General features: G+C 36.4%; 5 protein-coding genes and 1 pseudogene across 11 annotated transcripts; 3 read left to right on the top strand and 3 right to left on the bottom strand.

The window, feature by feature from the left end:
• Positions 1-7,077: 7,077 nt before the first annotated feature.
• Positions 7,078-12,072, top strand: LOC104597943 (serine carboxypeptidase-like 25). The gene is made up of 8 exons (XM_010259743.3): positions 7,078-7,651; positions 8,727-8,930; positions 9,992-10,167; positions 10,428-10,709; positions 10,905-11,035; positions 11,215-11,310; positions 11,421-11,526; positions 11,668-12,072. Exons 1-8 carry the CDS (start codon positions 7,375-7,377, stop codon positions 11,809-11,811), a joined length of 1,416 nt encoding a protein of 471 aa, XP_010258045.1. The 5' UTR covers positions 7,078-7,374; the 3' UTR covers positions 11,812-12,072.
• A 2,783-nt stretch (positions 12,073-14,855) lies between these two features.
• On the top strand, positions 14,856-18,447 carry EXO70E1 (exocyst subunit exo70 family protein E1). The gene has a single exon (XM_010259744.3). The coding sequence runs from the start codon at positions 16,239-16,241 to the stop codon at positions 18,210-18,212; it is 1,974 nt and encodes a 657-aa protein (XP_010258046.1). The 5' UTR covers positions 14,856-16,238; the 3' UTR covers positions 18,213-18,447.
• Positions 18,448-23,793: 5,346 nt separating this feature from the next.
• LOC104597945 (presenilin-like protein At2g29900 pseudogene) lies at positions 23,794-25,571 on the bottom strand (annotated as a pseudogene). The gene is made up of 2 exons (XR_016085404.1): positions 24,389-25,571; positions 23,794-24,295 (listed from the first exon to the last, which is right to left on the bottom strand). The product of XR_016085404.1 is annotated as a presenilin-like protein At2g29900 pseudogene (transcript).
• A 9,633-nt stretch (positions 25,572-35,204) lies between these two features.
• Positions 35,205-40,313, top strand: LOC104597946 (uncharacterized). 4 transcript variants are annotated; one of them, XM_010259745.3, is made up of 5 exons: positions 35,205-35,399; positions 37,255-37,399; positions 37,483-37,551; positions 38,841-38,947; positions 39,564-40,313. In XM_010259745.3, exons 2-5 carry the CDS (start codon positions 37,264-37,266, stop codon positions 40,116-40,118), a joined length of 867 nt encoding a protein of 288 aa, XP_010258047.1. In that variant the 5' UTR covers positions 35,205-35,399; positions 37,255-37,263; the 3' UTR covers positions 40,119-40,313. The 4 variants fall into 4 exon arrangements, with proteins under 4 accessions (XP_010258047.1, XP_010258048.1, XP_010258049.1 ...); XM_010259746.3 differs by lacking the exon at positions 35,205-35,399 and adding an exon at positions 35,424-35,570; XM_010259747.3 differs by lacking the exon at positions 35,205-35,399 and adding an exon at positions 35,477-35,595.
• A 2,042-nt stretch (positions 40,314-42,355) lies between these two features.
• LOC104597948 (uncharacterized) lies at positions 42,356-48,483 on the bottom strand. Of its 2 annotated transcripts, XM_088903206.1 has the most exons (4): positions 47,227-47,367; positions 46,492-47,147; positions 44,911-45,341; positions 42,356-43,293 (listed from the first exon to the last, which is right to left on the bottom strand). In XM_088903206.1, exons 2-4 carry the CDS (start codon positions 47,129-47,131, stop codon positions 42,499-42,501), a joined length of 1,866 nt encoding a protein of 621 aa, XP_088759332.1. In that variant the 5' UTR covers positions 47,132-47,147; positions 47,227-47,367; the 3' UTR covers positions 42,356-42,498. The 2 variants fall into 2 exon arrangements, with proteins under 2 accessions (XP_088759332.1, XP_010258051.1); XM_010259749.3 differs by having other exon boundaries at positions 46,492-48,483.
• A 2,262-nt stretch (positions 48,484-50,745) lies between these two features.
• On the bottom strand, positions 50,746-59,262 carry LOC104597949 (Purple acid phosphatases superfamily protein). 2 transcript variants are annotated; one of them, XM_010259751.3, is made up of 13 exons: positions 59,004-59,262; positions 58,528-58,713; positions 58,107-58,198; positions 57,847-57,913; positions 57,436-57,558; positions 57,175-57,267; positions 56,748-56,877; positions 54,135-54,216; positions 53,482-53,614; positions 52,904-53,109; positions 52,694-52,819; positions 51,639-51,948; positions 50,746-51,234 (listed from the first exon to the last, which is right to left on the bottom strand). In XM_010259751.3, the coding sequence occupies exons 2-13, from the start codon at positions 58,696-58,698 to the stop codon at positions 50,929-50,931; spliced, it is 1,839 nt and encodes a 612-aa protein (XP_010258053.1). In that variant the 5' UTR covers positions 58,699-58,713; positions 59,004-59,262; the 3' UTR covers positions 50,746-50,928. The 2 variants fall into 2 exon arrangements, with proteins under 2 accessions (XP_010258053.1, XP_010258054.1); XM_010259752.2 differs by having other exon boundaries at positions 58,913-59,256.
• Between the last annotated feature and the right edge of the window lie 617 nt (positions 59,263-59,879).

The following is a 59,879-nucleotide window of genomic DNA, read 5'->3' as shown; positions in this document are numbered from 1 at the left end:
CCACTATCCAGTGAAAATACTGTGTAGTGGATTTCCTCTTCACAGAGTGGTCCTCACACACATTTTGCAACACACTACAGCGATATTCCCAATGCATGATTGCAAGTGCGTGAAGTAAGTGTAAGGACCATTCTGTGAGGATGAAATCCAGATTCCGTGTTCAAGAGCAACAAAGGCCAACTTCAAAAGGTCACCTAAACTCCACGATCGTCCATCTAAACTTTCTAAAGTAATCACTGCACCACCAAATATGGACTTCCACTAAACAGAATAGGTTGAAAGAGACATTTCACCACATACTTGGGTCAGGTTGAAGATTTATATAATTTTGAATATAGGCTTCTGCCCAAAATCAAGAGGGTGTTGTGCAACATGGTTGGTTTTGTTTTTCAATAACAAAAACAACTGCCACATTAACAAAATAAATATTTTTTTAGCTGATGTATTAATTGTTTTTGTTTTGAAAAAAAAAAAAGCCATACACATTGGCAAATACCCCCTAACCCTAACTGTGATGTAATTGAAATTCTCAAAATCAGCCACACCTTATTACCAGTCACACCTGATTTTGTATTGGCACTGGTTAGAGTATTGAATATAATTGAAGAAATGAATGTAATAAAAATGATCCCTTTTTCTCTCTTGGAAGATATCCTATGGTCAAACTGAAACAAAATATTAGGGTTTCAACTTTCATATCTGAAGGTTAAATCCACACTAGTTACTATTTATTGCAACAAATTTACAGCTACGCAGGAAAAGGGTTGAAAAATGAGATCTTGGGCTTGGGACCTACTGTTTCCAACATATCAAAAACCTTCAGGAATTGGAGAACGAAAGTAGTCTATGTATGTTTTCATTTGGATGGACGACTCTTTGGAAGTATTCGTTTCACTCACCACAGTCCATATCTGACCCAAACATACCTATTGGGATCACTTCCAATCGATTGGCTAATCTACACACACAGGAAGACTCATAAATACTTGCATTATAACTAATTAATATGACAGCAACAACTTGGGATTAGACAGCCATCAATATATCTACAACTATATCTTGTATAGGAAATTAGTAAACAAACAATATTCACATACCCATCTGAAACCCAAATGGACCAGCTTGAAAAGGAAATTTGATAAGGATTTTTTAGACCATAAAATGAGTGTGACATAAATTAGTATGTTAAGATGAATGAATGGAAAAACTAGAAATGATATGGTCAAAAATGAAATCATTTGAAGGAATCTAAGAATAACACCAATAAGTGATGAAATGAGAGAGTACATTAAAATGGTTGCAAGTTGAAGGCTCTAGAAGGAATAGGGGTAGACCAAAAAGAACACGAGTCCAAGTACTTAAGCACTAATGATAATGTATATGACATTGGACAGAATCAGGATTCATGTATTGGACCCCATATAGCTGGGAAAAGGCTTGGATGCTGATGATGATGATGATGATTTCTGAGATATCATAATATTTTTTTTGAAGGAAGAAACATTTGGAGCTTTGGAGCTTGGACCTTTAACTTAGAGGCTCCAGTTCAAAACAAAAACAAAGCTCATCCTAAATATCTTCCATAATTAGTGTTTATTACATCTCATCAGGAGAAGCATTATTCTTTGATCTTATTTTTTTCTCTATTGTTTTTTTTTTTTTTTTTAACTGAGACATAATCATGTAATGAGAATTTTAAGGTGCAATTTAAGGGAAGAATTGGGGATTAATGAGATGACAAAGACTTCTAACATTTAGGCCCATTCGCTTTTCTGTAAGTCATTTACCTAAGTAAATGCACTTATATAAATAAGTGTTTCCTGGGGTTGGGAAACATTTACCCAGGTAAGTGTATTTATCCATGTTCTTTTATTTTCCAGGTAAATAAGACAATGACCATTTTAGCCATAAAAATCCATTATTGAAAGGGGCATTTTTGTCCTATCCAAGTATTGGCAATTTCCCCCAGGTGGGAAAGTTATTTACCCACCTGGGAGATAGATATCACTTACCTTATTTCCACATAAATATGAAAAAAGAACATGGGTTTCTTGGTCAATGGGAACCAAAATCCCATTGACCAACTTTCCTCCTTCTCAAATCCAAAAGGCAAACACGCCCTTAGAGGGTGTGACTGTGAGAAATCCTTATTAAATGATAAAAAAAATAATGAGCTTATTCGGATTTTGAGAGTGGGGAAAGTTGGCGAATGGGAACCAAAGATACCCATGTTTTTTTAAGATTTATATGGGGTCCATGGAAAATTTATTTTCCCTACATATCACTTACCCAATAAGTGATACCCATCTTTTAGGTGGGTAAGAGAAAGTTGCCAACACTTACATGGGACAAAATTGCCCTTCTAATAATAGATTTTTATAGCTAAAACGGTCATTATCTTATTTATCTGGAAAATAAAAGAACATGGGTAAATGCACTCCCGGGTAAGTATTTCTCGGGAGACACTTACCCAGGTAAATGTATTTACCCAGATAAGTAACTTATGCTCAGTTTGGAAGGAATACAAATACAAATATGTACATGCTCAGTTTGAAAAGAGTACAAATACAAATATACACAGTATAAATACATACAAAATATAAAATTTTGTACTCTACAAATTTGTAGAGGAAAGCCTGACATCATCCTTCTTTCTTTCACGGTTAAGATTGTTAGTCTTAAAATGAAACTCAGAACCACATGCCAGGATAAATTCATCAAGACCATAATTTCCCTGATTCTGTTTATTCACAATGGTTTTATTCAAACTCGAGAAGGACCCACATTCTGAAAGCATGGAGCCAGAAGCTGCATCAACATGAGAAACAAAGTGAGTAGAGATTGCACTTAAAGGGTGGGGACTTGGAGATAAAAGTGGCGTTCATGCAACCAAGGTCTCTTTGGTCGGTTGGCTGGACTCAACTCAAACAATTCAGTGCATCAGCCAAACAAACTGCAAGCTTAGGACCCTATGTTTTGCAATTGCTTAGCATGGCAACTTATGTCGCTTTTGTTGTACAAAAAAAAAAAAAAAAAACTATGAAATGATAGAAAATGACTGGAAAACATCTACCTATAAGTAAACAAAGAATCAAAATGAGCTCTTGGAAGTGTTGTATACTTTGGTAGGTTCAAGTCTAGATCTGCTCCTCACGGGGCGCTCCTCACGCAGACCTTACAACACTTCTCAGCTGCACATCGAGAACATCTCCTATACTTTGTATTGTTATTCACAAGGAGATGCTCCTAATACACGGTGGAATAGAACTGTGAGTAGGTGCACTTTGTGAGGGGCAAATCCCAGTTCGGTAGGTTCATATATCTGCATATAATTAAGTACCATATAATGACCTGTTATAAAATCTAGATGCAATGGTAAAATCCGCTCCGGATCTGCTACCCACAAAGTGTTCATATATCTCTACCCACAGATCACCATTGCCATGTATTGGGAACATCTCCCCATGACTGACAAGAGAGATATTCCCAATGCACAGCTGTAATGTACCATGGGTAGAGATGTGGGTAGCAGATCAGAGAAGTCCAAGATGTTATAGTTGCAGTTCAATGTTGGTGATTCTAGATTCCAATTAGATGAAGGTTGAAAGTGATTACTGAATTACCGACTTTGATCATTCTCTCTTAAATTTTTAATGGTGGGCAAAGTTAGCTAAGCGGCTGTTACTTGGTGCAATGGTAAAAATCTCTGACCGACAGACAAACTTGGTTCAGGTCTGAGACTAAGAATAGAATTGCCAGAGGTTAGGTCCATAATATAGTCCATCCCTCCCAAGACCCCAGATAACTGGGACCAGCATTTGGTAGTGGCCCTTTTTGTTTTTGATGTTGGCCAGACAGGCTAGACTCGTAGATGTGAGATGAATGATTGTGATGTATACAATCTTCTTCTGAGATATGGACTAGAGCAAACTGATGGTCTCTCCTTTTCAAGAAGATGCAATGCCAAAAGCCAAATTAATTGACTATGTGGTTAGTCATTGAGTTGAGGTTTACAATGAACAATGCTTTCAGTTACTGGAGTCTTAAGCAATTACTGTTTTTTCAGACAAACAATGAACAAACTCATCAACAAGATGAACTTAAAGCTCTTTTAGATGAACCAAGATAAATGTGGAAATGGGTCTGATTTTACTTGGCACAAAAGCAAATATGGATCAATCATCTTAGGGTTTAAGATCTTTTGACATATGAGGATATCATTCAATTCCTCCAAATTTTCCCCTGGAAAACGTGTGTACACATGTTGCAGAGGACCCTTATCTTCTTCTTTGGGGACTTGTTTATCATGTGAACTGCCTTCATCCATAAGCATGCATTACTAATAAGTACACTTAGACCCAGCTTTCATTGCCACAAACAAGGAGCAATTCAAGATATGCTTGAAGATGCTAAAACCCCTCTACTCTTTGTCTTCAGATAACAGTATTTAATAGGGGTCAATGTAGCTTCTTACACCCCCTAAATACATGGGAAATGATACTCTAAACCATTATCACATGGAAGGATATGATCACCACCCACCTCCCATCTTGCCATATGACCAAATGATTCCCCATCCAGATGTCAGACATGATGGAATGATCCGGACCATCTGATCTACTCAATCATTCCACATGATCAATTTTAAAATTCCAATCACATGGGCTTAATGGCTAGAGCTCATAAATGTCCTAGACCGGCTTAGCATGAGTACTCAAAAGAAAACCAAACAGTTTGATAATCTGTATCTTTCAAGGGTGGGCCCAGTCATCTGGGTATACATTCATGTGTTTCCAGAGATTGTGCTTGGATTATATTAAATCTAAGACAAATAAATAAATGGGTGTGGGGTGTCGGTGGCTGAAGGATATTCAAAGGAAGAGAGACGTGTAATAGCAGTGAAAGAGAGAGTAAGATACAAAACTATCTCCCTTCAAATAAGCCCATCAAACAAGCTGTGGGTCTGACATGATTCAGGCTTTTAACAGAGAAGCCAACATTTTGAGTAAGTTAACGTTAGAAACAAGAGAAGAAAGAAAAATAAAAGACAAGAGAAGAGATGGAAGGAAGGGACCGGGAAGGATGAGGGTCCCCTCAATTGAACCCAAACGATGATATCCAACCCATTAAATGACATATCGAGCTTTTCAATGCTGTGCAGGTTCCCATATAGCATTCATTTCATTGAAAATGACTCAGACTCTACCCCTAGTCTCTCTCTCTCTCTCTCTCCTCCCCAATAACTATTAATACTTAAGAAAGTTAAAACTACTCCTGTTCTATCCACACCACCTACTCACTACTGTCTATTACTCTATACTACAAATACCTTCATTACTTAACTAGTCTTTCTGTTGCAACAACTAAATATAATATGTCTTCATTATTAATTGCTATAGCCAAAGGGTACAGGTGGGAATATCTTTTGTATGATTATCATATCATCACTAACATCATCATGGTCTTAATCACTGCAATGAATTAATATGTTCTTAAAAGAATTGGAGATGAAACAATAAAGAATGCAAACCTGGCATGATAACTCTTACTGTGTGTAGATAACCTTTAAAGGAAACAATAATTTCAATTCATTCTAATTAAACTGGTTAATTTCTTTTCTTTCCTTTGTTGGTAATTGGAATGTCGAGATTTGAGATTATCAATTAATGGAATTGCTCACTCTTATGAGTAAAAGCTGAAAAGAAGGAAACACTATTTGAGAAAGGCATTAAAAGGCAGAGTAGTATTTTAAATTAAGCATTTCATGAAATTTCATATAATAAGCTCAGAAGATAATCAGATATATCATCTTTTGGCTTGTGATTGGAAAACATACAATCCACTCTAGCATTGCAAGTTAACCCAACCCTCTATCTGAAGAACTCAACAGACAATTCCAGAGAGGCAAATAAAATGTTTGCCCAAGGTTGAAATCATGATATTTTTGGAGTAAAACAGCCCAGAAAAGATCCTATTCTCATAGAATTCAGTGACAAGCTCAAACATTTTTCTAGAGCTAGCTGGCTAGTTGGTCAATAAAAGGCAGAAAGCATTGTAGCTAGGGAGTACTGTTTGTAGTTTTGTACCCCAACTGGGCTCAGGATGAAATTCCATCTTCCATCTTCCCGTTCTGATTAAAGAGACCAGACCAGCCATTAATCACCAACACTCATCCATACAAAACACCACACAAGAGAAGAAAGAGAATTTGTACCGATCCATAATTTGTCCTCCCATCTTCTCTTGACTCCAGAAGTATATGCTTCCATTATTACAACTGGTAGAGGTCTATCTTGGCCAAAAGGCTCCAGCTCCACAGTCTAATGAGACTGGGTGCTGCTTCAGCTTCAAGCCAAAAGGCCGGAGTCTAGCTAGGTCCGTATCAATTCCACCCGTCAGAGCCGGGACCTGCATTGACTAGTGGCCTTTCTAGAGGTCTACTACTGCCGGGCATGCTGAAAATGGGAAACAATAAAATAATGAAGACGTAAGCTGGTGACAAAAGCAAAGGCAAAGCCCCTCTGCCTTTTAGCCTCTCTGGAGGTTTGGAGGGGGGCAATGCCAGTCCAAAAGAACCCCTCATTCATGGTCATCATTGCTCTTGTCCTCTACTAGTTGAACCCAATGAAACAATGAGGAAAACTGCCGGCCCGGCTGGCCGGCCGGCTCGCCTGCAAAGCCTGGAGAAGTGAACCCACATTCAATTTGGTCTTAGGCTAAGTTCGAGGATGCTCATTTGAAAAATAAATGCTTAAAATTAAGTATTTATTTTAATAAGCATTTATTTTAAGTAGGAATAGTATAGGTATTTTCAGAATAACTTGACGGACAGATTTAGATAAATCAGAAAGGAAATAAGCACTTAAAAATAAATCCAAAATTTAGGCTTTTCATCAATTCGTACTTATTTCCCAAACTCAAATAAATGCTTATTGGTGTGGTCCAGCCCCAAAATAAGTAACTATTTTACCGAGACCGACTATATGCTCAAAGCTTATACAAACCGAAGATATATAAATATATATATAGCCACAAAAAATGAATGGAGTCAAGAGGAGGGTAGTCAAAGTTGTTTCTGTGTATGTGGATACAACTACAGGAGCAAATGATGGAGGATTCAAGGGACTGTTTGGTTGGCGTGCTCAAACCATGTGACCCCTTTTTCCCTCAAGAAAAGTAGAAAACAACAATACGATTTTTTATCCATATTATTATTATTTTAATGTAATAAGTAATATTCTCTCTCTCTCTCTCTCTCTCCTATTTATTTCATCGAAAACAACACATCCTACCAGTACCGATAACGCAAACAGCTAGTACTACTCATCATCTTCGTAACCTTGTTTCTCCTTCTATAGCCAGTAGTAGTACTCCATGAACTTCATGGCCCTGGCCGTTGGAAGAAGAGAGATCTTTGTTTCTGTTCTTTTCGCTTTTCTGCTTCTTGTGTCTGTGGGTGCAAGTCATGGAGCAGGTGCAGAAGAAGAGGCCGATCGGATAAAAGCACTTCCGGGGCAACCAAAAGTCTCTTTCCAGCAATTCTCCGGCTATGTCACCGTTAATCAAGTCGCCGGCAGGGCCCTCTTCTACTGGCTTACTGAGGCTGTTCATGAACCACTCTCGAAACCCCTCGTTGTTTGGCTTAATGGAGGTCTCTCTCTCTCTCTCTCCACACACACACAGACTCACTCACTCACACATATCGTATGTGTCCGTGATGGGTGGGGTGGTTCTTTTAGTTCTGATAGGCGGATAGCATGTAGCAGTAGAACAATTGAAATGTTATAGAGACAGAAACCAGTAGAAATACAGACATTATAACTGATGTAAGAGTAGTTAGAAGGAATTCACATTTAACATTACTTTATCAGAGAGGATGTCTAATGCTTCTTTCTTCACTCTTCACAGCTCCATTTTCTACTCTCTCTCTCTCTCTAGCTTGTCAAAGATTAACACGCATGTTTTTTTTCACGTTGCCGACATGATAACAAATGATGGAAAAGAAAGAAAAGAAACAACAGATGCTTTGAACCTCTTTTTATTTTTCTATTATTATCTTTTTGTTTTCATTTTCATCATTTGGGTTCTTTTGTTGGGTAAGTAAGCTTGGTTCAACCCTTCTCTCTCTCTCTGCACCAAAATTTCGTAGAGTCTACAAGAATTCAATGAGAGCAAGCAACCCTAAACAGCATTCATTAATTGTGAATGAATGATATCACAGCCAAGACCATCAGACCATCCTTCAATTCGATTGACCTTTAAAAAATAAATTTTATTGTTCCCTAACTGTCTGTAAAACTAAAACCAAATCTCAGAACAGGACGAGAGCACTGCACCATCGATCTGGACCCACCATTTATATCTTTTTTTCTGAATTTAATGCTTATATGCGACGAAATCGTCCATCAATATTCAACCTACTTCCTTCTTGGCTTCTTCCTATTCAAATTTCTTTTCTTTTTTTGTCTCTATAGCTCTTCACCCTCTGACCACATATCAAAAACCTTTCAATAATTAGTGTTACTCATTAACGTTCAATAGTGAAAAAAAAAACCGGAGCAGTCTCGTCAATGTCTTAGGCGAGTTGTCTTTACTCGGAGCATAAACCCGAGACAGGTAGGACCATTCTTCATAGAGTGTCGGGTCAAAAGAATATGGGGTTTTTAATTGTGGATTGTACATCATAAGCATTTACTAATTGCTCTTCTCTGAATTGTTTTTCTCAGGTCCTGGCTGTTCTTCGGTGGCTTATGGTGCCTCGGAAGAGATTGGCCCGTTTAGGTTAAACAAAAGCGGGTCGGGTTTATACCTCAACAAGTTCTCATGGAACACTGTTGCTAACCTTCTGTTCCTTGAAACTCCGGCCGGCGTCGGGTTCTCTTATAGCAACAGATCGTCTGACCTCCTCGACACCGGCGATCGGCGCACCGGTATGACCCCTTACCCCCCCCCCCCCCCCCCAGTTTCCACTCTCAATGCTTTTCTTGTTAAGCTTTCTCAATCAGGTTGAAGCAATCTCATCTCCATGAACACTAACGAGTTAATGGGCTATGCGTCACCTCCTCTTCTATTATAATTAGTTTATTACTGTACTGGTAGTGGTTGTGGGCCTTGTGGTAGTGCTGGTGATAGTGCTAGTGGTTGTGGGAAATGATCAATTGTGAAACCTTGTTATAGGCTCTCCTCTAACCCGATTGGAATGTGGGCACTGGTTTGGGCTTTTTAGTTTATGGGCCCTACTTTAATGGGCTACAGGGTACATGATACAAACCCAATATCCCAAAATCAAGACGATATGGATATGTGGGCTTTGCACTATGGAGCAAGGTCCTCCTATTCATGGCTCCTTTTGCTACCGTACGTAATCCTTCTATAGTTCTTTTCTATACAAGAATTATTAAGAGGGAGTGGGATTGGGACTTGGGTGCTCTAATTCTATGCTCCATTACATAATGAACTAAATAATGCTCTACACGATGTTGATTAGACTCGGGGGCATTCATTTTTTTTTTAATTTATGTGGGGATCAGATAAAATTTATTTTCTTGTGTATTACTTACCCAGGTATCATTTACTCATTTCCGAGGTAGGTAAATAACTTTTCCACCTAGAAAAAATTGCCAACACTTGGATGGGCAAAAAATTGTCCCTTTTAATAATGGATTTTTATGGTTAAGATGGTCATTGCCTTATTTAATTGGGAAATAAAAGAAGATAGGTAAATGGACTTACCTGAGTAAGTGTTTCCTCCAGGTGAATAACATGCCGAAAAGCGAGCGGGGCCTTAAAAAAATTTGCCATAAAACAAGGCCTCACCAGACTTTCACATCTCTCCTCACCATCACTTAGCTTTTGAGTTCTAACTCACTCATTTTCATTTTCCTTCCAGTTTACAGTTCATGGTGAACACTTTCAATTGCTGTTTAGTGTATGAATTAAAGAACAGACTGAATTATTCATGTTATTAATCTAAGGGATGGGTGTGATTCAGCTAAGGACTCGCTTGAATTCTTGATCCGATGGTTGGGCCGGTTCCTACGTTACAAGAACCGGGAAGTCTTCTTGACCGGAGAAAGCTATGCCGGACACTATGTCCCTCAGTTGGCCAGAGAAATTATGAAATACAACACCAGGACTAAGCACCCCATTAATCTCAAAGGAATAATGGTACTCTTTCTTTTACCTTGTTTTCTCAATTCTCTCTTGTTTATGTTTGAGGATATGCTTTGATGCTCAAGTCCATAGAACAATGGCACTCTTTTCTTTTTGTCCATCTCCAAGTCTAACAAATGATAATTGGTAAACCGGATGGATCAACCAACTTGATGAACAATCAGCTACACAAACTGGTTCTGCAAATTGTAGTCCAAAGGTTTATGAAACAACTTCATTGAAAACCAATGTACTGATGTACACATTCCTTCCAGGTTGGGAATGCAGTCACAGACAATTACTACGACAACCTGGGCACAGTAACCTACTGGTGGAGCCACGCCATGATCTCCGACAAAACATACAGGCAACTGTTAAACACTTGCGACTTCCGCCGGCAAAAGGAATCCGACGAATGCGAATCACTGTACACATATGCCCTGGATCAGGAATTTGGCAACATTGACCAGTACAACATATATGCTCCACCTTGCAACATTAATTCAGATGGCGCTGTTACACGTCGGATGCTACGTTTGCCACATCGACCACATCCGGTAATATTTTCGAATATTTTACAGTAACAACACAGATTAATATATGAAGTCCAGTTGTGTGATTTGATAAATTAATAAGTTTTCATTAATTCAACAAGCTTTGCATCATCTGGTTCTAATTTCATTGATAACTTGATCCATCTACAATAAGTTGAATGTGTTATACTTCTTGTTTTGGTTTGGTGTTTTTACCAGATTTTCTGGCAGTTTTCTGGATATGATCCATGTACAGAAAAATATGCTGAGATTTATTACAACAGGCCGGATGTGCAGAAAGCCCTTCATGCCAACACAACTAAAATCCCTTATAGATGGACTGCTTGCAGGTGATTGACAGAAACATACTTTCTTTTCTTCATTAATTTTGTAAATTTGAATGCCTTCACATTATAACATATATAGAGTGTAGTGTTATATTAAAAGAAGCACTCTGAAATCTGCATCAATAGAAATGGATGTGTACTGATAAAGCTGGTGTTATTTAATTATAATACTGTTATTGCAGTGGAATTTTGAACCGGAATTGGAATGACACAGAAGTATCAATTCTTCCCACTTACAAGGAGATGATTGCTGGTGGTTTGAGAGTCTGGGTGTTCAGGTCCATGACTTTTCTGTTCTCTGTTTAGTTAGTTTCCTTCTCAATTTAGTCCTCTAGTCCTAATTGTGCTTCTTCTTCTTCTTCTTCTTCTTCTCGACTGTTTACTGCAGCGGCGATGTCGATTCAGTTGTGCCAGTTACAGCCACCAGGTTTTCTCTTGCACGGCTCAACTTAGTTACCAAAATTCCATGGTATCCGTGGTATGTAAAGAAGCAGGTCAGTAATTAGTCTGCCACTCTGCCTATTGCCCATGTTTTTGTATACTCTTACAGTCTTATTACAACTTTTCCAGGAACTTTCCATCTTAATTGATTAACTCCAAACCATGATTCTAATAGTGAGTTGTGGTTTCTGAAGGTGGGAGGTTGGACAGAAGTTTATGAAGGGCTCACGTTTGCAACAGTACGTGGTGCAGGCCATGAAGTACCACTCTTCAAACCCAGAGCAGCTCTTCAGCTGTTCAAATCATTTTTAAGGGGGGAAAATCTACCCAAGTCATAAAAAAAAAAAAAAAAAAAAAAACTTCTGTTTTGAAGACAAAGAGTCCTCTTCTTTGTTTTGATTATCATAAATCCTGGAAAAGTCAGGAAAAAGGAAATCAAAATTCCATTTGTGTTGATTTAAAAGGAAAAGCACGAGTCAGAGTTAAAAGAATGTGTCTGTGTGATAGAAGAAACAAATTCAAGTCAGAGGAGTGTTGTTTGTATCTTAGCTGTGCATTGATTTCCAAAAGTCATTTTGATGAAAAATAAGAAAAGTGAAGTTGTGTGGTCTTGATTTTTCTTTCTGCTCCTCATTAAAGAACTCTAGATTATATCAGCCCAATTGTCTCACATGGAAGACGAAATGGGTCTTAATTTCTTGAGCATCTCTTCAGGTATATGTGGCTTTCAAAGGTCAATAGCTGATATTGTCAATGAATTAAAGTGTCCAAACCATTGGCAGTTCACAGCGGAGAGGTGGATTGTGACAGTTAAACACATGAGCCGTCTAGAGAGTTGCCTGACCAATGTGGACAATCTGGACAGGCCATCTCATGCCTGGACTGACTGGAGACTCTGTGCTTAATGCATCTTGACGACCCATCTAGAAAACACTTTTCCCTTTATTAAAAACTCCATGACTCAGGACAAGGGTAGGGGGCTTTGACCTTGCTAGTTGCCATACAGTGGGCTGCTTTGGACCTACTTGTAATTTACAATAAATTCTGAATTAATCAACTCCATTGCATGACCAAGCATACCCATTCAACGATTGAATAGCCCCGCTCTGACAAGGTTGATTTGATGCTTCTGGGCATAAATTAAGGAGAGAAATGCTAGCGAATAAGGAGTTTAGGCAACTAATATAAGCAAGAAAGTTTCTTGAAATTTCAAAGCATACAAATGGAGTTATATTCAGAAGTGGAACAAAATTTGTTGTAATTAAGGGAGGGGGTCTCTTTTAACAACATATTTATGTACAGTATTGAGGTATTTTCAAAAGTCAAAGATGTCCAGGACCCATCATTTTCAAAGTTCCGTGGTATGCAAGTTCTTCAAAACTAAGGTCAGATGCTTGAATTCTTGTCAAACCCTTGAAACCCTTTCTCTGTTAACTACTTCTCTCTGGCCATGGTGCATAGTGATTGTGGAGCGAATTACATCATCCTGACTGGTTACCAAGATAGCAAGAAGTAGGACCAATGTTTTTAAAACCGACCCGGAGGTCAACCCGGTTTTACCAACGGGTCGCAGGTCACTGGTTTTATCGGGCGGGTCGAATGGCTCAGTTCGGTGATATCATAATTAAAATAGTAAAAAATTATATATATATATATAGATAAATAAATGTTTGAAAAATATCATAAAACTTATAAAAAATGTCTAATATTTATGAAAAATATATATCCAAAAATGCAAAAACTGTGAGAAAATTTAAAAAAAATGTAAAAAGAGAAGGGGGGCTCGAGTTGGGACTTTTTGGGAATTTTTCAAAATTTTAAACCTAAAAACTGGACTAAAATGTATAGGTCGACAGTTGAACCGTCGCCCGCTTAACGGGTTGCCAGTTCAACTGTTCAATCGTCTGGGTCGCCTGTCAACGGCTTTTTAACAAATCTCGGGTTTTTATGAGAACTAGAGTTGGAAAGTCGACCGGGTGACGGTTTAAATGGTTCGACCATCCAAGTCAACAACGGGTTAAAAACCTTGAGTAGGACCGTAATCGGGTCGGATAAATTGGGCCTAAGGGCCAAGCCTTGGAGACTTAAAGTCAAGCCTGATCCGCCCATTCAGGCCCAACCTGCACTGAATTTTGATATACTTGGGTTGGGTTCAGGTGCATTCTAGGCTCGAGCTACCTAGTGTAGGGGTGTCAACGGACAGGTTTTGGATTGGACTCCGTTCAAATCAAAATTCATTTGGACGGATTGGACGGACGAATAAGACGTATTGAATTTGGACAGACCAATATAAAGTATTGGATTGGACCTGGTCTGTCCATAATGAATTTACATTGGATTAAGCCAATATCTGGTCCATTGATAGAAGATAAGAACATAGGTGTCAATGGACCAGGTTTTAAGTTGAAACCAATCTAAATTAACATGAATTTAAACAGATTGGGTAGTCTCTGAATTGGTCCAAAATGGTCCAAAATATTCACTGGACTGGATTAGACCAGGTCCATTTGTAATGGACTCACATTGGACTGGACCGGATTGGACCAAATCCAATCCAATTGACACCCCTAGTGTTAGGCTCAGGTCTAGCCTGAAAAATTAAAAAACCTGAAGTTTTGGGCCTAACCCAGTAAACCTAGTCTACAATTGAAACTCTAAGTCCAATATGCAAAATTGCGTGTTAGGTTAGTCCAAACTTGGGTTGGTCTCCAAAACGACTATTTTATTAAATATATATGACATTTTCTTAATTTTATTATAATTTGTATCATATTTTGTGTTTGAAATGGTAAATTTGATAGATAATAAATAAGATAATGTTAATTAAAAATGTTTAATTTATTAACACATAAATAATCTAATTTTTCTACTAAGATTATATTATCAAATTTTAAATTATTATTTAAATAAATAAATAAATATAATTTTCAGTATAATTTGTTAGATTTTGATTTTATTCCAATAAACCCAACTATCAATCAGATAGTTATGCATCTATGATTTTATCCCAAGCTCAAACCGGATTTTATTTGTTGGATTTCGATTGCTCTCAGATGTTATATATCATTAATAAAATTAAATTAAAATAACTGAAGATTGAATTATCATTAATAAATTACTGTTTTGACTTTGACATATGTATGTATGGATGTGTCATGTGTGTATATGTATGGCCAGCTTCTTTATTGCAATTTGCAAGACTTTTTCGTTTTCTTCTTTTCGTAGTTATTGTGTGACAGTAAGGATATTTTAGTAAATATGAAAATAGTAATAAAAATTTAAAAGATTAAAAAATGGTGGTTTGGTTATTTTGTGGCAAGCTAAGGACCATTTTAGGTAGTTAAATTAATAAGGAAGACCAGAAGTCAAAATTCTATGAGACAGAGGAGAAAAATATATAGTTAGTTGGATGGAGAGATCCGCCATGGAAGTTGCTCCCGAAAAACTTCGTATAATTTCCTGGAAGAAAGCTTCAAGTTGATTTCAAATTTTCAATTTCTCTTGTTCAATTTGTTTTTAACCTTTTATCCTCATTTTTTTTGTCTCTCTCTCTTCGGCGTCTGTCGTCGATCCATTTCCAAGGTCTGGAAGCTCTAGAATTTCAACGTGCAGCTTTTCTTATGTTCTGAGTATGTTCTTAATTTCGGAAATCCAGGAAGCCGTAGTTTCCTCGAAATTTTCGTATTTCATTAACGAATTGGATTGATAAACGCTAATCAAGTACACTTAAACCCCTTCTTCTTTGGTTTTCAAAATTAAGAAGTTCTCTTTTTTACTTTTCAGTCTGCTTTCAATTACTGTTCTGCAACCTGGGCCTTTACTTGAATCGTTTCAGGTCTGGATTGACTTGCTATTCGAGACCCCTTCCCTGTGGGACCTCGGATTGTTATTGGGATCTCTGTTGCTGTTTCAGTTGTTAGCTAGCTTACAATTCAGCGCTCTAGTTAAGCTAGCAGTGTTTGCTAAAGTGGGTTCTAACTTAACCCTCTTCATTTTTCTCTTGCTTGTGTCTAATTGTTTTCTGGGGTTTGAGGCTTGTTGAGATCCCCGTGTTAAGCTCTTTTAATATCTGGAGATCTTCCGACACGAGGGGGATTTTCTAATTGAAGCATTTAGTAGTAGGAACCATCTTTTGTTTGTCTGATTTTTCATTCATGATTGATAGAATATTGTCCTGTTAATATTTTTATTAAATCGATACTAAATTCCTTTGGGTTTGTATTTCATGCACTGAGAATTCATCTGAGTTCCTGTTTCTTTTCAAGCATCTTCATCCCTTTTTCTTAGTTTATGATGGCGGCTTAGAAGGCAAGGGCTGGTATTTCTTTTGCTTTTGGTTCCAAGCTGATGAGTCTCTCCCGGCCCCTTTCTTAATCAATTCTTGAAACCTTACAAGGATTTGAGATTGGGAAGGGAGGGTCTACAAGGAATTTTGTCCTTCGGCTTCTTATTGTTTTTAGATTAGTAGAATGGATTGATCATATTATATCTCCTCCCTGTTACCATTCCATGTTAACCTGCAATTCATTTTGAGGGTTCACCTTCGTTCAATGTTCTAGTTGTATTCCCAGTTAGTGTTTGGGGAATAGTTGAAGACTTATTGGTTAGAGGACTCCCTCTGTTTTCTCCATCAGATCTTGTATAAGCATTAGTTTTGGTTTATCATAGAGGTATTTCAATTTCATCCAAAAACATCTAATCTTCTTCATCAGTATTTGGGAATTTGGGGTCTGGGTTCCTTGTTTCTCCAGTAATTTTGTATGCGATGGCAGAGTGTAAATCCTTCATACCAACCATAGAAGGAGAAGAACACGTAATTGCTGCGGCACAGCACATAGTAAGGGCATTAGGGTCAAACAAGAATTTGACAGATGATATGAGGAAAATCCTGAGAGAACTTGACACCCAATTATCCAGCATGACTCTGGTTGCTGCAAACAAGAAAATGGAACTAAGAGAGATTGAAGAACATCTCAATTTCATTCAGGAGAAGGTCACAAGTCGGGAGTCTGAGCAGTCTATGATATGGGAATCCAGCCCAAAAGAAGCATCCGAGTATCTAAAGGTCGTTGATGAAGTACGAAGGCTGACAGAAAACTTGGGAAGCATGCCGTTAAATAAAGGAGAAGAGAACAAACTCCTATGTCGAGCTCATAGTATTCTTCAAACAGCCATGGTGAGGCTAGAGGAAGAGTTCAGTAATATTCTTATTCAGAACAGGCAACCCTTTGAACCAGAGCATATGTCCTTCCGCTCCAGTGAAGGAGATATTGTGGATGACGTATCAACCGTTTCAGTTTATGACAATGCAGGTGAGGATTCTCTTAGGAGAGATAGTTGTAGCAAAGGCATAGAGGAATACATCATAGATTTAGTCAATCCAGATGTAATTCCTGACCTTAAGTGCATAGCAGATGTGATGTTCATGTCAAATTTTGATCATGAATGTCGCCAGGCTTATATTAACATCCGGAAAGATGCCTTGGATGAATGCCTCTTCATTCTTGAAATGGAGAAACTGAGCATCGAGGATGTGCTGAAGATGGAATGGAGTAGTTTGAATTGCAATATTAAGAAGTGGATGCGGGCTATGAAGCCATTTATCAGGGTGTATCTTGCCAGTGAGAAACGGCTCTGTGACCAGATCTTTGGGGAGTTTGGACCAGTTAGTTCCACTTGTTTTGTTGAGACATCAAAGGCTTCAATGCTGCAGCTCTTGAATTTTAGCGAAGCTATAGCAATTGGACCTCGCCGGCCAGAAAAGTTGTTTCGGCTACTCGACATGTATGAAGTGCTGGCCGATCTTCTCCCAGATGTAGATGCTTTGTTCTCAGATGATACTGGGTCTTCTATTCAATTTGAATGCCGTGAAGGACTAAAGAGATTGGGTGACTCTGTTAGGGGAACATTATTGGAATTCGAGAATGCTGTTCGGTCAAACACATCAACTAATCCATTTGCTGGAGGTGGAATCCACCCCATGACCAGGTATGTCATGAATTTTATTAAGGCCTTGACTGATTATAGTGATACTCTCAATTTTATCCTTAAAGACAAAGATGGGGTGGATCTAGAGTCACTGTCGCCCAATGTCAATCCAGTTATAGAAGAGGAGAAAGACACAGAAAGCTCTTCTTACAATACCTGCCCTATGGCTCACCATCTTCAGTCCATTACTTCAATTTTGGAATCCAACCTTGATGGTAAGTCCAAATTATACAAGGATGCGTCAATGCAACACTTCTTTGTGATGAATAACATCTGTTACATGGTCCAGAAGGTCAAGGGATCTGAACTTGGGGCCCTTTTGGGGGACAACTGGATCCGACGACACAATTGGAAATTCCAGCAGCATGCAATGAGTTATGAAAGAGCTGCTTGGAGTTCTGTACTCTCTTTCCTCAGGGATGAAGGGATATCTGATGCAGGTTCCAACTCTGTCTCAAAGGCACTTCTCAAGAAGAGAATTAGAAACTTCAATCTTGCATTTGAAGAGGTTTACAAGAGCCAGACAGGGTGGGTCATCCCAGATCCTCAGCTTCGCGAGGATTTACGGATCTCATTATCCCTGAAAGTAGTCCAGGCATACCGGACGTTCATGGGAAGGCATGCCAGTCAGCTGGATGGTGGATGGCACAGTGACAAGTATATCAAGTACAGTGCAGATGACCTGCAAAATTATCTCTTGGATCTCTTTGAGGGTTCACCAAGATCACTGCATAATTCACGCAGGAGGTGAATCCATAAGAATGTCAGTTTCTGGATTAGCTTTTTTTCCCTTCATTTTCTGTACATGTTTATGATAAGATGTTGAGTTAACCATGTTCATTAACCTTAACCTGGAGATAAATTTCTTATTTTTGTATTTCTATTATACAAGTGCACCAGAAAATTTTGGAAGTTGTAATTATTTTATGCATTTTCTTTTGGTAATGCATAAATTGGGGATATAGGCATGAATGTTCATTTGAGCTTGCCTGTTTGTCTAGTAGATGCAATCACATTATACCACTCTTTATGTTGTGGCATGTAGCATGGCATTGGCTCTTTTTCTAACACTGCCAACTTCAATAATTGTGTCAACATGAAATGATGAAAGTCCATCTGTGGTTCTTATCTCATATACTTTACTTTTGAACTTAATCAGAAAAAAAGAAAAAGAAAAAGAAAGCCCAGAGTTGCCACTTTTAACTGGTTGTTTAATATAGACTTGAGACATTGCATCTACAGAAATGGGTTTTCATTGCCAGAGAAAAAGAGAAGGTTTCAAAGGGTAAAGAAAGAGAATCAAGTGACTGCATATAGTATATACCTGACTTCATAAAACAGAAAAAGAATATTAAAAAAAAAGAAGAGAATGTCATTGGATGGCATGCCTATTGGTGATTGTGGGGCTGAGTCACTGCAAATTGCTGATTTGGTAATAGTAATACATGTGATGTGATCATCTGGATTCATGTGTTTCACATATATAATTAATGGGACACGCTTTGAATTCTTCCCTCATGCAAGTCATGGGAGGGTATGTAGGTTTTTTTTTTTGTTTGTTTGTTTGCTGCAAGAGAGTATGTAGATTTTAGTTGTCCAAGCTATTTAAGAAGAATTCAATTTTCGTCACTGGTACCCTTTTTATAAAGTATAAGCTGTCCAACAATTGCATAAGATAGGTAGTGCACGAAAAATACCTTCCTTTCTTTTATTTGGTATTGGTATGAAAACAATAACAACAAAGGAAGAGGAAAGGTTAGGGCTGATTTTCTGTTGGCTCAAAATCATCTCTTAATATTAATGTGGATGCAGTCATAGACTCGTAGATTTAGAAGGTACAAACTGAAAATGAGAAATATGGTGATTTAGTAGATATCATCATCATTAAAGGAGTCTTTCTTAATAGGTATATTTTAGCAGTGAGTTGTCTTACCTTCTAAAACCATCTGGATGAGTGGATGTAGCCTTTCTTAGCTTAAAAGTATGGCCCATGTCCTACTATAACCAGACAAGTTCATGTGATTAGAGCTATAAAATCTCGATCAATTGGCTCCAAAAATAATGATATTTAAATCTTCATTGAGAAGATAACTAAATAAGCATTTTGATGCACAAAGCCACAAATGACAATTAAGTTGTTATCATTTAAAGGCACAAAAAGGTGCTTCATTCAAAGTGAAGTTATTACTAAAATATTGGAATTCTAGTATCATAATTCATAAGCTTTTTCCAAGAGTTGGATTAACTGGTTGTTTACTAGCATTCTCTATAGTATAGAATGGAATTGACCTGATCTTGATAATTTCATTTTGAAATCAGAACCAGGTTAGGACATGCGAGATTAATTCCACCTCCAATTCCTATTCCTCACCGATCCGAACACCACAGAATTTGAGAGTAAATGAGCAAGCCTGCCTCTGAGGCCCCCTTTTTGTTTGGTATTTGGTGGGGGGTAAGTTGGTCAATCGGTAATTGACCATGAACCCCGCATTTGTTTGTCGCTATATTGGATCTTACGGTAATTGAAGATATCAGTAAGTATCAGTTACCTTCTTGCAAGATGGATAAACAATTTACCTACACGCTGATAGTGATGGTTCTCTCTCCCTTCCACCACTCTCTTTACCTGAGTTGCATACAAAAATGCTGAAACCTTATTTACCCAGGCAAATTTTACCTGAGAAACACTTGTCAGGGTAAACATTCTCGTTTGAGAGCATCGTTTTTCCTCAATTATAACAAAGCAAACGTCGGTCCAACCTTGATATTTTCGTTGAATTGTTCATTACTGTTGAAGAATTCCTGACCTTTAATGCTGAAAATCTCTCTTGGGTTTCTTGTAATCTCGTGTTCGTCTTGGTTTATAACTTTATTTTGCCATGGGGAGTGCGAATTTGTACCATTGTGTGGCGTAAGAAGAGAATCTATTGTGTGCCATTGCCATGGGAACCGTTTAAACGATCCACCCTAAACTCTCTAATGAGAAGAAACTACAAATGCAGGAAAAATGAGGGTGTCACCTCTGAAATCGTAAGGATGATAAGAATTAGGGCTTGATTGATTATATTTTTTTTTTCTCTATAATCCACCATACCCGCTCAGATATGATGCAAGATATTCACTTGGAAGCACTCTTACGGAGATGGTCTTCTTCATAGACTTACACTTGAAATGGGTAATATATCTTTAGAGGTACATATATTACAGTTGTCCAAAAATCTAATAAATCAGGTTACAAAGTGCCAAAGTATAAATTTTTAAGCATCAATGGTGATAAAATTGCATGCCAACAAAATTCAAGTAGGATTTTTGCCTGTGAACATTTTGGGACCATATTTAAAACTTGAATCAACCTCAAAAGAAGAAGAAATCCTCAATGCTTCATGGAAGAAGCAATTGAAGGGTTAGACTGCCTGAAATTGCTTCCTCCACTTACTAGCCCAGCCAAGGATTCAATTTCAGTTCCAGAGTTCAACACACGGCCTAAAACTAGGGTCAGTCAGAGTGGTGCTGATTTCTCAATGAAACAAACCCCATTCCTTGTTCCCCACCTCAGTGGCAGAGCTAGGTGCAGATATAGATCTAGATATGAGATGATCCCAAACTAATTTCATAACCACCATCCACCACCAGTCAAATCACATTTCACATCCCACTTCCAATTTCTTGGTTCCTTGAGTAGACAGACAGTCATTCCAGCTTGAGGCAGGTGAGCGAGTTGGATCAGGAAGGAGTTTGACTGCTGGGATGTGATTGGATCCTACTCAAAGCACTCTACCAAAGATAAGTAATAATAAGTCTTCGGGTTGGACAGGCAGTAGAGATATGAATTCCTACCTTTAGGGCATATGCTTTCAAGACACAAATGAACTATTCCATTTGGAGAGGGCTTTTCCTCAGGGGGGAAGTTACTGACTGTATATTGAAGTAAAGCACCTGAAGTTTCAAGCAAGCTTGGAACAATGAAAGCTTCTAAGACAAAAAAAAAAAAAAAATAACAGTTGGGTTACAGATGGATGAATGGAATATGAAAACTAGGGATTTCTGAAGCAACTTTGCCCCACACACACTAAAAGATGAGCCACAACTTGTTTCTATCCAAATACACAAAAAACTCTTCGAGTAGTAAGAGGATTTTTTTAAATAAATAAAAAAGAAAGTTTATTAAGAAAAAGAAAGAGATATGAAGACAGTGATGAGGCATCCCCAACAACAACAAAAAACAAAATGACCCCAAAGACCAACAAAACAAAAGCCCCCCAAGACAATGCCCAACTATCGGCTAGTGAAAGGTAAAGAAAACAAGGTAGAAAGTACATAAATAATTAAGAACCTAACAAAACTCCATCAGCCATAAAGAGGAATTTCAGCCACCAACTTATATCCGGTTTCCAATTTAGCTATTATTTTCTCAACCACATCCAAGAAAACATGATTTTAACCTGGTTGGGTAGATAACCAAAAAACTGAGGCAGTGAGGAACTTGAGACATCTTCAATTTGAAACAGGAAGGCCCACCAAACTGGATAGTTGATCCAAGCATGGGTGTTTTGTACCCACCATAAGAGCTACTCAACAAATTGGAGGGGAATCTAGTCATATGTCTTTTCTTTTCTTCTTTTTTCCTATCTTTTTTCTGTGGTGTGCTATATGTTGTCTTTTTTTGTGTTAGGGTTGCATCTCAAAAAATAAATTAAGGAGTTCTCCTTATCAATAAAAAATGAATTTTCTCTCTTTCATTAAAATGAAAAAGAAAGGACGAAAACTTACTAAAAATGAAAAAAAAAAGAAATGAATGGACTGCTCAGAACTCATATTGTGATCATTATGGAAGTTGTTCCAAAGAGATATTAAAAAAAAAAGGACATTACCCAGTGTTGGTCCCAGCCATCTGTGGTCTTGGGAGGGTAGACTGGATACGGACCTAACCTTTGGCTTTCTTTTGCATAAAGTGGATGCTCTCAGACTGGAACCTGTATTCTCACACTTGCCAGGCTGAGATTTTACCATTTCACCAAGTAATGACTCTGTCTCAATGAGAGATGTTGCTAAAAATATTCCATACAAATAAAAGCCACAAAAGAGCAACAACAAATCCAAATTAAATGTGGAATTCAATAATAGTAATACATAAAAAGGCCATAACCCAATTCTGGTCCCATCTATCTGAGTCTTGGGAGGAGTAGACTGAATATGGACCTACTTAGCATGAAGTGGCCACTGTCAGAATTGAACCTATGTTCCCATGCTTGTCATCCCAAGATTTTAAAATCTTGCCAAGCAATGACAATAATATATGTAGTTAAAAAACTGAACAGTCCTGTTTCTTTCTTTCCCAACAAAGCTTATTTAAATACAAAAGAGATAGTATTGTATTAAGATAAACTTATCAACAAAAAAAGAGCCCATGTACAACAAGGGACTGTACATTTAGGATACACAGAAGGCAACAAACATCAAATAAACTGAAAAGGTATAGAAACAAAAAGCCTCTGTAAAAATAAGCATTGTAAGGTCTTCCTTTAAAACAGACTATGTGAAACTGCCCAAGTCTCAACCATTTCAGGAAGGGTATTCAAAATTCTAAATAGAAAGCAATAATAGAGCCAGTAAAAAGATAAGCAAATATATAGAGATGCAGTTAGAAACTTGGAGCTACTTAATGCAACCATCCTCTTCTTGTAACCATTCAACTTTCTTCTTCTTTTATTGTATTCTGATGGTCTTGAATTTGGAAACCTTTAAGACATCTTCTTCCTTGAGAGTCTCTATGACAAAAGCAGTATAAGGGAGACAAAAGTTGAAGCTTCCAAATCAGCTTCATTGGCAAATAGTTTCTATTACAAATTTACAATACTCCATTGCAAACACCTCATAATAATTTTATTTCCTACTTATTCGCGGGTTTTTTTCTCATTTTCCAAATTTTTTCTAAGGCTCAGTTTGGAAGGAGTACAAATACAAATATGTAGAGTGCAAAACCTTGTATTTTGTATTATTTTGTATGTATGTGCACTGCACATATTTGTATTTGTATTCTATCTAAGGCTCGGTTTGGAAAGAGTACAAATACAAATATGTACAGTGCAAATACAAGATTTTGCATTGTACATATTTGTATTTGTACTCTTTCCAAACTGAGCAATGATCTCAGCCCTATGACATATGGCACAATGGTTGTGGTTTAGACATACACAATCACCATTAGGGGATTCAATGCAAGATTTCTACATACAAAACAAAGAAGCTAAAAAAAACGTTTTATTTTTCACATGGGTAACATGAGAAACAGCAGATAAGGAAATAAGAAAGTAAGGAACTGTAGGCAAGAGTTAAAGAGAGAAGAAGCATCCATCTATTAGCAAACAAAAGGCTAATTATACAGAAAATAAAAAGTTAGTTTTCTATCTAGAACATTGTACAATAAAAGCTTCCAACAAGAGACAGGTCAAGAAAAAAAACAACACGCCTAATGGTATGGATACATGAAGAACTGGCAAGGCTTTCTGGTAAAATGCTAGAAGCATTAGAGTGATGCCGAGACCAGCTATCATAGCGAGATAACAGGCATAAACTGTCATGAAATCATACATCGCTGCTCTACCAACCAACACACTATAGAAGATAAAATCATCCACCCTCAGCTTGATTGCACCAGTTGAACCTAACCCAATTCCTTCTAGTTGCCATATTTCGCTTGAAACCTCGCCTTGTCCATCGCTTATAGCATTAATTCTTTGTAATGACCGGTCAATCAAAGGGGTTGAGAGCTCAGAAACTCCTTGTGAGAGTAGACTATCTCCAGAAATTGCCAACCTTCACTCCTTCTGGCCACTGCTAACAGAGAAAAGGATTACAGACATCAAATTTGAACACAAAACTGAATTTCCATTCAAATAGGATTAGATTCAGAAGTTAATTTCGCACCCGAACCAGAACCAAAACCCCTCCATTCTTTCCACAACCTCCTCGGACTGTAGTCATTATTAGTAACTGGTCAGGGCCGTCACGCCTCATACACCAAAACAGGGATATCCTCGTCTCTCGACATTGCAAGTTCTACCAAGAGCCTCAGAGGCCCACCAGGCAACCATGCAGCAAGATCGTACAAGGCCATGGCAACCAACAGTACCCAAGTAGTCCATTCAGGCGAAAATGCAAACCAGTGAGAAACCAGAATTGCTATCTTTTGACATAAATATAGACATCACCCCCAATAACAGTGGAATTGTACAAACCCACCGAAAATGTATCCAAACAATTAGGGAACCTAAAATCCCTGATCAAGAAGAGTGCAATTTCAACCCCATGAATCCCAAGACAACACAAACAGAAAAACCCATATACAGTTTTAGAAACTTGGTGCATCTGAGATGGAAATAGTAGGACCAAAATGAATGTAAGTACGATGACAATGGCTACGAATTTCAGAGAATGTAAGAGAGCACCTTTGAGTTTAATCTATTTTGAATCCGAGGTATCCTTGTTGTAGGCTATGACAGCTATTGTTGTGAGAGACGATGAAGAATTGGTGTCGAATGCAGTGGCAAGAACAACTAAGAACATGCAGATGGAGACCGGAGTGACGATTCTTCACTGACAGAATTAAGGATGCTGGTGGGTTTGGGATTTTGGTCCTTGGATGGTGGGCAGTGGGCTTGATGGTTATCGTCCCCCCATTGTATGACAGGTAACAGAACTCTGTAAGATTGTAACCCGCCCATTCTCGTGGTTCACTGAGTTGACTCGATGATTTGTCTTTCTCAACTTATCATTTTCTTTCTGCATTGTAGCTTCAGCCAAAAGACTCAAAACAAAATTTTCCCACAAGAAAAAAAGTGAAGACAACGATCCTTCCACCCCCAGTAGCTACTACAATTCTTGCTGCTCAGAGCCAAAATGAAAAGTTCTCTGAACAAATGCAGCTTTTAGACCCAGTAGCTACTAACGATTGGTCCGTACATACTTCCCTATGGCACCAATAAAGTTTCCACGTGGCAAGTTGATTTTAGACGCAAAAGGCCAGTTCAGGATTTTCTTTGTCTTACCTTCTTGAATAAATTCTCATATATCACCTCTGATTCACTCATTTTGGGTAACTCCAATTATATATACATCATGCCTCGATTTGTTAGTATTTTTAGCGTGTGTTTTGATCCGTGTGCCTTTTGTGATAGGTATTTATCAAAACATTGTAATATCATTCTCAAATCAGTATTTGTTTCATCAATTTATTAGGTAATAGCGCAACTTTTGAGGTTTAATATCAATAAAAGTAATATGTTTAAAAAAATTAAAAATAAGTCAACTTTTTTAAAATAATATCAATAAAGGTTAAAAACACTTTTCATCTTCTTCTTGCCATTTGTTCACCAGAGTTGCCGCCCGCCACCACCCTCCACCGCCGTCCGCTGCCGCCTGCTGCTTCCTCCGCCCACCTCCGCCTCCGCCTCCGGGAATGTTGCCAGAGGTGGTTGGAGGCAGAGGTGGCAGCGGTGGGATTGGTGGTTTCTCTGTCCAATGCCGCCACCTCCGCCTCCGCCTCCTGCAATGTTGCCGAAGATGGGTGGAGATAGAAGTGGCGGCGGCGGGCAGAGGAATGACCACCAACGCCACCGCCGCCACCTCTGCCACCGGCCACATCCGGCAATGTTGCCGGAGGCAAAGGCGGCTTCGGACAATGGCTCTGGTGAACAAATGGCAAGAATAAGAAGATGAACAGTGTTTTTGCCCTTTTTGATATTATTTTTAAAAAGTTAACCTATTTTTGAACTTTTTTAAATATATTACTTTTATTGATATTAAACCCCAAATGTTTCCCTTATATGCTAGAAACCTTTATTAATATTCATAAAAGTGGGTTTTGATTTATGTGTGCATCAATCATTGGAGGAAGCTCAATTTTAATATTTCCTCAAATGGTTAAACGTTTATTCACTGATTGTGATGCCCAATAGTGCCTAGTTATCCATAAATAATTTATCAAATACTTTTCCTTAAAGACAAATCAAATACAAACGTTTGTTAAAAGGAAGCTATACCAAACACATAATTAAGGTCCAACATTCATAGGCTAAAGGCTACAAGGACAAGTCATGATAAAACGATTGGTTTAACATGTGACCTAATGGCTGGGTCAAAAAGGTTTGATGGATCATCATGTGACGTTGAGTTCATCTTAAGTTTTGGGGCGAATAGCTTTATCTATGATTGGGATTAGGGGTGAAAATGAATGAGCTTTTGGTAAGTTATTTGAACTTTGCTCGTAAAAAGTTCAATTTGATTCTGTTTAAACCGGACTTTGCTCGAGCTCATGAGGTTGGCAATCCTAATTGAGCAATTATATATAATTTTGTTATATGTATAATAATATTTTATTGTTTATGTATAATAATACATCATTTTTACAATTCTTATTTTTTGTATCTAAAATAAAAACAATTTTTATATGTATAATAATAAATATTATATATAATTTTTTTATATGTATGAATAGTTAATTTTTATAATTCTTAAACTTTTTGTATGCAAAATAAAAAAATTATGTTTATTTTTTATTTTTTATATGAAGCTTGGCTCATAGTTGAGCTCGAGCTGAGTCAAATTCGAACTTGCAATCTCTAAGTCACTAGCTTGAATCGCGCTTGAACTCAAGCTTAACATTGTTTTGGCAAGCTAATCTCGAATAAAAGTATTTATCTCAGCTCAAATCCACCTCTACTTGGGCTGATGTAACAAACCCATTGTAATTACAAATTTCGATGGCTAGTTGTTTTCATGATAGTTCTCCATTGGTTAGTTGCATGAAGTTTTTAAATTATAGAGTTTTATTTAGGAATAGTGCAAATAATTTTTATACTACTATTAAAAGTGTGAATGTTAGTGTAGAATTTTTATATGACTAAAATGTCTCAAATTTTGAATTTGGCCAATCTCTAATTATAAGGACAAAAATGTAATTTGAACAACCACTATTTTATTCATTAAAATCTCTCTCATTAAGTCCTATATTTAAGGTATCAATTCTCATTAGCTTTAATTGAAACCTACTATTGACTAGAATACCCTTATTTTTTGAATTTGGTCCCTCTCTAATTGTGAAATAATTTAACTACTACATTTCTCCCCGTTCAATTCCACCTCCCCTATACTTTCGAACACAATTGCAAGTAGATCCCCTTGTTAGAATCCTCTAATAAGAGGCACAAAATGACAAAAATGCCCATCCAGTTACTTTTAACCAAAATGTTTATTTTTCTAATTTTCTCTTCATGTCAATCTACTCAAGCCCTTCCAATCTCTTTTCTAAAGTTGATTTATTTTTCAAATTTACTCATCGTATCAATTGCTTATGCTGTGTTTGGAAGCAATGCAAATGGAGTGTAAATCCCGGATCATGGTAAATTTGCACTCTAGTTTACTTTTGCCCGTGCTTGACAACATTATACTTATGCATTGACAAATGACAAACCAATGCATATTTACATTGATAATAAGATGTAAAAGTACATCAATAAAAAAGAAGTAAATTTGCATTCAAGTGGGCTTTCAATAAAATAAAATAAAAAAAGCATATGTTTTATTGGAATTCATGTTTGCATCCATTACAGTTAAAAGTTTGTTTGGTAAGAAGGTAAATTTGTCAGTGCAAAACTAACACAATTTTGCAATTTATATGAACCATTTTACACTCTACATATTTGCATTCACACTTATTGGCATTGTTTCCAAATGCAGCCTTAAGGATAAAACTACAACTTTAAATTCTCTTATTTTTGTTGTTCATAAAGTTTGCATTGTATTTCTCTATAGAAATCAACCTCAATAGTAATTGTATGGGCATTTTAAACATTTTGTGCCTTTTGTTAGAGGATTTTAACAGAAGGGATCTACTTGCAACTGTGTTAGAAAGTTTAGGGGAGGTGATTGCAATTACCAAACTTTAGGGAAGTTTCAGCAATGGTCAAAAACTTCATGGGAGGTTTCAGGCATTTGGCAATAAAGAAAAATAAAAGGCTCGCTTGGTTCACATGAATAGGGGGACTGGAATCAGAACTAAAATGGTTCATTCCAATTCCAACTGTTTGGTTGGGCGGAATTGGAATCACATTCCCATTCATGATAGAATGACTATTACCTCCCCCTCCTTTGGGAGTGAAATCCCATTCCAACTGATTTCAATTCTCATTTTGACTCCTGTATGAATCAAATAGACTATGGGAATAGACCATTATCCCAATTCCGATTTCAATGAATTTCAATTCAGACTATGAACCAAATGGACCTTAAGTATGACAAAGAAATAATGTTTTTATTGACAATAGAAATAAAATACAAATTCAAAATCAACATAAAAATGGAGTTATTTTCATGCTCGACGATGAGTCAATAATTCAGCCTTTTGGGTCAAATGTATCAACCCTATATGCCATAATTAAATAATAAAAAAAAATGAAAGCAAACAAAAGTATAAAAAACATAAAACTTTTACAAAAAACATTTTGGTACATCTCTAATATCATACATTTGTCATATTAAACAAAAAAAAGTGTGACAAATAAAAATGACTTTTACAAGCATAGAAATATAAAAAATATACAATATTTTTTAAACATTATTTTATATCATTATTAACATAAGAAATTGTCACGTGCAAAGCACGTACATACTTACTAGCCTTTATATATGATATTTGTAAACATTGTAATCTTATATTTGCACCCTACAAGTATTTATACTTTTTTTCTAAATTGAGCCCGAGTGCAAATATAAATAAGTATGATGCAAATATAATGTCTATAAATACAATATACAAGCTTTTGTACTTTTAATATTTATATTTGTACTATCCCCAAACTAATGGTGTGTTACTTTATTTGCCCTTTATTTTTTTGAAATAGTGATACCTCTTCTTTTTTTTCCAATAAAGATTGGTGGCAATTTATGCTTTGTGTGAAAGTGTTATTAAACAAGTAGGGCTATTAATCGGTTCAATTTGGTGGACCCGGTGAACTTGAACCGATTGAATCGGTTCTAATTCTTGATATACCGTTCCGATTATTATCAGTTTAGAACTAGTTTCACTCAGTCCTAAATTGACTCAAACCCGACCTGGACCATATATAATATATAATATAATATTATATGTATTAAATGCATAATATATTAAATAAATTATATTTTAAATCTATAATATTTTTTAGTAGGTTTATTATAATCAAGTCTGTGGGTCAGATTTAATTGTTCCAACAACCAATCAGTTTGGTTTAGGGTCTAAAATTACAGACCCTATTCGATTCCAATTTCTTAATATTTATTATTTTGGTCCCGGTTCTACATGGACCCAATCCAAACCCAACATGTTGACTACACCTTGAAGGCTTGTTGAACAAGTGGTTGATCACTTGATCTTTTAAATGTTGCGCTTTAGAAAGGATAAGCTATTGAAAGCAAAAACGCTATGAACACTCTAAAATCACAGACATAACTGGAAACATATTCCCATGAATTTAACATATATGCACTTGAGATATTTCTAAACTTAAAATTTTAGATTTCATTATATCCAATCTCACTTTAAAAATGATGTTTATATAAATTCTGTCATTGTTTTTGTCAGCCCATAAAATCAAATAATTCTCAAAGACATCGATGGTCCCTATCTGTTAGATTCTGGTAGTTCAATGGGGCTCCTTACACTTGTATTTTGCTTCGTAGCGGGAATTGTTGTGTTGATAGCGTTGCTTGAGTGCTTCATTTTCATAAAAAGCAAGAGACGTCATTTTGTGTGTTGAGTTTCAACGAAGAAGATATATTGAATTTGATAAAAGAGGATTCCGGGGAACGGGAAGGAGCTGGTGGTAAAACACATATGGAATTCAAAATCGAGGACCGGAAAAGCCAAAGTAGTAGCACGGCAATGCTGAAGAAGATATCAGAAAACCTATTGGAATTCGACGCTAGCTGCAAGGTGATCTGGTGTTACAGAGCAAGATGGTGTACTGGATATCCGGTGCGAATTCAATGGTCCGGGTATCGGAAGATGTGATGTGTTTGGAGGGGGGAATGCATTGCCATTCTGCCGCTGTGCATGGTGAAGAAGAAGATGAGCAATGTTATTATGAAGTTGCTGAGACAACATTATTTTAGTAAAAACATATGCACATTAATTCGTAAAAGGGTGAAATAGGTATTTTGAAAAAAAATGATCATCTCTTTAACTTTTTCGTCTTGGTCATTGACCGAAGAGAGGTATTTATTGAATTTTTCAAAAGTAGAGGGGAGGATTTTGTTAAAGTGAAACTATAGGGAGGTTTTTATGATTGTCAAAAACTTCAGGGGAGGTTTTTGTATTTTACCCTATTATTAAATGTTTGAAAAACACTTAAGTCATGATCCGGAAAAACATAATTTAAATTATTAGTACATAATTTTGTGATATATTTTGTAAAAATATAAAATTATTTATTAGATAATTTCGTTATTTTAACTATTTAAAATATAGTTATGATAAATATTTAGTTTTTTAAATATTTAAATAATCTATAAAATATTTAAATTTTTTGTTATTTGAATTTTATTTATTTAAAGCTATTACATATTATTAAATATTTGAAAAGCATTTAAATTGATAATTGGAAAAACATAATTTAAATTGTTAGTACATAATTTCGTGATATATTTTGTAAAAGTATAAAATTATTTTTTGTGTTTTTAATAAATATTTTAAAGTTATTGTATAGTTTTGTTAGAATATTTAAATAATTCTTAAATTTTTTAATCTAAACTTTCTTTAGATAGATATAGATAAAAAGTAGGGGAGAGAATAAATAGGAATTATAGATAATTTAGGAGATAAACTCTCTAATAAATTAGAGACAATTGTGGATATAAATCAGAATTATAGATAATTTAGAAGATAAATAGGAATTAGAGATAATTTTGGGGAAAGTGGGGGATAGTGGGGGAGGTAGTTTATGAGTAATTTTACGAGAGATTGTTTAGGTTATTAAGAAAGTGCTTCTCATTGGTTGTTTAAAAAATGACATGGAATTAAAAAAATAAAAAATGAGAAAAATGAGAAAATAAATAAGTAGCTTCTCTTAAAACTGGTCCTGTCACGTCAGCATGTCTCTCCTTTTAGAAAAGCTACTTATCTATTTTCTCATTTTTTTTAATTCCATGTCATTTTTGAAACAATCAATGGGAAGCACTTTCTCAATAACCTAAATAATCTCTCGTAAAATTACTCATAAACTACCTCCCCCACTTTCCCCAAAATTATCTCTAACTCCTATTTATCTTCTAAATTATTTCTAATTCCTATTTATCTCCAAAATTATCTCGAATTTAGTACAGAGTTTCTCTACTAAATTATCTCTAATTCTTATTTATCCTCTCCCCTACTTTTTATCTATATCTATCTAAAGAAAATTTGGATTAAAAAATTAAGAATTATTTAAATATTCTAACAAAGTTGTAAAATAACTTTAAAATATTTATTAAGAACACAAAAAAATAATTTTATACTTTTACAAAATATATCACAAAATTATGTAATAACAATTTAAATTATGTTTTTCTAAATTATCAATTTAAATGTTTTTTTAAATATCTAATAATATGCAATAGCTTTAAATACATTAAATTCAAATAACAAAAAAATTTAAATATTTTATAGATTATCTAAATATTTATCATAACTAGATTTTAAATAGTTAAAATAACGAAATTATGTATCAATTTTAAAAATTTCTTCAAAGTAGAAAAATAATTATAATATAATATTTAAATTAATAATAATTTAATATATTACAAGTTTAATAATAAAATTATGTAATCATAGTATAAATTATGATTTTATGGATAATTAAATTCAGTATACAATTAATATTTTAAAATGTAAATATTTTACATATTATTTAAGGATTTAAATAATAAAATAATTAACATAACTAGATTTTAAATAGTTAAAATAAATAAATTACGTAATAAATTTAAAAAATCTAAAAAGTAGAAAAATAATTATAACATAATATTGAAATTAATAATAATTTAATATTTTTACATAGTATTGTAAATAATTAATTTCACTTATATCAAGTAATAATTCGAGAAAGTAACTTTCAAAAAAAAATTATTAATAATATTTTAAACTCTTAATCTATATTTATTATATAATTATATATACTAAAATTAATATTTATTGTCTTTTGTGATAAATGTATTTTCAATAAGTATATATAAATTTATTTTGTTTAGTTATTTAATAGAAAATTTTTAATAATTATTGGAGATTAAATTACTATAGTTGAAATTTTTAAATTTGATTTATTGTACTTATTGTACTTATTGTATTTATTGTGTTTATGTTATAAGTTATTAATTAATATTTAATAGAGATTAAACTATTATTTGAGATTATACTATTTATTGACTAAGTTAATATATTTTTAGTACTTATTGTATTTTTGTAATTTTTTGTAATTATTGTAGTTTTCATTATATATATTTTCAATAATTGTGTATTCTTGCTATATATTTTCAATAATTATTGGAGATTAAACTATTGTTATTTATTAGAGATAAGACTAATAATTTAGCAGAAATTATGAGTGTTCATGAGTTGGTTCAATGCGGTTGTAGGCTTTTTGGTCACCAAATTGACTTGGTCAGTTTAGGGTGTTGGTTAGGTGAAACTAACTAACCTTTTGTGAAAATCGACCCACTCAAGTTGTATTGGTTTGGGTCGATTTTTTGGTTTGGTCAGTCTGTTCAAAAGATTTAAACTTAAAATTTTAATTTAATTTAAAAAATTACAATGTGATTATTAAATAATAAATTTAAAAATTAGATTTATGATATAAAACATTTTCGACTAAGAAATATGGGAAAATTCCCACTTTTTTATATTAAAAATTATATTTAAAATATAAAATATTAATATATATCCATGGTTAGGTCGTTCGATTTTGGTCAATTTACAAATGGCTAAAGTGGAACTGATCCAACTTGGTCGAATTGAGAAATTTTTTAACCAAAGCCAACCTAAAATACTAGAAAACCGACTAACTCATATCAAGTTAATTGGGCTAGTTGGTTTCATCAGTTTGATAAATAAATCTATCTGAAATTAATTATTGTTATTTTTGTATTATAAAAAAATTATTAAAAGTAGCATATAAAATATGAATAATTATTAATTATTTAAAAAGTTAAAAATATAAAACAATTGTATACTCTTATGTGTTTCTATTAGGGTCATTTATTAGGACACACTTTTAGGGATGACAATTTCCCCATCCTCGATGGGGACCTAACTTTCCTGACCCAATGGGGTTGGGGATGGGGATTGTTTTGGCGGGGCGGGGGCGGGGGTGGGGACGGGGATTAATAGGAATCCCCGATCGAAATTGTGGTCGGGGGTGGGGATTGTGGTTGTGGTCTGATTGAATGAAAATTTATTAAATCTTTCAATTAACAATAATAGAAATTTACCATGTGGTTAATACTCAATATATCATTTTGATTGTTTCTATCATCAAATTGAATATTGGGTTGACGGGGACAATATTTTCAAAACTAGATCAAACCAGACGGTTAGACCAAAAAAACTGGGAACTGGACACCGTTTCACCTCAAAATCGCTTTTTGTCCAAAAACTTTTTATTTAGTTAGCGAACTGCTAACTTGGGAGGTTGAACCGTCAACCTGGACAACAGTTTTTGTCCTTTTTTTTGTTTTTCTAATTTTTTTTTGACAAAGCAAGTCATCCGTTCAAATCGAACAGTTGGACCATTTGACCCCATAACAGTTCCCTATCCGGTCCAATTTTAAAAACCTTGGATGGGGAGCGGGTGCCTTGCCTTGAGCTTGGCTTGGTGTGTGGCATGGCCTGTCCCAAGGCCCAGCCCTTGGACCAGCCCAACCCACGGCATGGCACGGGCCGTCGGCTGTGCCAAACTGACCCCCCAAATACATTGAGGAGTGGTTACCTTACCTTGAACCCGTGTGACACTAGGGATGGGGTAAAGTGTCTTGACTATGGGGCAAGGAAAGGGATGGGGTAAAGTGTCTTGACTATGGGGCAAGGAAAGGGATGGGGTGCCCTACCCTAAACCCACCCTATTGTCATTCCTATATAATTGTTAATTATTAGTAGAATTAATAAAAATGTTAGTTTTTATAATTATTTTTATTTATTTAAAATTAATCAAAATTTTATTTAAAAATAATAAAAAGAATACAAAATATTAAAATTACTACAAATTATTAATAAAACTAAATTTATTAAAAGATATTTGTTCATATTCAATTAACAATAATTTTTTTTATATATCGACATTAAATAAAAAATAAAATTATTAAATCTTTCAGATTTTCCTGTGCATCGCACCGGTCCCTGTTAATTTAGAAGGTAAATAGAAATTAGAGATAATTTTAGAGAAAGTGGAGAAAGTAGTTTAGGATAAATTTTAGGAGAAGAAATTATTTAGGTTATTGGGAAAATGCGTCTCATTCATTGTTTGAAAAAATGATATGAAATAAAAAAAACAAAAAATTAAAAAATAAGGAGAATTTTTTTTTTATTGACCGTTTTATTTTAATATATATATAGAGAGAGAGAGCGAGATTATTTTTGGAGTTATTTTGATAATATTATTATTATCGTCTTCAAAACGTAAAATGGTCGGTCGGACAAAACTCACCGAGAGCTTCAGATATTAGCGCCAAGTACCCTCAAAATGACATCGGTGGTCATTTCCATCGGACGGTCTGTCCCTTTCAACTATAATTTGAACGAATCAGATTGATTCAAAATTCCGATAAATAAACCCACGTTGGCATCTCGTAAACCCTCTCCCTGATCAACCTTTCTAAGGGTTTAGGAAAGAAGAACAAGGCAGAGAAGGATTCGACGAATCTATAGAAGTAGAAGGTAAGGCGTATGTGTAGCTTCTATTACTTTTTAACTCTGCTCTGTTTACTTTATACATGGTCTTGGTTTCTAGGGTTTGATTCATTTGGAGTTGATCAGAGCACCTGATATTGCAATCTGTTCTTTCAAACCTGTGCCGCCCACTGGTGTTTGCAACGATAGTGTAGATTAGTTAAGATAAATCACTTCTTTTAAGGTTTATTTCTGTTTATTTATTCAACTTGGAAGAATAAACTACTTGTTGGTGATGTTGTATAAGGTTTATTTTTTGTTTCTTGAGCTGTTCCGGTGTTTTTTGTCGAGACTGGAGACATCTACTAATGGGAAAAACTTGTGTTGTATCGTTCTACCTTTTTCTTTCACTTTTTGATTGCCTATTTCTGTTTTTATTTTCATGAAATAGGTAGGCTTTCATGTTTTAAGGTTGCTACTCGCCTAAAGTTAGACTTTTACTTGTTTTACACTGCGGTCCTAATGTTGGTGCTGTTCTTTCTCTGTCCATCTCCCTTCTCGTGTTCTTGCAACTGCCTTTCTGCATTAATTTTGACCATTTGGGCGTGCAGAGTGGGACTCATCATGCCCGTGCTCTGTATAGGTTTTTAGCTGGTTTTGTAAGTTGGGATTGGGAACTCATGACATTCTATGTTTCATTTTATGCATACAGGTATTGCGGTTTGGTTCTGTTCTTTAGCCCAGATTGTGCATGATAATTGCTTATTATCCTATATTTCTGTTTGTCTTTCTAATCTTTGTAAAACGAACATCATTCATAACTAATATTCCCAGTATCCATCAAAGGTGGACAATCAGAACGAAAACAGAAAACCACTACGGTGCAGCAATGAGCATAACCAAGGGGGGAGTTCAATGCCGAAGTGATTTAAAAGGCGTGCTTAGATGCAGAGCTGAGGTGCACTTTAAAGTATGCACCTTGCCTAGGCCCCAGGTGCAGTAGTTCCAAAAGGTGTGCACCTTGTGCGCATTGCGCTTAGACCCAAGAATGCAAAATGGTTTACATCACATTAGTTATTTGAAGTCGTGCAATTGGGAAAAGGTTAAAGAGATCGAGAGTTTTATATGCTTGAATAATTTTTATACGTTATGGTTAATTATTTGTAAATTTTCATTTTAAATATGTTTTACATGTTGTGTTTATGTATTTTAATTTGAGATAATGGGTTTTTTAAACTTTTTTTTAATTTAAGTTTATATTTAGAATTAATATTATGTTTATTCATTTTTTTTGTTTTTTTGGCATTTTCATGCCTTGCTCTGAAAAGACATGTGCCTTGCACCTTGCTCTTTTAAAGTACTCCAGCCACAAACCTTTTAGGACAGTTCTTGCTCACAAGATAGTAAACTACAATGTTCTCTGTATGGGAGATATAATTAAATTTTATATGACAAAAACCAACTTAAGTCTTTTCTAAGATCTGCGAGAAGAAAAAAGATATCTGCAGGGACAGGTTAGATGTGATCATTTAAAACATTGTGACAGCCCAAACTGAACTATCAAAAGTCCTGTATTTCTGATTGTCAAATTACATGTGCCATATTTTGCTTTATTAATTCTATCAAAGTGAATCTTCACTTCTACTCAACTGATATCTTCTAAGATGTCCTTATTGATGGTTATGTATTGTGTTCTATCTGTGATGTCATTGAAGATGCCTACTTCTTTGGAGGCATGTATTGAATGAATAATTGGATGAATGAATCTTCCCTTTGCATTTTATCTACAACAGGTGACTTTATGATGGTACCTCTGGGATTATTAGAGTTCTTCATGTCCATGCATTTCTATATATCTATAAGCAAATATGACAAATACTTGTTGTTTGTGTCTTTTGTACAGGCTCCAACAATGGCTTTCCTTGGTAAAGTTGGAAATTTACTTAAGCAGACAATAGGCAAGCAAATCAGTTTGGAATTGTCACCATCTACTCCATCTATATTCCAAGCCATAAGATGCATGTCATCTTCAAAGATCTTTATTGGAGGTTTGTTCATTCTCATTTTTTTGTTAAGTCACAATGTCAGATCTTGTTTTCATGACTGATGATCCTAAACTTTAATGCTGCAGGTCTTTCATATGGCACAGATGACCAGAGTCTGAGGGAAGCTTTTACTGCATATGGGGAAGTAATTGAAGGTACATATGCCTTAATACTTTAATCTTTTTCCCCATTTGTTCCAGTCATATTTCTGGGCATTCTGTTTGTAAAATTGCCAATGTTATATTGACCATTCTCTGAGGAAGTCAGCTATGGAGTTAACCCTGTTATAATGGTGACTAATGGGAAAGTAAGAAGCTGCATATCCAGTGATCATGTTACATGGATATGGTATTTTTGTTGGAACCAGATATGTTATAAGGTGTTCATCTTGACATAGGACTAAGGGACTTGCCTGGTGTATTATAATTTAGCGACTCCAAATGAATCCCTCTTTTGTCCTCACACCTGCACGCATGCCCTTTTTTTTGTATTTTAATGAAATCCTTTATCCATCTTTCAGAAAAAAAAAGGAATGCTGGTTGTGATAGAAAACGAATTAATATAGAAACATAAATCAATGCGAGCAACATAAAAATTTAAAATATTATGTATTTGATTGTACTAAATAACAAGTAAACAATTCACAGCCAACTCTTGTTCTAAAACTAATGGTTTGAGGTAATCACATGTTATGAATTCAACAATTATAAGATTCCATTAAGTTTCAGTTTCAGATTAGTCCATAATTCAATGTGGCTACAATACCCATCTTGAAGTTTCTGTGTAATATAGTCTGGAAATGTTGTAGCCAATGAAGTAAAATATCTTGTCTTCCAGTTTTTTATTGCATAGCTACAATAATGTCTCTTTAGGCCTGGACTGAGCTACTGACTTGTGAGATACAAGTTGTGGTCTGATAGATAAAACACAATTACATGCGTTTGTCTTATATCAATGTTTAAACATTTTGTGTGGCATTTAGCATATAAGTTGAGTTTGTGTATCATGCTCATCTGGAGACTCTTAGGTGAAGTTTCCTTGTTGTAAAATATCTTTGGAGTACTTTCATAAAAATAATCCTCTGAGGACAATGCTGGGGCTTCTGTTCTTGTGTCCCTAGTGAAAGTTGCACAATGAATGTGTTATTTGTGATTTTTGATTGGATTGCCATGTGTTGGATTTGCATGGATTCTTTTTGACACCGGTAAATATGTGCCCTACATACCACAGATAAGCTGCACATGAGAGATCTTAGAGTGACCACTACTACTACTTTTGCATAATACAAATATTTGAACATGTCTTGATTTGACAACTATTCAAGTTATGGCAGCTTATTGATTACATGTTTTGTGTGTTGAAAGGTGTATTTTCCATTTTTTTCCCTTTTTGTATTGCATGACACATTGGTTTTGTTTTTTGATAAGCATAATATTCTTTGCAGCAAGAGTGATCATGGATCGTGAAACTGGTAGATCCAGGGGCTTTGGATTTGTTACTTATACATCTGGTGAGGAGGCTTCCAGTGCCATTCAAGCCTTGGATGGACAGGTATTATGGCTTCTTTTAGCATCTTGTCATTTATTGGTGCTTTTTAGGTGATTGCATGAATGTCATGGAAATAAATAGCTAAGCTTTTCTGATACGTACATATTGTTTACGCGTTGGTATCAGATATATATGCATTTCTACTGAGTGATGATCCGGACGATCCAATATGAACAGTCATGCTGAATAAACTGTGTGGATCCTATCATGTTCATCATTCATTAGCTCATAAATTTGAGGCATTTAAAAGTATTGTTGGCTTTTTTTGATCCAATATGTGCAGGCATTTAACCCCGGGCCCATTCAAATTTTGACAAAAGTCCAACCTGAGCCCCCCCCCCCCGGCACTTGCTTAATAAGTGGTTATAATTCATGTAAAACTGCATCTCAATTCAGTTTTTTTAATGCTCGAAATGATGGATACTTTATCAGTTTTTTTAATGCACATGTGAGAATTAAGATCAGTTTGTGAAGTTGGTTTTACATAGCTTCTATTTGGTATATGGTAACTAGGTTGATCTCAGGGTTTTTTCCTTGCCATTTTGAGGAATGATAGTCGGACGTTCATAAAATAAACTTCAACTGGTAATTCTCTGATGACTCGTTGCTTTTTCACCAGGAACTTCATGGTCGAAGGGTGAGGGTGAATTATGCAGCCGATAGGGCTGGAGGATTCCGCAGTGGCGGTGGTGGTTATGGTGGCGGTGGTAGCTATGGTGGTGGTGGTTATGGTGGTGGTGGTTATGGTGGTGGTGGCAGTTATGGTGGTGGTGGCAGTTATGGCGGTGCCGGTAGTGGTGGATATGGTGGTGACAACTTTGGCAGCGGAGGTGGCAGCAGTGGTAGTTACAGTAGTGGGGGTTACGGTGGAAGTGGTGCTAGTGGCAGCTATGGCACTGGTGGTGACGGTGGAAGCTCTGGTGGCTATGCCAATGTCAGCGGCAGTGGAAATTATGGTGTTGCAGGGAGTGGCGGTGGCAGTGATAACTATATGGGCAGTAGTGTAGGTGGCGAGAACAGCTTTGCAGGTGGTGGATATGGTAGTAGCGGCGGAATGTCATATGGTGGTGGAGATCAATACACAACTAATAATCAAAGCGGCACGGGCGAGAATTTTAGAGACAACGATGACAATGATGATGAGCCTGATGACTATGCAAATAAGAGGGCCTGATGGGTGCTGCTGAGGAAAGAATTATTAGCCCTTGGATTACTGTCATTAGTCTAACCTGATTTTTCTTCCATGTTTCCTTTAAATTTCTTTTGATGTTTGTTTTTTTGGACCGCCAAAGTGAAGGCAACTGTTTGATAATATTAAGTTGGCAAATAACTTGTCATTACTATAATATAGTTGTTACTATTCCTTCTAGATAGCAACTGTTTTTGCTCTAGCAAATGGAAAGAATCATCTTTCGTTCGTCTTCGTCAAAACTAAAGGTACACATGGCTCTGACCATTGAACCGTTTGTACTCCATTTATCTAGCCGCTGTTTGGCATCGTTGCCGTTTCCTGGAGCAATGGTATCACATCAGTGCCATATAGGAAAAAATGGTGATCCAGGAAATAGTTAATGTTTGAAACCGTTTTTTCATAGAAAATGGTGTTCTAAGCCATGTCTTGGAAATCGAAAATGCATGGCTTGAAACAATGCTAAATTTGGTGTTTCCTGTAGTTGCAGTTTATTGCTGTTAATATGGCAGTGATGTGGCATTGGATAATGAGTAGAAGTGCAAAAAACGTTTCTTGGAGCATTGATATCAAATAGAAAAAGTTGCTGTTGTTTCAAGAAGTCCTACCTAATAGCATCTATGTAGCTGCAACTGCAGCATCGATGCCAAACACTAACCTAGTTTGTGGTATGTGTTCCTCCTTGTCCCTTCCCGTCTCATAATACACCTGATTTCTGAGTTTTTATAGAGGTAAACCTTGTGAATGGGTTTGAATTGGATTGGACTATCAAGGTTCAAAATTTTGATAATTGTATGTTTCTACAGGGAATGTTTCCGGGTTTAATCCGGTTCAGGGACTGATTCTTCTGAACCAGGTTTAAAAAAAAACACAAGGTTTTAAAAAAACTAAAATAAGGGGAGCGAGCCCCAATACAGTGATATGCCCCTATACTTTGAACCTTAATATTTAGGGAAAACCCTTATTAAACTTGAACCCTTGAGGGGTTATCTGTGAGCCGTGGAGGGAGACCTGCTACCATGGGAAACCGAAAAGGCACCTAGATGAAGTTGGAACTGGTTGCGTACTTGCGTTTTCTATAATAAGTGTTTTGTGGCTTATTGCATTTTAGAAGCCAAATGCATCTCAAAAAGCCACCAAAACCGTTTGGTAAGAAATGTAATTAGAAGTACAAAAAAAAGCTTCTAGCTTCTTACGCTTTTCCCCTTATAAGAGATTAAAGAAAAAGTCCGTTAAGGCAGGCTGCATCAAAATGCTCTAATAAGCACTTATTCAATATGTACTTATTTAAAATTCCGTTTAAGAAAGCCTGCATATGCCATGGAATTAGAGCAAAATCTAGATTGACTGGTTTAAAAACCAACCGCTAATATAAAGGCTGTATTTGGGAAGAGTGCAATGCTGGTTCTTTCAGGACAGTTTTATGGTCATTTGCACCCATGGTTGTTTTGGTTGGAAGAAAACAAATTGAGAGTGCAAATTTGCTGGTGTTTGAGAGTTTTTTATGTTGTAAGTAAAATCTAGCCTCTATGAGCCCTGTTGCCTGTACAACACAAAAAATAAAATAAATAACAAAAACATTATTATCAGTAAACATATATTTAGATTTGTAATTGTAGAAAATTTTTCCTAAATACATGTGGGAACCAAGAGGGAAAGTAGAAGAAAACCCCAGACAGAACTTGGCCTCTATATATTCTGGTGTTTCCCAAACCTATTTTGGGAGGCAACTTTTCCCTTCCAAATACTGTGAAGTGTGAAGTATGGCGATGTTCTGAGAACCTTAATCTTTTCATCACCGGTGAATATCCAATCTCAATGGGGAGGACAAATAACATACCTGAGATGTTCTGAGACCTTCAGAATAGCCAGCAATGCCGTATGTCAATTTCGAGTTCGTCGGAGCTCGAAATAGCAATTCAAGTTTTTCGTTTCTGTCGTCAGAGGTCAAGAAGATAGGTAGCTGTTGATGAAAAGTAACCGTTGCTGTAGTATTCCTCAACGAGAAGATGTGACAAAGAAGCAAATCAGTGTTCTATTTCCATCGATGGAAAGTGAGAACACAGGTTTGCTTCCCTTTCTCGATGTACATTTACACTTTCCCTCGATTTTCAGGATTCATTTACAACTTTACCTAACAGCGGAAAACTGACCCGGGGTGCATATTTCCATTGAACCATACTTTGCACTCTTCCCAAACGGAGCCTTGGAAAGAAATTAAATTTATCAATGCAAAACCAAATCAACTTTGCATTGTATGGATGGACCAGAATGCACTCTGCATATTTGCATTTACACTATTTGCACTCATCCCAAACGCAACCAAGCAATTAATGCATTATGTTTTTTTAGTTTCATTCTAATTTTAGTTTTCATCCATTGAAAATAACATTTTTCGAGCATTTAAAACTACAGGAGAACCTTGCCTGGCCTTTTCCACAATCCGTTTTATCAACAGCTTTCCCATTTCATCTTCTTCATCTTCGCTCTCACCAACCTCATTCGATCCTCGATTCCTTGAGATCCGCTCTTCCCATGTAGTCACTTTATTATGAACCGAATTCCTTGACCACCTCTCCTCAATGACACCAAAATGGGAGATGGAACCATATTCCCCACCTTCATTTTGGCTCCAATATGGACTCTTACCAAACGGATTTAATGCATCTTGGTCCATCTTGTTATTTTTAGATGCCGTGGATGACATATCTTCTTCTGGCTCAGTCACTCTCATTAACTCTTCATATGCTTCGTTGTACGCATCAAGTGCTTCGCCTGATAGATTTAGAACTAATGGGTGGGCTACATTATTGCTCTCCTCTGCCATGGTTGGGCTTTCTTGGTTCGATGAAGATCCTATTTCACTGTTTGAGAAGTCTCTCCTGAAATTGATCTGTTCTGATTCCATTAAATGCACCCGTGTTTGACTTTGTTGTAAGGCTGTCTCAAGCTCCATGATGCGTTCCTCTAGCCTTGCTTGAATAACTTCTTGAAGACGCAAACTGAGCTCTCTAGGTGAGACAGCATAGTTTGCATTCTGGGTTTGAGTTGAGGTGCCACTTGCATCTCGGTCTGAGTCAACTTGGTAACCAGCTCCACCATTAATTAATTCTGCTTTCAGTTCTCCATGGATAATTTCTCCTACAAAGTCTGGATCAAGCTGCAACCAGAGCCCAAACTATTAAAATTGATTAAACATACATCTCTTAACACGAGCAAATAAGAATCAGTTTCAAATATATGCAAATAGAAAATAATAATAAACATAGAAAAAGTAACTCGGTAGTTTAATGTAGTAATACTGACTGACTAGTCATAATCTCTTTCCTGGACCACACATGTGTCTATGCTTTCTTTTCTTTTATTTTTTAACAATGAAAACGTTATTGTGTCTCACCACCTCAGAGTTGTACGGGTAATGGGATGATTCATTCTTGATTGCTATATATAACAAACAAAAGTAGAAGTAAAAAATGAATGTTTTTCCAACGGTTGCAATTTGGTTGGTTTGAAATCTATGTTCACTAACACCCCCCCCCATTCCCATTATATTCTTCTCCCTAGAAGCTGTTGCTTGGTTCAATGGTAAACTCTAGGGCTGAGTGTGAGAATGCAAGTCTGAATCTGAGAGTGGCCATTTTGTGTTAGAAATGTTGGAGGTTAAATCTTAGTTTAAGACCAGCCAAATCATGGCCAATAGTTTGGCTACAGTTGGGGTTGATAGGAATTAGTAACATTAGAGTTCAGTCATCCTTGGATATGTTATGGGATTTTTCTGGGGATCTACCATTTTACTTATGAGGCTACTTTGACTTCCTAAGGATTTGGGCTCTTGGTCCCCTTCTTCTCCTTCAAAGGACTAAACATCTTACCAACAGAATAATAGAATGTAGTCCCAGCCATCTGATGACTATATATGATAATGGCAATCCCTGTAACAAGAGAGAAGGTGGTGGTTGGGGCCTTGGGGGAGGGGTGTCGAGAAGCAAGACTGACTGAGATTGAAACGAGTTATCTAGCACCCTTGGTTGAGGAAAGATTTTATTTAACTTGAACTCCTGATTGTATCAGAATCCAAGACAAACCATAGATTGTCACAATCGGTCAGTTAAGTCATTGCATACAACAGTGTGTGATATAGGCCCATATTTCTTCTGATTAAAAAGTAACACTAGGATTCAAGTAGAATGCCTGTTTCCCATCTTTGTCAAATGCTTAGGAACAGAAAGTTGGTTAAATGCTGAATACATTAAGAAATCGTGTTAAGTAGCAGAAGTTTTTTAATCCAAAGTTCGACAGGAAACTATTGTTAGATAGCAACTCAGGGCATGATGATCAAGATTAAGTTGAAAGAAAAAGAAATCAAATAAATTACTCATCTAGAAAGCTCAAATAATCATCCTAGCTGGACCTATAAAAAGTGTCATCCTAATTGGGAAATTGGCTTTTCCACTCTAGAATCCACTCAACTATTGAATGTTGGACGTTTTCAATCATAAAATAATGGAAAATGGGTGACATGTGGAACACACAGATATAATATCTATGATTAAAACAATCATCTTAACTCTGCTACCTGTTCGATAAAAATATTTCCAAAATAAAGTTTGATAGCTGCAGATTGTTTACCAATAGTTAGAAGAGCATAAGGTAACTCAACAAAAGATAATCATGGAAATTCAAGTGCAGAAGTATTTGATAACTGTTCATCTTTTCATTGGTACTTTATAGAACTAATAAAAGATATTATGAAGAAGAGTCTAGCCTCAAAGCATACCTCCAGAAAGTCGGATAACCTTCTCTGTGAGCTAGATGAATTCATGTTTACTTCCAGTCTCTCCAGTTCAGCTTCAAGCTCTGCTTCAATTTTACTCATAGACTCTGAACTCTTGTTAGCTTTCTGATCATGTGGTTCTTTACTATAACATTTAGTAGATGCATCCCATTTGTGTTCAGAAGGAAATGGAGCTGGGGCCTGGTTAAGAAAGCAAATGTCATTGATTTCCTGAGATTCATAACCTTCATTAGTTAGCTCCTTCACAGTCAGTGAATCCTTCATCTCCAACTCCTCTTGTAGATCTTGAACTAAGTTCTCAGTCTGCTTTAACAAGTCCTTTAATTTGTCCACTTCTCTTTTATTTGCTACAAGAGTAGTCATTACACCTACAGCGATTCCAATGCAGAAAAGAAGCACTTCATTGGGAGATCCTGTTGAGTATGGTAGTATCAGAGTATGATAAAAAAAAGAAGGTGCATAGTTGATATATGAAGAGCAGAAAAGAACATGATATTTGAGGAATTCCATCCAGGCAAGACTTTGCTTATCAATATGGGTGTGGAGGGTAGCTGATTAGATGATTTTTGTTGCATTACATGCATATATTGGTTCACATCAAATTATCAATACTACGAGTAATAAAATAAGTACTTAAAACATTAAAAGATGAGATCCTGTAAGATAAGATTGACATTTATCATCTCCAATGGATAAAGGGCCAGTACCAAAAGTTGGACCCAGATATCTTGGATCTTGGGAAGGCTGGAATGATCTGACTGGATATGGACCTAAGCTTCAGCATCTCAACTTCAATCTGCAACTTCATGCTTGTCAGCCCAAGATTTTGCCATTGCACCAAGCAATGACAACAATCTAATTCAAGATATCAGAAGCCTTTTTCCCTTAGAGTCCAATTTGAGAAGAATGACCAACAATCTGGAGCATTACAATGAACAGGCCTTGCCTTTAAGACAGTGCTGATGTAAAAAAATTTTAAAACAAGATCAGCTAACAGTGTGCCTGATTCTTTGGCCAAGCAAGGGGTTAAGCATAATGATACTTTGTAATGATGTAACATTACTGAACTGTCCTAATAAGCATCATTCATTGTTAAAAAAAAAAATTAAACCTTACTCACCATTCCGTTCTGTTCAGTGACATATCCATTGTTAAATTATGAGTGCTTAAATCATTTCTTACTACTTCAACCCACGTCCTTTTTTGGTCTGCCCCATGTCCTAATAAGCATAATTAGTTTCTATAAATTGAAACATGCAATTTGTAACAAAAATGTCCCTTTGTAAAAAGAGGACAGGAGAATTTTCAACTAACAAAACTAACCTAGAAATCTTTCAAGAAAGTGAAATTCTCCTTGGTTGAAGAGTTGGCTTCATTTCTCTCATCAATGTCAACTATTGAAGTAAAAGATACTGTTACCAGACAGGGTTTTGACTATCAGATAAAATTGGTTCTGAAATATGAGAGAAGGTTAAATTTCCTAGAGAGTGCATCTAGAAAAGAATGAAAATACGCTGGATTTGCAAATGAAAGTAAATAAATAACAAAGGAAAAATGTAATACCTTCTGAACGAGAGCTTCTCAGGGAGACTTTCAAATTGGAACTACTATATCTTCCTGTCCGCCCCTTCCCTCTTTTCTGTTTGACCTTCCTTGGAAGCTGCACTGAATCAATTTCTGGAAGCGGAGACACCCCAAATGCTGTCTTCTCTTCTGAGTGTACTTCACTCTTGCCGTACAGTTTACTTCCCAAGCTTTCGGATTGCATAGTGTAATCACCACTTGCTCTGCTGATTATTCTGCTTCCATCAGTTACAAGAAATGGCCTCACAGCTGGTGTACGTGGCGATGAAAGTGAACTAAACACATATTCTTCCATTTCAACATGCTCCTTGTACAGCTGAGCTATGAGGCAACTTTCTAAAGAACTTATTGGTTTAACAGAATACCCCAAAGGCCGTCTACTTTTAAGACTTCTACTTCTGCTGTATCTATTACTTATATTCATCTCTGCTGTGGAAAATTCTGATGATAAAAAATTGCCAGAACTATCACCAACCTCGTTGTTTCCCTTGAATCCACTCCCATTCTTTTCATGATTTTCATTAGAGATACCTGAAGACAAACTCGATGTAGAAAGCACACTGTAATCATCATACTCCCCAAAATGGGTTGAACCATTGTACCCACTAGTTGAAGCCATTTCTGTTGCTGAAGAGCTACATGACCGGAGCGTGTCAGAAAATCTCAAATCCAGATTCGACGAGAACTCTTCTCTACCAGAAGAAGAGTCTTCACCTGATTGTGTCTGGCTGAGTCTACGGAAGTTGCTCGTCTGCTCACGCAGTTGTTGCAGCAAAGGTTGGGATTCAGATTTCAAGCACAGGGAGTCTCCTGAAGACGATTGGGATGGACCTTCTTTCTCCTTCGAAAGATTCTTCCAATACTTAGCTAGGTATCCGGAACAGGCAGCTACTGCAACAACCCATACATCCATTTCCACTCTCACAACCACAATTAGTATCAGTACCCCAGTTCATTTAACTTCCCCTTTTGCTCCAATTGCAATATAAATAACCCAGAAAGAAACGAACCCATAAAACACAATGCCTAAACTCAAAACAACAAATTACCGAAACTCAAAACAACAAATTACCGAAACTCAAAACTCCAGGGGCTGAAAACTTCAGGGATCAATACTTAATTAGTAGAAAGAACGAAAGAATTTAAAACAGTCAAATGCCCTCAACCTCCAGTGAAGAAAATAGAATAAGGCATACAGTAAAATAAAGATATTAGATTCACGACAAGACCCAAAACTATAAATTACTAGGGAAACCAGCGGTTAGCATCAAAGAGAAAAGAAACAAGAAAATCGAAGTCCCAAAGAAAAAAAAAAGGTTTCTCAATCTGAACCCTGTAACCTAAAAGGCTAAAACCACCCAAACCCAACTCATAGGGAAAAAACAATAAAAACAAGTGTGGAAAATTCTCGATTCAACCCAGATGAAAGCAACCCTGTGGACTGTAGAGCCCATCAATAGAAAGAACCCATTTCGCTAAAAATACTCTAAGAGAGAAGTTCAGATTAGAGACGAGAACAAAAAAGGAAAAAAAAAAGAAAAAAACGGCTTACTACTCTAGTTGTAATATGAAAACCTCGTTTTCTGGTTCCAAGCTGTGAAGGGAACCAACCACACTCCTGGCCAATGGATTGCAGATTGAAAAGTCGAAGAAACAATACCAATAGTTCTGTTATCTACTTAGAAAAACTAAACGAAGTTATAAATCTCCACAGAGACTTCATAGAGGGAGAGAGATTTTCTGCTTGTCTATTTGTTGTGATTTCTTTATAAAAGGAGCTTCTCTTTGAGTCGAGAGAAGGGGTCTTTTGCTACGTGGCTACATTCGTATATGTGCTTGAACAAAGGAATACTGCTAAGGGAAAGCCGACGCTTCTATTTTGGCCCGTTTAGACACTTACGCCCTAGAAGACAAGAGGAAACCATGTTTGCCATCTGGCCAACTTGCCACGTGTCTCCAAATGGGTCTCACATGGACATTTTTCCTTAAATTTAAAACTGTACTGTAACTTTATTAATTAGAATAGAATGGTTCTTGTTGGAATTCTACGTTTGTTTTATAACACCACCAAACCCTTTCATCCTAGACTCTAGCCACCCAAGTCCCGAGTGAAACTCAACTAGTGACTATCACTGATCAATTGATGCATGGATTTCTTTGTTACCGTCTGATCGTTATGGTTTTCCAGTTTAATTGTTCTAAACTTCTAATACTGTGATGCATCTCAGCATCTGACATGAATATACGCCAAGAGCAAGCTGGATTCATGTGACAAGGGGTCAGTTGTATGTGTCATGTTTGTTGGGGCTGTGGCCCATTGAAAACGATGGTCATACAAATACTTGCTGTTCAATTTTGCTACATTTTGAATTTTTGATAGAGAAGCAGAATGGAAAGATTTGACTATGACTTGGTCAGTTTCTTTCAGGGTGTTTGGCCGCTCCTCTTTCCAACTTCTTTTTGAAGCAATCTAGATTTTTCTTTTTTTTTTTGGTGAGAAAGCAATTCGTTCAAAGGAAAGGGAAACAGAATACAATAGAAATTCAGATACAAACAGACCACCTAAAAGACAACACCCTCAACCTAGAAATATACTATTGTAGCAATCTAACAAAGGATCACAGTCAACACTTAAAACAGTTCAATAACCAATCTGGTGGAGAAATATTCTTCCACCAGCACTCACTAGAATCAAAACTATGATAAGCTATGAAATGAGCAGCCTCATTTCCTGAGAGACTAACAAAAGAGATGTTCAAGGACAGAGCATTCTCTAATAATGGCATCAAAAGATGAGCATCCCCAAAAGGAAAACCCCCATCCATGTTAACCTTGTAACGACCAGTCCCTGGGGGCTTCCATAACTTTTCTACGCCATTTGCGCGTGGATGTTTTCAGCTTTTGAGCCGCTGAAGAGTCTTCAAATTATTATTCATTGGTTTTTTTTTTAAGGGTAAATCTCTTAAATTACCCCTAAATTTTAGGAAATTGAATTACTCATAGATGGGATCACCTCCTTTCTCTGTTGCTGCAATGACCTCTAAACAGGAGGGTAGGAATGGCAACGGGGTGGGTTTGGGGCGAGGATCATATTCTCCATCCCAACCCTAACTTTGAAATTAATCTTCATCCCCGTCCCCGATCCCCACCGGGGACAAAAGTTGTCTTCCATTCCCGATCCCCAACAGGGATGGATTCCCCGTGGGGACCCAAATCCCCAAAATTTTTTTAGATAACAGTATTTTTTAAAAAAATAGATAAAATTTTAAAATATAAATAATGTTTTATGTGTGTTTTGATATATATAAATCATATAAATAATATTTAATACATATATAATTGAGATCGGGGCAGGGTCCAACAATTATATGTTTTATATAATTGAGATCGGGGAAGTTGGGTCCCCATCCGGGATGGGGAAATTGCCATCCTACAGGAGGGGTCATCTCCCACCCAAAAATTAGATTTTGAGAATGCCATCTTAGCTCTTACTAGCTCTATGTCCATATGCTTCAATATCGTGGTCCATGGACAAGTAAGCGTAGTGGGCTGATTAGAATTTTGGACTTGGGCCAGAGGGGATTTCAGAAATGTCCATTGGTTAACACTCCTAAGTGTTTAAATGGACTACAATCTAACTCTTTCAGAAGGGGCTGTTCATTTTTTCTATTGCTGTCCTTCTGTCTCTATACCCTTGAACTAACTTCTGATTAAATAACCAGATTAAATAACCAGGTCATTTAAGATAATCAACTTTAGAGGAGAAACTCGTCATTGTACCGGAGTCATGCATATTTCTATCCTTGAAATTCAAGAGAGTAGATTAAGATCACCTTTATCTGATTTACAATGCCCAGAGTCTACACAGTAGGTTTACCAAGACCAAGATACTGGAATGTATATCTACTTTTTGGGGGATGGAAACATGGCACTAATATGTTACTTCACCAAAGAAAAAGTCTTCTTTGGAGAATCCCATTCTGTTACAAGTTGAAGGGGGTGACCAAAAAGACTTGGGTGGAAATAATAAGAAAGGATTTAAGTGCCTATGATTTAACAATGGATATGGAACTGAACAGAACAGAACGACAAAACAGAATTTCATGTAGTTGATCCCATATAGTTGGAGCAAGGCTTAGATGATGATGATGATGATAAACTATGGAGGAGCCCATCTTTGTATGGATCATGCATTATTGCACCTCCTTAAAGTTCATGAGAGAGCTAAAACCATCGACTTAAATGGACAAATATATAGCTCTTAATTTTCTTTACAAAGTTCAGTCTAGACTCCTGGTCAACAAAGACTAGGATACTAGAATTTATGTTTTCTACTCTTCTGGGGTGGAACATGAAAGAGATGACAATTTACCACTGCAATGAGTAAAAATTTATGCATATGCAAGTGTTTTCTCATCAAGAAGCTAATGTCATGCTTGGGCAACTGTCAACACTGCAAGCCAAGATGTCCCTATAATCTCGTGAGATTCTAAAGGAGTCATAGACCTTCCCATCACTGCTCTTCTTGTACTCAAACAGCAGATTTGAGTGGTCAAATGCTGTAAGCTTTATGAATCCAAAGTCATGGTCCTTGTAATAATTCCATTTGGTCTGAATTGTGGTGAAATCTGCAAGGCTAGCACCTCCTCCCCCAGCAACTACATGGATGGTTCCATTCAAGGGACCCTGATAGTGTGATTTTTCTTTATTGGTACAAATATTCTGTAATAGAAACATGAAACCCATTATTAGTTTATGAGGTGCAGAATCTGAATGAACTAAGTCACTAACAAGCATTTTGCTACCATTTGAAAATTTTGGTTTAATTTAGAAGAGGTAGAATGCTCATTTGTACAAGATATTGATAATTGACACTAATAACAAGTCAATTAATAGAAAGTTAACCATTATATGTAAAAGGCATTGCAGATTGGATGTTGGTCAGCTTCCTTGAGAAGAAAATCCCTAAAATACCTGGAAATTCTAATTCCAGAACAGGGGTTTGATGCATGGACTAGAAAGAGTTATCAAGGAAAATTTTTAAAGCTTATAATGTTATGTTTGTGTAGAAGCAAGGAATCAGGGAGTAAAGTGGATTTTCATTGTTATGTAAATTGTAGGAATACCTCATAGATTGGACACGTCCTTTCATAGTTGTGAACATGGCCATAGACAGCTATATCGACCTTGTACTTCTGCCAAAGTTTCTGGAGGCTTTCTCTCCCCATTGGTTCCTCAAAAGACCCCTCTTCAGCATAAAAACTACCTGAAGAATAACCAAGTACTCGATGGGCAAGGAAGATCAACCATGGTTGCTTCTGTCTGTCAGCAGAAGCTAGGCAGTTCTCAATAAATTTATATTGCTCTGTTCCTTCTCTCCAATCATGTTCTGTGTCAGCTATGCAGAAGTGGAACATGCCATAGTCTGTAGAGTACCTGGAAATAGAAGAATATATGATGTTCCAAGCAAGATAATTATGAAAGAAAAGGATTGGAACATTGATAAAAATTCATCTCCCCATGTGTATGCATTAGAAATTGTGAATCAAACTAGGAGACCTCCAAGGTGGTTTAGTTTTGCATGGACACCGGCGCTCAGATGGGGCTTACAAGTCAATGTGTATCCATGAGTTGACTCGTCTATAACTCTCCAAAATCTGCCACACTCAGCTACAGTGTGAATGAAGCGGTTTACCAAAATGTCTATCATGATGACTTAAAATTATGAATACCCACTTTAAATGCCTGTGCATTTGAACTGTCCAATATAGTGTTTATATTTTCCCAATTTACACATGGCTCATGATCCATTGTTTATTGAATCTTTTCCAATTAAAATTGAAACTAGGAAAACAATGAAAAACAACTAGTATGGTTACATGGTAAATAGGCAAAGGCTTAGAGTTTAACTTGTCAATTGTAAAATGCAATTTAACTATACACACATAACAAAATGCTATTTATGCAAGATGTGCCCACAAATCCAATGTTTTGGGTTCACCAAGTTGGACTCCTAGACATATCTCAACTTTCAATTCCCGTGTTTGTGTCCATGCAACACTCTCAGATGCTCAGATCCAAGCCCAGTGGCATATGCTCTCTTTGTCTCTATGCACATGCTAACACATAGAAATATGAATCATGGAAGAAAGGATGTTGTGAATCCCCCTACGGGCCCTACCAGAACTTAGCCCTGTTTTCTGCAGGAGTATAAAACATGGTCTCAGCTGGCACACCACACTCTCCACCTGAATCCATATTCCCATAGAAGGATCCGGTTCCAGGCCAATCACGCTCATGGTTACCACTACAAGAAAAAAAGTACCAAGTTCCAATTAATACAAAGAGTGTGGTCCACCAAATTATAGAGCTGAAATGGAGGAAGACAAACCTGGCAATCATATAAGGCACTTTTGAAGTAATTGGCTCAACCTGTGCAGTGAACTGATCCCATTGTGAAAGATAACCATTTGCATAACATATATCTCCAATGTGGAAGATGATATCAATGTTCTTTAAGTCTCGGATAAGCTGATGAGTAGTGTTAAGGGAGCCAGGTTGGTAATTATTATATTCATTGGAACCATCAGCTTCTGCCTGGAAAGGAGGGGGGGAGGGATAAAAATTAGATTCTTCAGGTTCACCATTTCAAGTATTGGTTTCTATTATCATTTCCTTTTAAGAAGGTAATGGTATTTATAATTATCATATGCATGCCAATCATGATGTACAAGGAAAAATAGGATATAAACCTGAATGATAATTAGGTTAGGAGCCAGATTTAATGTCCAAAACATATGATACATACCCAAGACATGCACAATATATGCAATCATATATTACATTGACTAGTATAGATTTATTCCAAATATAGCATGGGATAATTCTCAAAATCCATGAGAAGCATTGTCAAGCCAAACATCTTCAAACTTTAATATGCATGAATATGTTTTGGAGGAGAATTCAGACCTTTCCCATATCCCCGAAAATGACTACACGTTGTAGAGAATCCTGACCAGGATAGGGAGATGCCCTGAAACTGTATGTCTGACTCCAAACATATGTACCATTAAATAAGTGATGCCCCACCTTGTATGTATATCTGCATCATCAATATGTAATACTATTAAATATTAATGTTGTGCAATATATTACCTGGAAATGGTTAATAACACCCAACACCTATGTTACCTGGATACAGCAAGGACAGAGCTGGATATGGTATTGGAAATGAATTCTACACTAAAAGTTGAAGTATCCTACATGATACAACACCCTTGTACAGGTATCTGGGTATCATTCAATGCAGCCATGGTTAAATAATCATGATTCGGACCTTAAACCCCAAATCACTTCTTATGGGACAATACTTGAACTAAAAAACTAGTGCTATCAGAAAAATCAGATAAAAACATTCCTTTCGTTCATTGCCCATGACCAATAATAGTGGTCAGTTTTCTTCACCTTTTAGTCACAGGGAAACATATCCTACTTTAGTGTTCCACTCATCCTCCCTCACACTTACTGGGGCTACTCCTAGATTCCCACAAGGAAGTTTGGCTAGAACACAGACGTAATGACAAAACACACATATGTATATGCAAAAGGAAGAAGCTACTTACACTGAATTGGGCCACAGGTCCTTCAGAAAACTTGTGTGTATGAATCCAGGATCACGCCACCCCACTGTCCTTGCTGGTGCACCTGTATTTATTGAAATGTATTATATACAATAAAAAAATCAAGTTCTCAGAATATGTATGCTTTCCAGAAAGAAACAAACATAAAATAGTACCACCAACTCTACTGAAGTTAGTAATGTATATTGGAATAATTGCAGTTTCAGAAACAAAGTAATTGTTTCTTTTTCTTTTCTGTTCTTTTTTTTATTTCCATCTATGCCATTGTCATTAAAGACTTGGTAATAAGCCATATTGAAGTCATTGAGATATCACGGGATAATTGCAGTTTGAGAAATTCTTTTTCTTTTCTCCTCAATTTAAGTCCTCACTCCTCAGACTTGCACTTATTAATTCTAGCCTTTTCAGACTTATGATGAGGGAGCATTTCCAATATTATGCCATGAATTATTTTTGTACCTTTGTCTTGTGCACTTGTTTGCCCAAAACTGAAAATCTTCACCTCCATTATGATATTCAAAGCATACAATTAATAACGTAAGAGACAATAAGCAGAAGTTAACATGTAACATCAACAAAAAAGATGAATGAAAAAATCCAGCCACATGCTATACAAAGTACAAACTGGGGCAAGGCAGTTAAGAATTGTTTCACTGGAAAGGTAGTGATGCAGAAATTGAAGCAAGGAATGAATTCATGAAGAACCAATTCAGTTTTTCAATTCCTACACCAATTTCGGAATTTTAAGTGTTGGGATTATTGGTATTTTTAAGTGTTTTCAGATTTATTTTCGAGTTGTAGGTAGCTTAAGAATAGGGCTTTATGTTTTCTAGAAATTTACAGTTATATCAGAATTACTATTTATAGCTAGGTCTGCAACTTGGGTTGGGTTAGCCTGAACCCAAAAAACTAGGGTTGGGTTAGGGTTGAGGCCTTGACTAACCTGACCCAATCCGAAACTGACTTAACTTCATATTTGCATATACAAATATTATATAAATATGTATTTATGCGCGTGTACTTATGTATATGTGTATTCACTGTCCATGCATGTATGCATCCATGTATTTTTTTGAATATTATATAAATATGTATAATATTTGTATATACATATACATGGTATGTATATGTGTATTCCTGAAAAACTAGGGTTGGGTTAGGGTTGAGGCCTTGACTAACCTGACCCAATCCAAACCTGACTTAACTTCATATTTGCATATATAAATATGTATTTATGCACGTGTACTTATGTATATGTGTATTCACTGTCCATGCATGGATGCAACTATGCATCCATAAATGTATACATCTATAAATTTATGTATTTTTTTGCATCAAGTATTTATGTATATACATATTTATCTATCTATACATGTATGCATGTAATATTATATATAAAAAATGTGAAGTTTAATGGAAAATTCTTTCTAAAACATGATCGCTATGTTCTTCTACACACAATAATGCTAATATTGAATTAACATGAACCCTTAGAGTCTAGGAAATACGTACATTTGGAAAAAGGAAGTAGAGAAGTTGGTCCAACCCACTGATAAAAAAAAAAAAAGTTGGTCCAACCCGAACCCAACTGAAGTTTTAGGGTTGGGGGGTTCAACAACTCAGGTTGGGTTAGGGCTGACCTCAACTCGACCTAACCCATCCAGACTTGCACCCCTGTTTGTAGTAACTTTCAGGCTTACTATTTATAGTAACTCCCATAATTACCATTTATAACAAAATCAAAGTAAATTTACCATTAAGTTAGTTTTAGTAGGGTTAGAAAAGTGTTATCAAAGTTGTTTTAGGAGTTAGAGTCCTTATTCAAGCAATTAAAAATGTTGGGTGGCCTAAAAAATGTTATTTTGGGTCAATTTATAGCCCAAATTGAGTCTTCAAAAGGACATCCTAGTTCTCATGGTGTCTATAGACAGATTCATTGTATTGCAATTCAGAAGAGTTTATTTGGTGAAATAAAGTTTATTTACTCAATTCTGGTTTTGCTAGGAATTTTTGCCTCTCTTTCCCCTCTCTCATTTATTTCTTTTTCTAAGTGATCTCATTGCAATTTACCATAACAGCAAGTTTTACTTCTCCATCCTTATTCTTCATCATAATCACTCAAAGCCCCTCCATTCTAGAAAGCCCACCACCAGATCAGAAAATTGTAGCCCCCTACTCTGTCCTACATCAGTTAGCATTCATCTTGGATCAAGGGTTCACCCAACATGTAGCTTGCAACATAGTAAGGTTGTGGAATAGGCCCCATGAAAAGGTTAATTTTTTTTTCCATAATTTTTGGATAAGCCATTGTTTCCTTAATCGACTGAACTGGCAATCATGTGTATTTATCTCTTTGACCATAAACTATGTGTTTCGGCCTTGAACCTCAATATCACATATAACTTAGAGAATTCGTAGTCATAAAGGATGTTAAATAAAAAAACTTTTGCTTTTATTTGTGTAATTACATTGTTTTATTTGAAAATGTATCAACAAAACAAAGTTGATACACCTTCCTCGGATCCACATTTTGCATCAATTATGGGTAAATGCAAGGAAAATATTCCAAGAGGAAAAAAGAGGAAGGTTACATACCACACATGCTATTACGATTGAAAGTCAGTGTCCCAGCTGGTGAACGCATTTGGTCTCCTCCTTGTTTGCCCCATTCAACAAAAGGTTCTGCTTCATTAATACTGTACCCACTTGTCCAAGTTACAGTCATCTGAGTGTCAAGTATAAAATATACACATCATTAGAGGTCCATCACATTCTTACCAAATTAATAAGCCTCAGAGAAAGAAAGAAAATGAAACAATGAATAGAAGAAAAAAAAGCTGCCAGCATCAAGGAAAAAAAATAGTACTACTTTATCCTTTATTAGTGGGAGAATTAGCGGTAGTTTATTCAAAATATTTTATAACAAAAGAATGGTCATGAAGGCCATGAGAGAAAATCCAGTTTGTATTTGATTGAATAATTCCAAGTTCAGGTAATAAATAAGAAAGAGGAACTGGCATACTTCATTCCATGCTTTGCCTTGGGCCAAGCGTGGGTAAACGGGTGCCTTTGGATTTGCAAAAGCTACTGCATTTGACACTGCCAACAGCTTCGGCTATTTCATCAACAACAATGCATTTAAAAAACCAGTTAGAATTGAGCCTATTGGGAAAGCAAATGTAACCAAACAATTAGTCTATAGAGGAAGCAAACAAAACTTCTAAACCAGTAAAACAGAGGAATGCAACATTATTTATTGTGTGAGTTTTAGATAGTGTCCTACACTGTAGAGTCCACCAGTGAATAGTGCAAAAGAAAAGTCAGATCTCTGGTTGATCAATTGCAGCTTCAAAACTCCCTTCCCAGTGCCTGTGTACTCTCCGTTTGAGTAGTTTGCAAATTGGTACTGCATGCATCATCACATAAAAGTAACAAAACTGACATTCTTATATAGTACAGGTTGGCCTATTTTATGGATGAAGGGCTTCATAAACTTGCAAATTTAGGCCCAGGCAAGTTAAGCCTAGCTCTTCAATGAGATGTTGTTCTTAGGAGCCAGGACTATCTAAGCCAACCCAGAGAACATGACCCTGAGCTGAGCTTGGAAAAGCTTGATTCAGCTCAACTCCCTGAAAGCCCAAGTTTTGCATCAGAATTGCATGGTAACATTAAGACAAATCAAGGGAGGACCTACCTTAATAGGTGCAGTACACAATAATGGAGGAGAAACTCTATCATTTTCCGCAGGACAGAGAGAAGCACTGAAACAATTTGGAATTACAGTACACTTTTTATCTAAAGGGGCATTAGAGATAATGAAAGTATAAAAATCAAAGTACGCAGCAAGCAGCACCTTCAAGTTTTTTAATTAAAAAAAAAAAAACAAATTTTATGCCCGATCAAATTAGATTACTCTTTTTAGGTGAAAAATTAACTACCATGAAATCTTTTCACCTGAAATTTGCAGGAGAAAAAACTCCAATCCAATCATCGTTTGTTGGGCTTGGAGTGCCATACTCTACGGTCACCCATTCCGTATTCTCTCCCTGTAAAAAAGTGAAACAACGCATCAGTCCAAGAAGTTATTACTAATCTTTTGGATGGACGCTCTGCAAGTGAAATGGTGTGTCTATCTGGGTTCAAGAACTTGGATTTAACCTGCTCAAACTCAAAGTCTAAATTGCAGTACCCCCCCAAACCGCCACCACTCAAAAAAAAAAAAAAAAAAAAAAAAAAGAAAAAGAAGAAAAAACCAATCTTCTTTTTCCGCACTCAACTTCAAACCAGTGTGCCTTATGACTTCCACCAGAAGCTCTGAATAATAAAATGGGAAAAAGAAGGAAAAACAGACAAGAGAGATAGCAATCACATTCACCTTCAATCCAAGAACAAACGGAGAAGCCTTAATATAAGCCGATTTATCAAAAGCAAGTATAGTATTGTGGATAGCAATTTTCGAGAGAGGCTGCTCTCCTTTCGGCATCGCCTCTCCAGAGCTTGCAACACCCAGAAGAATTGACAAGAGAAACAACTCGTAGAACCTCATCGTGCTCAAAAAAGCCTGCAATCAATCAACAGAAATCAAACTATACTCAGAACATCGAAACCCATTCCCAAAAGAAGACAAGAACGGTAAAAACAGGTAGAACTACATTCATTGAGATCAATAAATATAAGCAAACAAAGCTGCAGCAAGAGCTGATGCCCCAGAAGTCAAACTCAAATGGGAAAAAGGAAAAAACAAGATGCAAAAAACTGACGAGAAAAGAACTGATCAACTGAGTGAACCAAGAAGTGAATTTCCGAGGAAAATCCAAGTACAAGGCCGAAGAGGAGGCCTAAGAAACGTACCTTCAGTGGAAATATTGAGTTGAGCCTCTGAATTTGTAGGTGCCTTTTATATCCACAGGCTCAAATAAAGGACGACAATCGCCATCGATAATTGAAGTAAGTAAAAAAGAGGTGTGAGTTCTGGCAGCTGAGGAGCGACACTGTAACTGGGAATGACTATGGGCAAATTTTACAGCGAGAGTGAGTTGAGGACTGTCGTCATGAGCGATCTCACTTCTCACCTTGTCCTTTTGGTCATTGTGTCGTCATCATATGAAGATGTCCAGGAAAGATCGGGACGGGGCCAGACAATTAATACTTCCATTTTAAAGTTTGAATGTCTCCCCCGCCCCGCCTCACGCCTGTACAATGCATCAATCCGCTTTCCAATTTTGCTACGACATTTGTACGGGGTTTTCATCGATTCCCCACCCCCCTTTAATCCTTTATTATTGGTTTATACTAACACGTGAAAAGAAATGGGAGAAGTAGTTGAAATTACAGTAAAAAATTGTAAGTATTACGGTCAATGGTCTTTTGCTTCCCAAAAGAGGGGAATTACTATTTTAGGAGACCAATGATCGTTGGTTGGATACTTGAATTCGAATTGAGATCTGCTCCTGACAGGGCGCCTCACAGGCACATCCCACCATTCACCGGAGATTGTTCTCAAGGCACGATGGGATATGTGAGGCGCCCTGTGTAAGGAGCAGATCCGGTCTCCTTACGAAAATAGCTCCATCCTTCCTTCGGTCTGTCAAGTAAGTACTCAAAAGCGCCAGGGAGACGGTGGAATCCGTCCGATTCAGAAAGAAAAAGAGAATATTAAGGCCTGTTTGCTTTTTCCGTAAGTCATGCAATTATGTCGGTAAATTTCTTTTGAGAAATACTGTAAAA

The sequence above is a fragment of the Nelumbo nucifera genome, chromosome 4 (genome assembly GCF_055504915.1).
Source record: "Nelumbo nucifera cultivar China Antique chromosome 4, China Antique-T2T, whole genome shotgun sequence".
Taxonomy (NCBI): Eukaryota; Viridiplantae; Streptophyta; class Magnoliopsida; order Proteales; family Nelumbonaceae; genus Nelumbo; species Nelumbo nucifera.
Note: the sequence above shows the minus strand (reverse complement) of the source record. Positions and strands in the feature narration are given on the sequence as shown.

What these genes read in the sequence shown, in the direction of transcription:
- LOC104597948 (XM_010259749.3), bottom strand. Translation starts at nt 47,425, where the DNA reads ATGGATGTATGGGTTGTTGCAGTAGCTGCCTGTTCCGGATACCTAGCT. An exon ending in GAGAAGCTCTCGTTCAGAAG is followed by an intron (nt 45,342 to 46,491) that starts GTATTACATTTT and finishes CATACTCAACAG; the next exon opens with GATCTCCCAATGAAGTGCTT. An exon ending in GGTTATCCGACTTTCTGGAG is followed by an intron (nt 43,294 to 44,910) that starts GTATGCTTTGAG and finishes CTCTGGTTGCAG; the next exon opens with CTTGATCCAGACTTTGTAGG.
- EXO70E1 (XM_010259744.3), top strand. Translation starts at nt 16,239, where the DNA reads ATGGCAGAGTGTAAATCCTTCATACCAACCATAGAAGGAGAAGAACAC.
- LOC104597946 (XM_010259745.3), top strand. Translation starts at nt 37,264, where the DNA reads ATGGCTTTCCTTGGTAAAGTTGGAAATTTACTTAAGCAGACAATAGGC. An exon ending in ATATGGGGAAGTAATTGAAG is followed by an intron (nt 37,552 to 38,840) that starts GTACATATGCCT and finishes TATTCTTTGCAG; the next exon opens with CAAGAGTGATCATGGATCGT. An exon ending in TTCAAGCCTTGGATGGACAG is followed by an intron (nt 38,948 to 39,563) that starts GTATTATGGCTT and finishes CTTTTTCACCAG; the next exon opens with GAACTTCATGGTCGAAGGGT.
- LOC104597943 (XM_010259743.3), top strand. Translation starts at nt 7,375, where the DNA reads ATGAACTTCATGGCCCTGGCCGTTGGAAGAAGAGAGATCTTTGTTTCT. An exon ending in CGTTGTTTGGCTTAATGGAG is followed by an intron (nt 7,652 to 8,726) that starts GTCTCTCTCTCT and finishes TGTTTTTCTCAG; the next exon opens with GTCCTGGCTGTTCTTCGGTG. An exon ending in CACCGGCGATCGGCGCACCG is followed by an intron (nt 8,931 to 9,991) that starts GTATGACCCCTT and finishes GGTGTGATTCAG; the next exon opens with CTAAGGACTCGCTTGAATTC.
- LOC104597949 (XM_010259751.3), bottom strand. Translation starts at nt 58,698, where the DNA reads ATGAGGTTCTACGAGTTGTTTCTCTTGTCAATTCTTCTGGGTGTTGCA. An exon ending in AAGGCAAAGCATGGAATGAA is followed by an intron (nt 56,878 to 57,174) that starts GTATGCCAGTTC and finishes CTTGACACTCAG; the next exon opens with ATGACTGTAACTTGGACAAG. An exon ending in CAATCGTAATAGCATGTGTG is followed by an intron (nt 54,217 to 56,747) that starts GTATGTAACCTT and finishes CAATAAATACAG; the next exon opens with GTGCACCAGCAAGGACAGTG.